The sequence below is a fragment of the Musca domestica genome, unplaced genomic scaffold (assembly GCF_030504385.1).
Source record: "Musca domestica strain aabys unplaced genomic scaffold, Musca_domestica.polishedcontigs.V.1.1 60, whole genome shotgun sequence".
Taxonomy (NCBI): Eukaryota; Metazoa; Arthropoda; class Insecta; order Diptera; family Muscidae; genus Musca; species Musca domestica.
The window spans coordinates 963-73,051 of NW_026712364.1; the positions used below are offsets into that span (position 1 = coordinate 963).

Sequence of the window (72,089 nt, forward strand, 5' to 3'; positions counted from 1 at the left end):
ATGGCCATAACTCCTTAAATATGAGTTTCAGCGTTTTTTAGCTATTATTTGATCACTTTTATAAGTGTGAATTAGTAAGAATTTTAAAATGGCCATAACTCCTTAAATATTGAGTTTTCAGCGTTTTTAGCTATTATTGTGATCACTTTTATAAGTGTGAAATATAGGAATTTTAAAATGGCCATAACTCCTTAATATTGAGTTTTCAAGCGTTTTTAGCTAGTATTGTGATCACTTTTATAAGTGTGAATTAGTAGGAAATTTTAAAATGGCCATAACTCCTTAAATATTGAGTTTTCAGCGTTTTTAGCTATTATTTGTGATCACTTTTATAGTGTGAATTAGTAAGAATTTTAAAATGGCCATAACTCCTTAAATATTGAGTTTTCAGCGTTTTTAGCTATTATTTGTGATCACTTTTATAAGTGTGAATAATAGGAATTTTAAAATGGCCATACTCCTTAAATATTGAGTTTTCAGCGTTTTTAGCTATTATTTGTGATCACTTTTATAAGTGTGAATTAGTAAGAATTTTAAAATGGCCATAACTCCTTAAATATTGAGTTTTCAGCGTTTTTTAGCTATTATTTGTGATCACTTTTATAAGTGTGAATTAGTAAAGATTTAAAATGGCCATAACTCCTTAAATATTGAGTTTTCAGCGTTTTTAGCTATTAATTGTGATCACTTTTATAAGTGTGAAATAATAGGAATTTTAAAAGGGCCATAACTCCTTAAATATTGATTTTCAGCGTTTTTAGCTATTATTTGTGATCACTTTTATAAGTGTGAAATTAAGTAGGAATTTTAAAATGGCCATAACTCCTTAATAGTGAGTTTTCAGCGTTTTTAGCTATTATTTGTGATCACTTTTATAAGTGTGAATTAGTAAGAATTTTAAAATGGCCATAACTCCTTAATATTGAGTTTTTCAGCGTTTTAGCTATTATTTGTGATCACTTTTTATAAGTGTGAATTAGTAAGAATTTAAAATGGCCATAACTCCTTAAATATTGAGTTTCAGCGTTTTAGAGGCTATTAGTTGTGATCACTTTTATAAGTGTGAATAATAGGAATGTGAAAATGGCCATAACTCCTTAAATATTGAGTTTCAGCGTTTTTAGCTATTATTTGTGATCAGCTTTTATAAGTGTGAATTAGTAAGAATTTTAAAATGGCCATAACTCCTTAAATATTGAGTTTTTCAGCGTTTTTAGCTATGTATTTGTGATCACTTTTATAAGTGTGAATTAGTAAGAATTTTAAAATGGCCATACTCCTTAAATATTGAGTTTTCAGCGTTTTTAGCTATTATTTGTGATCACTTTTATAAGTGTGAATTAGTAAGAATTTTAAAATGGCCATAACTCCTTAAATATTGAGTTTTCAGCGTTTTTAGCTATTATTTGTGATCACTTTTATAAGTGTGAATTAGTAAGAATTTTAAAATGGCCATAACTCCTTAAATATTGAGTTTTCAGCGTTTTTAGCTATTATTTGTGATCACTTTGATAAGTGTGAAATAATAGGAATTTAAAATGGCCATAACTCCTTAAATATTGAGTTTTCAGCGTTTTTAGCTATTATTTGTGATCACTTTTATAAGTGTGAATTAGTAAGAATTTTAAAATGGCCATAACTCCTTAAATATTGAGTTGTTTCAGCGTTTTTAGCTATTATTGTGATCACTTTTATAAGTGTGAATTAGTAAGAATTTTAAAATGCCATAACTCCTTAAATATTGAGTTTTCAGCGTTTTTTAGCTATTATTTGTGATCACTTTATAAGTGTGAATTAGTAGAATTTTAAAATGGCCATAACTCCTTAAATATTGAGTTTTCAGCGTTTTAGCTATTATTTGGTCACTTTATAAGTGTGATTAGTAAGAATTTTAAAATGGCCATAACTCCTTAATATGAGTTTTCAGCGTTTGTAGCTATTAATTGTGATCACTTTTATAAGTGTGAAATAATAGGAATTTTTAAAATGGCCATAACTCCTTAAATATTGAGTTTTCAGCGTTTTTAGCTATTATTTGTGATCACTTTTATAAGTGTGAATTAGTAAGAATTTTAAAATGGCCATAACTCCTTAAATATTGAGTTTTCAGCGTTTTTAGCTATTATTGTGATCACTTTTATAAGTGTGAATTAGTAAGAATTTAAATGGCCATAACTCCTTAAATATTGAGTTTTCAGCGTTTTAGCTATTATTTGTGATCACTTTTATAAGTGTGAATTAGTAAGAATTTTAAATGGCCATAACTCCTTAATATTGAGTTTTACAGCGTTTTTAGCTATTATTTGTGATCACTTTTATAAGTGTGAAATAATAGGAATTTTAACATGGCCATAACTCCTTAAATATTGAGTTTTCAGCGTTTTTAGCTATTATTTGTGATCGCTTTTATAAGTGTGAATTAGTAAGAATTTTAAAATGGCCATAACTCCTTAAATATTGAGTTTTCAGCGTTTTTAGCTATTATTTGTGATCACTTTTATAAGTGTGAATTAGTAAGAATTTTAAAATGGCCATAACTCCTTAATATTGAGTTTTCAGCGTTTTTAGCTATTATTTGTGATCACTTTTATAAGTGTGAAATAATAGAATTTTAAAATTGCCATAACTCCTTAAATTTGTAAGAATATAGTAAGAATTTTAAAATGGCCATAACTCCTTAAATATTGAGTTTTCAGCGTTTTTTAGCTATTTTTGTGATCACTTTTATAGTGTGAAATAATAGGAATTTTAAATGGCCATAACTCCTTAAATATTGAGTTTTCAGCGTTTTTAGAGCTATTATTTGTGATCACTTTTATAAGTGTGAATTAGTAAGAATTTTAAATGGCCATAACTCCTTAAATATTGAGTTTTCGCGTTTTTAGCTATTATTTGTGATCACTTTTATAAGTGTGAATTAGTAAGAATTTAAATGGCCATAACTCTTAAATATTGAGTTTTCAGCGTTTTTAGCTATTAATTGGGATCACTTTATAAGTGTGAAATAATAGGAATTTTAAATGGCCATAACTCCTTAAATATTGTTTCAGCGTTTTAGCTTTTATGCCTACTCTTAATATTGATTTTCAGCGTTTTTAGCTATTATTTGTGATCACTTTTATAAGTGTGAATTAGTAAGAATTTTAAAAATGGCCATACCTCTTAAATATTGAGTTTTCAGCGTTTTTAGCTATTATTTGTGATCAATTTTATAAGTGTGAATTAGTAAGAATTTTAAACATGGCCATAACTCCTTAAATATTGAGTTTTCAGCGTTTTTAGCTATTATTTGTGATCACTTTTATAATGTGAATTAGTAAGAATTTTAAAATGGCCATAACTCCTAATATTGAGTTTTTCAGCGTTTTTAGCTATTATTTGTGATCACTTTTTATAAGTGTGAATAATAGGAATTTTAAAATGGCCATAACTCCTTAAATATTGAGTTTTCAGCGTTTTTAGCTATTATTTGTGATCACTTTTATAAGTGTGAATAATAGGAATTTTAAAATGGCCATAACTCCTTAAATATTGAGTTTTCAGCGTTTTTAGCTATTATTTGTGATCACTTTATAAGTGTGAATTAGTAAGAATTTTAAAATGGCCATAACTCCTTAAATATTGAGTTTTCAGCGTTTTTTAGCTATTATTTGTGATCACTTTTATAGTGTGAATTAGTAAGAATTTTAAAATGGCCATAACTCCTTAAATATTGAGTTTTCAGCGTTTTTAGCTATTATTTGTGATCACTTTTATAAGTGTGACATAATAGGAATTTTAAAATGGCCATAACTCCTTAAATATTGAGTTTTCAGCGTTTTTAGCTATTATTTGTGATCACTTTTATAAGTGTGAATTAGTAAGAATTTTAAAATGGCCATAACTCCTTAAATATTGAGTTTTCAGCGTTTTTAGCTATTATTTGTGATCACTTTTATAAGTGTGAATTAGTAAGAATTTTAAAATGGCCATAACTCCTTAAATATTGAGTTTTCAGCGTTTTTTAGCTATTATTTGTGATCACTTTTATAAGTGTGAAATAATAGGAATTTTAAAATGGCCATAACTCCTTAAATATTGAGTTTCAGCGTTTTTAGCTATATTTGTGATCACTTTTATAAGTGTGAATTAGTAAGAATTTTAAAATGGCCATAACTCCTTAAATATTGAGTTTTCAGCGTTTTTTAGCTATTATTTGTGATCACTTTATAAGTGTGAATTAGTAGAATTTTAAAATGACCATAACTCCTTAAATATTGAGTTTTCAGCGTTTTTAGCTATTATTGTGATCACTTTTATAAGTGTGAAATTAATAGGAATTTTAAAATGGCCATAACTCCTTAAATATTGAGTTTTCAGCGTTTTTAGCTATTATTTGTGATCACTTTTATAAGTGTGAATTAGTAAGAATTTTAAAATGGCCATAACTCCTTAAATATTGAGTTTTCAGCGTTTTTAGCTATTATTTGTGATCACTTTTATAAGTGTGAATTAGTAAGAATTTTAAAATGGCCATAACTCCTTAAATATTGAGTTTTCAGCGTTTTAGCTATTATTTGTGATCACTTTTATAAGTGTGAAATAATAGGAATTTTAAAATGGCCATAACTCCTTAAATATTGAGTTTTCAGCGTTTTTAGCTATTATTTGTGATCACTTTTATAAGTGTGAATAGTAAGAATTTTAAATGGCCATAACTCCTTAAATATTGAGTTTTCAGCGTTTTTAGCTATTATTTGTGATCACTTTTATAAGTGTGAAATAATAGGAATTTTAAAATGGCCATAACTCCTTAAATTATTGAGTTTTCAGCGTTTTTTAGCTATTATTTGTGATCACTTTTATAAGTGTGAATTAGTAAGAATTTTAAAATGGCCATAACTCCTTAAATATTGAGTTTTCAGCGTTTTTAGCTATTATTTGTGATCACTTTTATAAGTGTGAATTAGTAAGAATTTTAAAATGGCCATAACTCCTTAAATATTGAGTTTTCAGCGTTTTTAGCTATTATTTGTGATCACTTTATAAGTGTGAATATAGGAATTTTAAAATGGCCATAACTCCTTAAATATTGAGTTTTCAGCGTTTTTAGCTATTATTTGTGATCACTTTATAAGTGTGAATTAGTAAGAATTTTAAAATGGCCATAACTCCTTAAATATTGAGTTTTCAGCGTTTTTAGCTATTATTTGTGATCACTTTTATAAGTGTGAATTAGTAAGAATTTAAAATGGCCATAACTCCTTAAATATTGAGTTTTCAGCGTTTTTAGCTATTATTTGTGATCACTTTTATAAGTGTGAAATAATAGGAATTTTAAAATGGCCATAACTCCTTAAATATTGAGTTTTCAGCGTTTTTAGCTATTATTTGTGATCACTTTTATAAGTGTGAATTAGTAAGAATTTTAAAATGGCCATAACTCCTTAAATATTGAGTTTTCAGCGTTTTTAGCTATTATTTGTGATCACTTTTATAAGTGTGAATTAGTAAGAATTTTAAAATGGCCATAACTCCTTAAATATTGAGTTTTCAGCGTTTTTAGCTATTATTTGTGATCACTTTTATAAGTGTGAATTAGTAAGAATTTTAAAATGGCCATAACTCCTTAAATATGAGTTTTCAGCGTTTTTAGCTATTATTTGTGATCACTTTTATAAGTGTGAATTAGTAAGAATTTTAAAATGGCCATAACTCCTTAAATATTGAGTTTTCAGCGTTTTTAGCTATTAATTGTGATCACTTTTATAAGTGTGAAATAATAGGAATTTTAAAATGGCCATAACTCCTTAAATTTTGAGTTTTCAGCGTTTTTAGCTATTATTTGTGATCACTTTTATAAGTGTGAATTAGTAAGAATTTTAAAACGGCCATAACTCCTTAAATATTGAGTTTTCAGCGTTTTAGCTATTATTTGTGATCACTTTTATAAGTGTGAATTAGTAAGAATTTTAAAATGGCCATAACTCCTTAAATATTGAGTTTTCAGCGTTTTTAGCTATTATTTGTGATCACTTTATAAGTGTGAATTAGTAAGAATTTTAAAATGGCCATAACTCCTTAAATATTGAGTTTTCAGCGTTTTTAGCTATTATTTGTGATCACTTTTATAAGTGTGAAATAATAGGAATTTTAAAATGGCCATAACTCCTTAAATATTGAGTTTTCAGCGTTTTTAGCTATTATTTGTGATCGCTTTTATAAGTGTGAATTAGTAAGAATTTTAAAATGGCCATAACTCCTTAAATATTGAGTTTTCAGCGTTTTTAGCTATTATTTGTGATCACTTTATAAGTGTGAATTAGTAAGAATTTTAAAATGGCCATAACTCCTTAAATATTGAGTTTTCAGCGTTTTTAGCTATTATTTGTGATCACTTTTATAAGTGTGAAATAATAGGAATTTTAAAATGGCCATAACTCCTTAAATATTGAGTTTTCAGCGTTTTTTAGCTATTATTTGTGATCACTTTTATAAGTGTGAAATAATAGGAATTTTAAAATGGCCATAACTCCTTAAATATTGAGGTTTTCAGCGTTTTTAGCTATTATTTGTGATCACTTTTATAAGTGTGAAATAATAGGAATTTTAAAATGGCCATAACTCCTTAAATATTGAGTTTTTCAGCGTTTTTAGCTATTATTTGTGATCACTTTTTATAAGTGTGAAATAATAGGAATTTTAAAATGGCCATAACTCCTTAAATATTGAGTTTTCAGCGTTTTTTAGCTATTATTTGTGATCACTTTTATAAGTGTGAAATAATAGGAATTTTAAAATGGCCATAACTCCTTAAATATTGAGTTTTCAGCGTTTTTAGCTATTATTTGTGATCACTTTTATAAGTGTGAATTAGTAAGAATTTTAAAATGGCCATAACTCCTTAAATATTGAGTTTTCAGCGTTTTTAGCTATTATTTGTGATCACTTTTATAAGTGTGAAATAATAGGAATTTTAAAATGGCCATAACTCCTTAAATATTGAGTTTTCAGCGTTTTTAGCTATTATTTGTGATCACTTTTATAAGTGTGAAATAATAGGAATTTTAAAATGGCCATAACTCCTTAAATATTGAGTTTTCAGCGTTTTTAGCTATTATTTGTGATCACTTTTATAAGTGTGATTAGTAAGAATTTTAAAATGGCCATAACTCCTTAAATATTGAGTTTTCAGCGTTTTTAGCTATTATTTGTGATCACTTTTATAAGTGTGAAATAATAGGAATTTTAAAATGGCCATAACTCCTTAAATATTGAGTTTTCAGCGTTTTTAGCTATTATTGTGATCACTTTTATAAGTGTGAAATAATAGGAATTTTAAAATGGCCATAACTCCTTAAATATTGAGTTTTCAGCGTTTTTAGCTATTATTTGTGATCACTTTTATAAGTGTGAATTAGTAAGAATTTTAAAATGGTCATAACTCCTTAAATATTGAGTTTTCAGCGTTTTTAGCTATTATTTGTGATCACTTTTATAAGTGTGAATTAGTAAGAATTTTAAAATGGCCATAACTCCTTAAATATTGAGTTTTCAGCGTTTTTAGCTATTATTTGTGATCACTTTTATAAGTGTGAAATAATAGGAATTTTAAAATGGCCATAACTCCTTAAATATTGAGTTTTCAGCGTTTTTAGCTATTATTTGTGATCACTTTTATAAGTGTGAATTAGTAAGAATTTTAAAATGGCCATAACTCCTTAAATATTGAGTTTTCAGCGTTTTTAGCTATTATTTGTGATCACTTTTATAAGTGTGAATTAGTAAGAATTTTAAAATGGCCATAACTCCTTAAATATTGAGTTTTCAGCGTTTTTAGCTACTATTGTGATCACTTTTATAAGTGTGAATTAGTAAGAATTTTAAAATGGCCATAACTCCTTAAATATTGAGTTTTCAGCGTTTTTAGCTATTATTTGTGATCACTTTTATAAGTGTGAAATAATAGGAATTTTAAAATGGCCATAACTCCTTAAATATTGAGTTTTCAGCGTTTTTAGCTATTATTTGTGATCACTTTTATAAGTGTGAATTAGTAAGAATTTTAAAATGGCCATAACTCCTTAAATATTGAGTTTTCAGCGTTTTTAGCTATTATTTGTGATCACTTTTATAAGTGTGAAATAATAGGAATTTTAAAATGGCCATAACTCCTTAAATATTGAGTTTTCAGCGTTTTTAGCTATTATTTGTGATCACTTTTATAAGTGTGAATTAGTAAGAATTTTAAAATGGCCATAACTCCTTAAATATTGAGTTTTCAGCGTTTTTAGCTATTATTTGTGATCACTTTTATAAGTGTGAATTAGTAAGAATTTTAAAATGGCCATAACTCCTTAAATATTGAGTTTTCAGCGTTTTTAGCTATTATTTGTGATCACTTTTATAAGTGTGAAATAATAGGAATTTTAAAATGGCCATAACTCCTTAAATATTGAGTTTTCAGCGTTTTTAGCTATTATTTGTGATCACTTTTATAAGTGTGAATTAGTAAGAATTTTAAAATGGCCATAACTCCTTAAATATTGAGTTTTCAGCGTTTTAGCTATTATTTGTGATCACTTTTATAAGTGTGAAATAATAGGAATTTTAAAATGGCCATAACTCCTTAAATATTGAGTTTTCAGCGTTTTTAGCTATTATTTGTGATCACTTTTATAAGTGTGAATTAGTAAGAATTTTAAAATGGCCATAACTCCTTAAATATTGAGTTTTCAGCGTTTTTAGCTATTATTTGTGATCACTTTTATAAGTGTGAAATAATAGGAATTTTAAAATGGCCATAACTCCTTAAATATTGAGTTTTCAGCGTTTTTAGCTATTATTTGTGATCACTTTTATAAGTGTGAAATAATAGGAATTTTAAAATGGCCATAACTCCTTAAATATTGAGTTTTCAGCGTTTTTAGCTATTATTTGTGATCACTTTTTTAGGCATGAATTATTGAATATTTTTAAAATAAATCATTTTCCGTGTCTTTCTATTTCATATTTTTCAGGTTTCCATTATGGCGCCCAAGCAGGTGAAACCCGGTGCAGATGTAACCCTCGAAGTGAAGGCCCAACCTAAATCCCTTGTTGCCATCCTTGCCGTTGATTTGGGTGTATATCTCCTGGATTCTTCATATGATCTGCAGAAAAACGATATACTCTACTCCTTGGAAGTGGATATCAGCGGTCTTCCCTTTTTGGCCTTAGTATATCCGGGCCTTCTCTCTGGCTTAGTTACCCTCACAAATGCCCATTATGAATTTGTGCCCTTATTACGTAAGTTGTGATGGAAAATATTGAAATGAAATATTTTATTGCAGTAAAATTTTCAGATCCTACCATCAGCCTTCCCACGCCATTTAACGAAGCTAAATTTCGTAAAAATTTCCCCGAAACCTGGATTTTTGAAAATTATGAAATGTAAGTGGCAACTAGCCTCCCAAGTAATTGCAAATTCTACAACTTGAGATTTTTCCAGAACAAATGATACCACCCAGCTGACCCTTAAAATACCGGACACAATTACCACCTGGCGTTTGACGGCATTTTCAATGAATGAGGAAACCGGTTTTGGTATTGTGCACGGACCCACAGATATAACCACAATACAACCGTTCTTTATTACCCTCAACCTACCCTATTCGGTGAAACGTGGGGAAATAGTTGCCATACCCATACAAATACACAATTATCTCAACGAAACTTTGGATACCGAAATTAGCCTCATCAATGCAAAGGAGGAATTTTATTTCATGGAATCGACAATATTCAACAGGGAAACAGGTTCCACGGAACAACAACGAACCAAACATGTAACCATGCCGGCGAATGGTGTCGATACCGTCTCATTTCTTATCAATCCCCGGCTGGCGGGTTATATTGAATTGAAAATCACCGCCAAAAATCGCCTGGCTTCCGATGGCATTATCGAAAAACTTCGTGTAGAACCAGAAGGTATAAAAAAGGAATTCAACAAGATCCAAAATATTAACGTGATACCCAGTGGCCCCGTGGAGTTATCAATTCCTCTAACCATGCATTCCAACATGGTTCTGCAATCCGAAGTAATTTCCCTCTCAGTGGTCGGGGATAATATGGCTCCCGTTCTACTGAATCTAAATGATTTGGTAAACCTGCCCACCGGTTGTGGAGAACAGAATATGGCAGATTTTGCCCCGAATGTATTGGCTCTGCAATACCTTAAGTTGACGGGTCAATATCACCGGGAAGCAAAGTTGGTGTCCAAAGCCAAGCGTTTCATTGAAATCGGCTATCAGCAACAATTGACCTATCGCCATGACAATGGGGGTTATAGTGTCTTTGGCCAAAGACAAGATTTAGAAGCCAGTACCTGGCTGACGGCTTACACCATACGCTTCTTTATAAAATCCTTAAAATATGCCATTCCCATTGAGCGACACATCATTGAGAGCGGTCTGGATTATTTGGCAACGGCTCAGCGTGAGGATGGTAGTTTTCCCTACACCGGTTATCTAATTGATCCTTCGCAGCAGAATAGGTTTGGTTTCACGGCATTTATCTTGATGACCTTTCTCGAGGATGAGGTGAGTTGAGCTATTTGATGTGGACTTCTTTTTATACCCTCCACCATAGTATGGAGGGTATTCCGCTTATTACACCTCGAAATATACATTTTAGACCCCACAAAGTATATATATATATATTCTTGATCAGCATAAAATTCTATGTCGATTTAGCGATATCCGTCCGTCTGTTCGTATATCCGTCTGCCGTCTGTGGAAATCACTCTACCTACCGATCAAATTGAAGTAGGTTGATGAAATTTTACTCAAATGTGTATTATGTCTGCAGGACTTTTGATATTGAAAATGGGCCATGTAGGTCCACGTTTTCAAATAGTCCCCATATAACGGTACCTCCGGATATTCGGTATTTTGTTGATTTTAGCGACATTATTCACCGGAATTGTTTCAAATTTGATATTTGAAGTTCGAAATGGATACTACAGCCTATGACAGAAAATTGTCTGTGCCGGTCCACGTCATCGTATAGCCCCCATATAACGGTATCTCCGGATATTCGGTATTTTGATGATTTTAGCGACATTATTAACCGGAATCATTTCAAATTTGGTATTTGAAGGTCGAAATGGATACTACAGCTTAAGACAGAAAATTATCTGTGCAGGTCTCCGTCTTCGTATAGCCCCCATATAACGGTACCTCCCGATATTCGATATTTTAATGATTTTTAGCGACATTATTTACCGGAACTATTTCACATTTAGTATTTGAAGTTGACAATGGATACTACAACCTATGACAGAAAATTATCTGTGCAGGTCCACGTCTTCGTATAGCCCCCATATAACGGTACCTCCCTATATTCGGTATTTTGATGATTTTAGCGACATTATTTGCCGAAATTGTTTGAAATTTGGTATTTGAAGTTCGTAATGGATACTACAGCCTAAGACAGAAAATTGTCTGTGCCGGTACACGTCTTCGTATAGCCTCCATATAGCGGTACCTCCCGATATTCGGTATTTTTATGATTTTAGCGACATTATTCACCGGAATTGTTTCAAATTTGGTATTTGAAGTTCGTAATAGAGACTACAGCCTCTGACAGAAAATTGTCTGTGCGGGTCCACGTCTTCATATAGCCCCCATATAACGGTACCTCCCGATATTCGGTATTTTGATGATTTTAGCGACATTATTCACCGGAATTGTTTCAAATTTGGTATTTGAAGTTCGAAATGGATACTACAGTCTGTGGCAGAAAATTGTCTGTGCAGGTCCACGTCTTCATATAGCCCCCATATAACGGTACCTCCGGATATTCGGTATTTTGATGATTTTAGCGACATTATTAACCGGAATCGTTTCAAATTAGGTATTTGAAATTCGAAGTGGATGTTACAGACTAAGACAGAAAATTATCTGTGCAGGTCCACGCCTTCGTATAGGCCCCATATATCAGTACCTCCGACTATTCGGTACTTTGATTATTTTGGCAACATTATTAACCAGAATTGTTTCAAATTTGGTATTTGAAGTTCGTAGTGGACACTACAGTCTCTGACAGAAAATTGTCTGTGCAGGTTCCCGTCTTCGTATAGTCCCCATATAACGGTACTTCCCGATATTCGGTATTTTAATGATTTTTAGCGACATTATTAACCGGAATTTTTTCAAATTTGGTATTTGAAGTTCGAAAGGGATACTACAGCCTACGACAGAAAATTGTCTGTGTAGGTTCACGTCTTCGTATAGCCCCCATATAGCGGTACCTCCCGATATTCGGTATTTTGATGATTTTAGCGATATTATTCACCGGAATCGTTTCAAATTTGGTATTTGAAGTTGGCAATGGACACAACAGCCTCTGACAGAAATTTGTCTGTGCGGGTCCATGTCTTCATATAGGCCCCATATAACGGTACCTCCCGATATTCGGTATTTTGATGATTTTAGCGACATTATTAACCGGAATCGTTTCAAATTTGGTATTTGAAGTTCGTAATGGATAATACAGCCTAAGACAGAAAATTGTCTGTGCGGGTCCACGTCTTCTTATAGCCTTCATATAACGGTACCTCCGGATATTCGGTATTTTGATGATTTTAGTGACATTATTAACCGGAATTGTTTCAAATTTAGTATTTGAAGTTCGTAATGGATACTACAGCCTATGATAGAAAATTATCTGTGCCGGTCTACGTCTTCGTATAGCCCCCATATAACGGTAACTCCCGATATTCGGTATTTAAATGATTTTTAGCGATATTTTTCACCGGAATTGTTTCAAATTTGGTATTTGAAGTTCGTAATAGATACTACAGCGTAGGACAGAAAATTGTCTGTGCCGGTCTACGTCTTCGTATAGCCCTCATATAACGGTACCTCCCTATATTCGGTATTTTGATGATTTTAGCGTCATTATTCACCGGAATTGTTTCAAATTACGTATTTAGAGTTCGAAATGGGAAATACGATCTGTGGCAGAAAATTGTCTATGCATGTCCAGGTCTTCTTATAGGCCCCATATATCAGTACCTCCCCATATTCGGTATTTTGACGAGTTTAGGTACAATACCCACCGAAATTGTTTGTCGTATTTGAAGTTCGTAATGAATGCTACAGCCTGTGACAGAAAATTTCCTATGCTGGTCCAGGTCTTCACATAGCTCCGATATAACGGTACCTCCCATTATACGATATTTTGATGATTCTAGCTATATTATTCACCGTTTCGAATTTGAATATGGCAATGGCTTCTGACAAACAATGCCTATTTAAGTCCACGTCGTAGAGACCCCAATATAACGGCTATAATCGGTATTTTTAAAATTTTAACCGAATTTTTTAAGGATTTTATTTTTTGAAAATTTCCAAATGGTGGAGGGTACTCAAAGTTCGGGCCGGCCAAACTTACTGTTTTTTAACTTGTTTAAATATATGTTTAAGGACAACTTATTCGTGGATTTTTTGAGAAATAAGTTTGAAAGTCGATTTTTAGTCTTGGGTTTTTTAAAATACTTTTGAAATTGGATTTTTAACAAAATTCTTTTTATTTATTTATTTTTATTTAATATTTTTTTTATTTTATTATAATTTTTTGATTTTATTATTTATTTTATTTTTTTCATTTAATAATTTTTTAATTTTATTTATTTTGTTTATTTATTTATTATTTATTTTTTTATTTAATTATTTTTTTATTTCAGAAATTGGCCCGCAAACATCCCATAACCATAAGAAAAGGTTTGAACTTCCTTTCAGGCAGTATGAATCGAACCAACGACATGTATGCCCTGTCCATTATGGCTGTGACCCTACAAATGGCCAAAAACTATACCACTTCGAGGACGATTTTGGATAAAATAATACAACGTAAAAAGTCATCCCACGACTTAGTTTGGTGGAGTCAAAATGATCGAAATATGGCAAAAGATGTTGAAATAACTGGCTACGTTTTGATGGCCATGTTAGAGATTGGCTATAGTGTGGAGGTGGCTAAAAAAGCTTTCAATTGGTTGACACAGCAACGTAACGCTAAGGGAGGTTTCCAATCTAGCCAGGATACTGTGGTGGGAGTACAGGCTTTAATTAAATATTCCGTGAAATATAGGGTCACGGGGAGTATTAATGTCACAGTTAACTATACGGCTATGGATAATAACACGCAGATCGTGAAGATTGGTGAAATGGTTGTGGATGCCAGGAATATGAAAATCGTTCAAATGGAAGAGGTAAGTGTGGAATGGGGGAGATTACTACCAAAAATAATAGATAAGGAATAGCATTTTCAAATGGGATCCAATGATATTCTTAGGGATCGGAGAGAGAGAGGGGTGGGTAGTATTTGATTACAAGATTACAGATCCAAGTATAAAAAGGAAAACTAAAGAGGGTATTGATAGATAACCTGTGTGTTTGACTTGTTGGAAGAAAGTAAATCCTTAGGGACCACCTGCATAGGGGTCGTTATAGACATCCATGAATGAGTCTTTGAAGATGCCAAAAGGGCGTCTTTAAAAAATTGTCCAAAAGGGTGAAGTTGAAAAGAAAGAGAGGAAGTTTAATGACGGACAGGAGGAACCAAAAATATGTCGTTAGAGGTGACCAAAAATGTGTCCTTAGAGGTCAGAAAATGTAGTCTTTTAAGACGTCAAAAAGAAGTCTATGAAGGCGACCAGAGGGGAATCCTTGAAGGCCACCAGAAGTGAATCTTTAAACGACCTGGAGGAACACTTTAAACACCAGAAGGGAGTGTTTGAAGGTGACAAGAAGGGAGTCTTTGAAGGCGACCAGAAGGGAGTCTTTGAAGGTGACAAGAAGGGAGTCTTTGAAGGCGACCAGAAGGGAGTCTTTGAAGGCGACTAGAAGGGAGTCTTTGAGATGACCAGAAGAAAGTCTTTCAAGTCGACAAAAAGCGAGTTTTGAAGGCGACCATAAGGGTGAGTTTAAATGGGACCAAAGGAGTCTTTGAAGTCGACAAGAATGTAGCCTTTAAAGCGCCTAAAATGGGGTTTCGAGGACAACCAGAGGAAAGTCTTTAAAGGCGACCAGAAGGGAGCCTAGTAAGCGATCAGAAGGGAATCTTTGAAGGCGGTCAAACAATAGTCTTTAAAGCACCCATAATGGGATTTCGAGAACGACTAGAAGGGAGTCTTTGAAGGTGACCAGAAGGGTGTCTTTAAAGGCGACCAGAAGGGTGTCTATGGAGGCGACCAGAAAGGAATCTTTGAAGGCAACTAGAAGGGAGTCTTTGAAGGCGACCAAAAGGGAGTTGTGAAGGCGACCAAAAGGGAGTTGTGAAGGCGACCAAAAGGGAGTTGTGAGGCGACCAGGAGGGTGAGTTTAAATGGGACCAAAGGCGACCAGAAGGTAGCCTAGTTGGCGATCAGAAGGGAGTCTTTGAAGGCGGTCAAAAAATAGCCTTTGAAGCGCCCATAAGGGGGTTTCGAGGACGGCTAGAAGGGAGCCTTTGAAGACGACCAGAAGGGAGTTTTCAAACGACCAGAAGAAAATCTTTAACTGGGACCAGAAGGGAGTCTTTAAAGACGACCAGAAGGGTGTCCTTGAAGGCGACCAGAAGAAAGTCTTTCAAGTCGACAAAAATCGAGTTTTGAAGACGATCAGAAGAGGGAGTTTAAATGGGACCAAGGGAGTCTTTGAAGGCGACCAGAAGGTAGCCTTTAAATCGTCTAAAATGGGGTTTTGAGGACGACCAGAGGGAAGTCTTTGAAGGCGACCAGAAGTGTGTCTTTGAGGCGACCAGAAGGGAGTCTTTGAGGCGACTAGAAGGGAGTCGTTGAAGGCGACCAGAAGGTAGCCTTTAAGCGCCTAGAATGGGGTTTTGAGGGCGACGGAAGGCCGGAAGGGTGAGTTTAAATGGAACTAAAGGGAGTCTTTGAAGGTAGCCTTTAAAACGCCTAGAATGGGGTTTTGAGGACGACCAGAGGAAAGTCTTTGAAGGGGACCAGAAGGGTGTCTTTGAAGGCGACCAGAAGGGAGTCTTTGAAGGCGACCAGAAGGGTGTCTTTGAAGGCGGTCAAAAAATAGTCTTTAAAGCGCCCATAAGCGGGTTTCAAGGACGAGTAGAAGGGAGTCTTTTAAGGTGACAACAGGACAGTCTTTGAAGGCGACCAGAAGGGTGTCCTTGAAGGCGTCCAGAAGGGAACCTAGTTGGCGATCAGAAGGGAGTCTTTGAGGCGACCAGAAGTAAGTCTTTCAAGTCGACAAAAAGCAAGTTTTGAAGACGACCAGAAGGGTGAATTTAAATGGAGCCAAAGGGAGTCTTTGAAAGCGAACAGAAAGTAGCCTTTAAAGCGCCTAGAAAAGGGTTTTGAGGACGACCAGAGGAAAGTCTTTGAAGGCGACCAGAAGGGTGTCTTTGAAGGCGACCAGAACGGAGTCTTTGAAGGCGACCAGAAGGGAGTTTTTGAAGGTGACCAGAAGGGAGCCTAGTTGGCGATCAGAAGAGAGTCTTTGAAGGCGGTCAAAAAAATAATTTTTAAAGCGCCCATAAGGGGGTTTGGGGACGACTAGAAGGGAGTCTTTGAAGGCAACCAGAAGGGAGTCTTTCAAGTCGACAAAAAGTGAGTTTTGAAGGCGACCAGAAGGGTGAGTTTAAATGGGACCAAAGGGAGTCTTTGAAGGCGACCAGAAGGTAGCCTTTAAAGCGCCTAGAATGGGGTTTTGAGGACGACCAGAGGAAAGTCCTTGAAGGCGACCCGAAGAAAATCTTTCAAGACGACCAAAAGGGTGTCTTTGAAGGCGACCAGAAAGGAATCTTTGAAGGCAACCAGAAGGGAGTTTTTGAAGGTGTGGAGAAGGGAGTCTTTAATCCGACCAGAAAGGGAGTCTTTGAAGGCAACCAGAAGAGAGTCTTTAAAGGCGACCAGAAGGGAACCTAGTAGGCGATCAGAAGGGAGTCTTTGAAGGCGGTAAAAAAATAGTCTTTAAAGCGCCCATAAGGGGTTTCGAGGACGACTAGAAGGGAGTATTAGAAGGCGACCAGAAGGGAGTCTTCAAACGACCAGAAGAAAATCTTTAACTGCGACTAGAAGGGATTCTTTAAAGACGAGAAGAAGCAAATCTTTAAAGGCGACCAGAAGCGAGTTCTGTAGGCCACTAGAAGGGAGTTCTGTAGGCCACCAGAAGGGAGTCTTTGAAGGCGATCAGAAGGGAATCTTTATAGGCGGCCAAATTGGAGTTTCTAAGGCAAGCAAATGGAGTTTTTTTTTTTTTTTTTTTTTTTTTGTGTCAAAAAAAGTATTCTTAAGAGGAGGCCAAGAATTTTAATCATTCTTAATAGTATTATATTTTTTAAAAACTAAAGTGAGTTTCCTCCCTTTGGCGAAACTCGCGTTAAAAAATAACACGTCAATTAAAGTTTGCTGCTGGAATAGAACTAAATCTTTATTTGTGAATGAGTGCAATATACATAATTGTTTATTCTAATTCTAGATACATCGTATGATTATTTATTGGTCTTTTGATTCGATCGTATGATTTGAAATACGATCGATTGTGTGATTTGCAAGAAGGGTGTGGCTTTTTTTTTCTAAATGACAGATGGTACGATAATTGTAATATGAATACGATAATTGTAATATGAATATATTGCCAAGTCATTGGAAAGGCATTTTGGTTTGGGTTATAACACCCCCGGACGAAGACTCTTTCCCGTGTTCCAAAGGAGCTGAGGGGAAGGGCATAGTTACTTTTACTTTTACTGTGCTTGATCTATATTTTACATACAGATACAATGCTATAATAAGTATAATTACAGCTGTCAAGACTATTACTGTGTAATTAGTTACTTTCTGTTCAAATTTTATTTCTGATATGAATTCGGTATTTTTAATATGATGATACTGTATTTCCTCTAAAGAATCATATGAATCATTTATCATATGTATGTCTCTGTAGGGATTTGGAATTATTAACATGTTTTGAAACATTACTTTATTGTACCATTTGTCCAATTTTACTTTGCAATTTTCTATGATCAGCATGTGATTTCCAGATAATTTTAATGGGTATTTGTTACATGTATGATTAACAATTTGATTAGTATTTATAGCAATTATAATATTTAAGCCAATTTCGACAACTTTTGGTTTAGTATTTTGTATATAATGACATTTCATGAGCTTATAATTAAACAGATTGGATATACAATCATCCTCAACTTCCCTTAGATTTGGTGTTTCATTAACATCATAATAAATTTTATTATCTTTTGTGATATACAATTTTTCTGCAATATTAATTTGCATTTTTTCTTTATTAGGTATTGGTTGAATATATACTTCTTGGAATATTTTAGGATTATATTGGGGTACTTTTAAGACAAATACTATATTATTTTTGTAAAGGGCTAAATTCATCTTAATTTCTTTCATTTTATCTATGGTTATATTATATATTCTAATTTCTTCATCACTCAGGATATCTCGAGTGAGAATATTTAATTTGGAAGCCAAGATTAGGTCTCTTACTTTATCTAATAATTTGCCCATATGATCAATTTGGTATTTAAGACGGTAAACTTTATCAGCTTTTGCTGTGTTATCTTTAATTGATTTAACGTTTGACATGCTCTTAATCAACAGTTTTGTTTGGTCATTATATAATTTTGTTAAGTTAGCTAATTGATTGTCAATTTGTGTATTTATGTGTATTTGATTATTAGTTTGCGTTATTATATTATGTTCATTCTTCTCCAAATTTTGCAGTTGTCTTTCAATCTCTTCTCTATCATTATTATCCATTGTACCATATAGATATTTTAATCCTGTACCAAAAAGATTAATTAAACCTCTTCTATTTCTAGCTTGATGGGGAATAATACTTTTAAGTCGTAAATGTATGTGCTCGATTTCAAGCGATAAAAATGAATCATTAATATGCGAAACTTCCTCTCCCAATTCATTCAAAAAATCCATATATTTTGTGGTGTTAAATATGTGAAGAATTTTAATATAGTCATCTATTAACATTTTGTCATTAAGTTGTATCATTGCATATCCGTTGCCTTTATTCAAATCGACTACCTCGAGCTTCTGCGCTACCACTGGGGATATCATCAAGAAAATCGCCAGCAAGGACTTCCAGAGACCTGGAAAGACATTTCCTTTTAATGAACTGGTCTTTATGAAGTATTGTATTTCGGTTATCTAATTTATATTTTTTGTCATTAATTTTCCGTGTAGTCAACTGTTTTATTTTAGTCTCGGTCTTATGAGGGATTGCTGTTCTTCCAAATTTAGGATTAATATCTTCATCCTTTCTTTCTTTATTTCTGTATTTTAACATCTTTTCCTTTGCTGTTTCAATTTCATTATAAACTTTTTCCATATGAATATCTGAGTTATAAAAATGAAGGTCAATGGGTTTCTGTTTCGTAGAAAGATGTAAACTATTGTTGTATGCCTGTAATGCCTGCAAAGGTAAATCATAGTTGTATGCTACATCATTATTTTCCTCCCTAATTTTTAATATTCTAATATTCTCATTTAAACTGCTATGAAAACGTTCAATGTCCGAATTACCAGTATGTCTATGAGGTGTTGTAAAGTGATACTGAATATCATTATCTTCAAGGTGTCCCGTAATACTGGATTAGAAAACGTCGGGTCATTATCCATAGTAATCTTTTGGGGTTTCTTCATGATGAGGAACAATTTATTTACAGCTTTTATAGCCTGTAATGGTGTTTTGTCAGATAATTCTTCCATTGCTGCATATTTTGTAAATTTGTCAATCATGGTCAAATAAAATATTTGGTTATTAAGATACCAAATATCCAAGTGGTAATGAACATAAGGTCCATGTGGTGTTTCCGTTTTCTCGAATGGTAATTTGACGGGGTTTCTTTCTATTTTGAAATTACATATAACGCAGTTATTTATAATTTTAACAATTTCCTTTTTCATATTCGGATAATAGTATTTCCTTTTTAATTCAATATATGTTTTATCTATTCCTGGATGATTGTTTTCAAATCGGTGGTGTCTATTTATGATTTCTAGGAGTTCTTCGTATCTAACATCTTGCAGAAATTTAGTTGTTAATATGATTTCAAATTGTTTTGTATTTAAAGGATTATCTTTTGTGGTTTTATATTTTTCCTGTAATTTCAATAAAATTTCCGTATCCTCACAATACAATGCTGAAAGATTATTTTCCATGGCTTCATTCAATATTCGTGATATTAATTCGTCGTCGAATGTTTCATAAGCGTATATTTTCCTATTCCTATCAATATCCGTTCATGTGTCGTCTTATTGTCCTTGGAATTGTCAATTTTTATTTGGTTCTTGTAGTGCTGAAGAGGTTTCTCTGATATCTTAAAGAAATTATGGCCATCTTCGTCAGCACTGTGTATTTTAGAAGTAGGTGAAGGTGGTCTTTTCTTTAAATGTTCATCCAAATGTTTCCTAAGCAGATTCTTCTTACTAAACATTTTATTACATATCTCACATTTATGTTTTCTTTTAGCTGTGATTGCATTAACTTCTCTAATTCTTGAGAGAGCATCAGCTACTATATTATCCTTTCCTTCTACATGTTTGATGTCAAATTCGTATTCATTTAACCTCATTTTCCAACGGATTAGTTTGGAATTAGGGTCCTTAAGATTTGCCAGCCATATAAGGGGTTTATGATCGGTTCTTAGTTCGAATTTCCTACCGTAAAGATAATGTCTGAATTGCTTAACTGCCCAAACAATTGCAAGTAATTCTTTTTCAACTGTGGAATAATTAATCTCATGACGGTTTAAAGTGCGTGAAGCAAACGCTATTGGTCCATTGCTTTGTGACAGGACGGCTCCTAATGCATAATTACTAGCATCGGTAGTCAGAGTAAAACCTCTTTTCAAAATCCGGGTATTGAAGTACCATATCGGACATCAGAATCTGTTGTAACTTCTTAAATGCTTGTACATAGTCAGCATCTTCAGTATTAATTATTGCATCTTTTTTAAGTCTCATGGTCAAGGGTTTTGCAATTTTTGCATAACTTGGGATAAACTTTCTGTAATAACCCGTTAATCCCAGAAAACTTTGTATTTCCTTAACATCTTTTGGTATGGGGAACTCCTTAATACATCTTATTTTATTCGGGTTTGGTTTTATCCCATTATTAGTCACTACATGTCCTAAAAATTCAGTCTCTTTTTTCAAGAAGTCTGATTTATTTAAGGATACTTTTAGATTTGCAACTTCTAATGTTTTCAAAACTTTTCCCAAGTTTTCCATATGCTCCTGTAATGAAGTCGAAAATACTAAAATATCATCCATGTATACCACACATATCCTGTTTATATGCTCTCTGAGCACGTTGTTCATCATTCGCTGAAAAGTTGCCGGAGCATTCTTTAGACCGAATGGCATTCTTATAAATTCATAATGTCCATTTGTTGTAGAGAATGCTGTTTTTTCCCTATCTTTTGGATCTACCTCAATCTGATAAAATCCCTTTGTTAAGTCCAATGTTGTGAAATAGTTAGCTCGACCTAGTTTATCTAGTATGTCGTCAATTACTGGTATTGGATATCTATCATCTTCAGTGATAGCATTCAATTTTCTATAGCCTATAACAATTCTCCATTCCTTGTTTCCTACTTTATCTTCCTTCTTGGGTACTACCCAGATAGGAGAATTATATGGAGATGAACTATGCTTTATTATACCTTGTTCTAGCATTTCATTCATTTGTCGATCTACCTCTTCAGTATGTATTGCTGGATACCTATATGATTTCGTATATACAGGGCCATGATCTCCTGTTTCTATCTTGTGCTTTATCTCATTGGTAAAGGTCAGATCATCTCCCGGATGGTAAAAGGCATTTTCATATTTAGTTATTAATCTTTGGAGCTCTGATTTTTCTTCTGTATTTAGGTGGTCTGTCCTTAGCTGCTCAGTAATTCCTAGTATGTTAATATGATGGAGTTCTGGCAATGTTTGTAGTGAAAATTCGTCATCTTCAGAATCTCCTTCAAATATATCCTGAACTTTTGACCGTTAATACTTACTTCTTTTTTCCTATAATCAATTACAGAACAATTTTCTTGTAATGTTTGGTTGCCTAATATTCCATCGAAGAATTTGTGAAAGGTATACACCCTAAATGTTGTACCTGAATTAAGGGGAATCTTAATAGAATTTTTTGGAAAATGGGCATTGCGGTCAACCGTAATGACACCTGCTGCAGTTTTAATGTATATTGGAGTGTGAGAATTTTTTATATACTGTGGAGGACAATGATCTTTACATATTAGATTTTCTGTGGAACCCGTGTCAATTAATAATCTTGTTTTCCTTGATCTTCCTTTGAGTATGATATAGGGAAGTCCGGTGGCTCCTTGTAAGGAACTAACCGAAAATTTTCCGCTTTGGCTTCAAAATTTTCATTAGTACCATACTCATATTCAGAACTGTATTGATCTTCTTTATTATCCTGATATACACTGTCTTGATACAAATCATCTTGATACATTTCGCTTATCTCTATTTTATTGTTAATACCTTCTAAATTCTTACATGATTTCTGCTCCTGGTGGTGTGTCTGCCTTTTTGATTGTTGAGATGCATCAACATCCATTGATTCATGCTTTTGTTGATATGATGTTGGAGGCTGTTGTCTGATTTGTGGTTGCTGAGGCTTGTAGTAAGGTTGTTGCGATCCATGTTGCTGGAAATTTGGTTGTACAATTCTCGGCTGCCAATGTTGTTGTTGTTGGTAATGTGGCTGCATTATCCTTGGTTGCCAATGTTGCTGTTGTTGGTAATGTGGCTGCATTATCGTTGGTTGCCAATGTTGCTGTTGTTGGTAATGTGGCTGCATTATTTTTGGTTGCCAATGTTGTTGTTGGGGACTTGGTTGTGGTTTGTCCTTCTTCTTTTCGTTGTTCAGGAATCCCGCAGAGCTCAATTCATGCAAAGCTTCCTCCATACTTTGTGGTTTTAATGCGCATAATACAGTCCTCATATGGATTGGAAGACGTGTTATAAAAGTCTTCAGACCAGTTTGGATATTCCTATCGACTTCATCCAATCGATTCTCCTGACCACATTTTTGGTTAAGAATTGCTAGTTTGTGTTGGATGTGGTTGTAGAAATCCATAGTATCTCCTTTATACTGCGCTGCTCTCAGTTCCTGATATAATTGGTCCACAGTGGCAAAGCCACCAAAGTTGGTATTTAGCATCGCTTTTATGTCAGTCCAAAGGGTCAAATGGGGATGAACCTCCATTGCTCTTCTGGCGTTTCCAGTTAGTTTTGATTTTACGATGTTCATACACATTCTTTGAGCTTGTTCGTTGTATAACATTAATGTAGGAATTATGTCATCTACATTTGTTATGAATATTGTGAGGTCTTCCTTCTTCCCATCAAATTCCCTTAATTTTTCAATATATGTAAGGGGATTGATGTCTAGCGTACGTAATTGTATGTTGTTTTGCGCTGGGTTAAGGGCTGGTTGATTTGCGTTATTCATTTTGTTTCAATTTTTTATAATCTTATTAATGTTCCAAATTTCACTTCGTTGCTATTTTTTGGCTATTTGTAAGTCTTTAATGTTTTTTAGTTTTCCTCTAATGTTTTACCACTTTCACTTTTTAAGTTTCGTAATTATTTCTTATATTGTAATTATTTGCTTTTTTAAATTTGTAACAATTTGTTAATCTTAAAAATTTATTTCTCTCTTATTAGGATGTGATGTCCACTTTTAACTTTTCCTAGTTTTCTTGTTTAACGTAATTTTGTTAACTTGTTTCTTTTTTACTATTCACTAAAATGTTTCTTTAATCACTAAGTTTATTGTCCCTTTCCGGAGGACTTATCCTTTTACGTAGGATTTCGTTTCACGGACTACCAAACGATCATGGTAATCCTACCGACTGCGCCAATTTTAATCATTCTTAATAGTATTATATTTTTTAAAAACTAAAGTGAGTTTCCTCCCTTTGGCGAAACTCGCGTTAAAAATAACACGTCAATTAAAGTTTGCTGCTGGAATAGAACTAAATCTTTATTTGTGAATGAGTGCAATATACATAATTGTTTATTCTAATTCTAGATACATCGTATGATTATTTATTGGTCTTTTGATTCGATCGTATGATTTGAAATACGATCGATTGTGTGATTTGCAAGAAGGGTGTGGCTTTTTTTTCTAAATGACAGATGGTACGATAATTGTAATATGAATACGATAATTGTAATATGAATATATTGCCAAGTCATTGGAAAGGCATTTTGGTTTGGGTTATAACACCCCCGGACGAAGACTCTTTCCCGTGTTCCAAAGGAGCTGAGGGGAAGGGCATAGTTACTTTTACTTTTACTGTGCTTGATCTATATTTTACATACAGATACAATGCTATAATAAGTATAATTACAGCTGTCAAGACTATTACTGTGTAATTAGTTACTTTCTGTTCAAATTTTATTTCTGATATGAATTCGGTATTTTTAATATGATGATACTGTATTTCCTCTAAAGAATCATATGAATCATTTATCATATGTATGTCTCTGTAGGGATTTGGAATTATTAACATGTTTTGAAACATTACTTTATTGTACCATTTGTCCAATTTTACTTTGCAATTTTCTATGATCAGCATGTGATTTCCAGATAATTTTAATGGGTATTTGTTACATGTATGATTAACAATTTGATTAGTATTTATAGCAATTATAATATTTAAGCCAATTTCGACAACTTTTGGTTTAGTATTTTGTATATAATGACATTTCATGAGCTTATAATTAAACAGATTGGATATACAATCATCCTCAACTTCCCTTAGATTTGGTGTTTCATTAACATCATAATAAATTTTATTATCTTTTGTGATATACAATTTTTCTGCAATATTAATTTGCATTTTTTCTTTATTAGGTATTGGTTGAATATATACTTCTTGGAATATTTTAGGATTATATTGGGGTACTTTTAAGACAAATACTATATTATTTTTGTAAAGGGCTAAATTCATCTTAATTTCTTTCATTTTATCTATGGTTATATTATATATTCTAATTTCTTCATCACTCAGGATATCTCGAGTGAGAATATTTAATTTGGAAGCCAAGATTAGGTCTCTTACTTTATCTAATAATTTGCCCATATGATCAATTTGGTATTTAAGACGGTAAACTTTATCAGCTTTTGCTGTGTTATCTTTAATTGATTTAACGTTTGACATGCTCTTAATCAACAGTTTTGTTTGGTCATTATATAATTTTGTTAAGTTAGCTAATTGATTGTCAATTGTGTATTTATGTGTATTTGATTATTAGTTTGCGTTATTATATTATGTTCATTCTTCTCCAAATTTTGCAGTTGTCTTTCAATCTCTTCTCTATCATTATTATCCATTGTACCATATAGATATTTTAATCCTGTACCAAAAAGATTAATTAAACCTCTTCTATTTCTAGCTTGATGGGGAATAATACTTTTAAGTCGTAAATGTATGTGCTCGATTTCAAGCGATAAAAATGAATCATTAATATGCGAAACTTCCTCTCCCAATTCATTCAAAAAATCCATATATTTTGTGGTGTTAAATATGTGAAGAATTTTAATATAGTCATCTATTAACATTTTGTCATTAAGTTGTATCATTGCATATCCGTTGCCTTTATTCAAATCGACTACCTCGAGCTTCTGCGCTACCACTGGGGATATCATCAAGAAAATCGCCAGCAAGGACTTCCAGAGACCTGGAAAGACATTTCCTTTTAATGAACTGGTCTTTATGAAGTATTGTATTTCGGTTATCTAATTTATATTTTTTGTCATTAATTTTCCGTGTAGTCAACTGTTTTATTTTAGTCTCGGTCTTATGAGGGATTGCTGTTCTTCCAAATTTAGGATTAATATCTTCATCCTTTCTTTCTTTATTTCTGTATTTTAACATCTTTTCCTTTGCTGTTTCAATTTCATTATAAACTTTTTCCATATGAATATCTGAGTTATAAAAATGAAGGTCAATGGGTTTCTGTTTCGTAGAAAGATGTAAACTATTGTTGTATGCCTGTAATGCCTGCAAAGGTAAATCATAGTTGTATGCTACATCATTATTTTCCTCCCTAATTTTTAATATTCTAATATTCTCATTTAAACTGCTATGAAAACGTTCAATGTCCGAATTACCAGTATGTCTATGAGGTGTTGTAAAGTGATACTGAATATCATTATCTTCAAGGTGTCCCGTAAATACTGGATTAGAAAACGTCGGGTCATTATCCATAGTAATCTTTTGGGGTTTCTTCATGATGAGGAACAATTTATTTACAGCTTTTATAGCCTGTAATGGTGTTTTGTCAGATAATTCTTCCATTGCTGCATATTTTGTAAATTTGTCAATCATGGTCAAATAAAATATTTGGTTATTAAGATACCAAATATCCAAGTGGTAATGAACATAAGGTCCATGTGGTGTTTCCGTTTTCTCGAATGGTAATTTGACGGGGTTTCTTTCTATTTTGAAATTACATATAACGCAGTTATTTATAATTTTAACAATTTCCTTTTTCATATTCGGATAATAGTATTTCCTTTTTAATTCAATATATGTTTTATCTATTCCTGGATGATTGTTTTCAAATCGGTGGTGTCTATTTATGATTTCTAGGAGTTCTTCGTATCTAACATCTTGCAGAAATTTAGTTGTTAATATGATTTCAAATTGTTTTGTATTTAAAGGATTATCTTTTGTGGTTTTATATTTTTCCTGTAATTTCAATAAAATTTCCGTATCCTCACAATACAATGCTGAAAGATTATTTTCCATGGCTTCATTCAATATTCGTGATATTAATTCGTCGTCGAATGTTTCATAAGCGTATATTTTCCTATTCCTATCAAATATCCGTTCATGTGTCGTCTTATTGTCCTTGGAATTGTCAATTTTTATTTGGTTCTTGTAGTGCTGAAGAGGTTTCTCTGATATCTTAAAGAAATTATGGCCATCTTCGTCAGCACTGTGTATTGTAGAAGTAGGTGAAGGTGGTCTTTTCTTTAAATGTTCATCCAAATGTTTCCTAAGCAGATTCTTCTTACTAAACATTTTATTACATATCTCACATTTATGTTTTCTTTTAGCTGTGATTGCATTAACTTCTCTAATTCTTGAGAGAGCATCAGCTACTATATTATCCTTTCCTTCTACATGTTTGATGTCAAATTCGTATTCATTTAACCTCATTTTCCAACGGATTAGTTTGGAATTAGGGTCCTTAAGATTTGCCAGCCATATAAGGGGTTTATGATCGGTTCTTAGTTCGAATTTCCTACCGTAAAGATAATGTCTGAATTGCTTAACTGCCCAAACAATTGCAAGTAATTCTTTTTCAACTGTGGAATAATTAATCTCATGACGGTTTAAAGTGCGTGAAGCAAACGCTATTGGTCCATTGCTTTGTGACAGGACGGCTCCTAATGCATAATTACTAGCATCGGTAGTCAGAGTAAAACCCTTTTCAAAATCCGGGTATTGAAGTACCATATCGGACATCAGAATCTGTTGTAACTTCTTAAATGCTTGTACATAGTCAGCATCTTCAGTATTAATTATTGCATCTTTTTTAAGTCTCATGGTCAAGGGTTTTGCAATTTTTGCATAACTTGGGATAAACTTTCTGTAATAACCCGTTAATCCCAGAAAACTTTGTATTTCCTTAACATCTTTTGGTATGGGGATCTCCTTAATACATCTTATTTTATTCGGGTTTGGTTTTATCCCATTATTAGTCACTACATGTCCTAAAAATTCAGTCTCTTTTTTCAAGAAGTCTGATTTATTTAAGGATACTTTTAGATTTGCAACTTCTAATGTTTTCAAAACTTTTCCCAAGTTTTCCATATGCTCCTGTAATGAAGTCGAAAATACTAAAATATCATCCATGTATACCACACATATCCTGTTTATATGCTCTCTGAGCACGTTGTTCATCATTCGCTGAAAAGTTGCCGGAGCATTCTTTAGACCGAATGGCATTCTTATAAATTCATAATGTCCATTTGTTGTAGAGAATGCTGTTTTTTCCCTATCTTTTGGATCTACCTCAATCTGATAAAATCCCTTTGTTAAGTCCAATGTTGTGAAATAGTTAGCTCGACCTAGTTTATCTAGTATGTCGTCAATTACTGGTATTGGATATCTATCATCTTCAGTGATAGCATTCAATTTTCTATAGCCTATAACAATTCTCCATTCCTTGTTTCCTACTTTATCTTCCTTCTTGGGTACTACCCAGATAGGAGAATTATATGGAGATGAACTATGCTTTATTATACCTTGTTCTAGCATTTCATTCATTTGTCGATCTACCTCTTCAGTATGTATTGCTGGATACCTATATGATTTCGTATATACAGGGCCATGATCTCCTGTTTCTATCTTGTGCTTTATCTCATTGGTAAAGGTCAGATCATCTCCCGGATGGTAAAAGGCATTTTCATATTTAGTTATTAATCTTTGGAGCTCTGATTTTTCTTCTGTATTTAGGTGGTCTGTCCTTAGCTGCTCAGTAATTCCTAGTATGTTAATATGATGGAGTTCTGGCAATGTTTGTAGTGAAAATTCGTCATCTTCAGAATCTCCTTCAAAATATATCCTGAACTTTTGACCGTTAATACTTACTTCTTTTTTCCTATAATCAATTACAGAACAATTTTCTTGTAATGTTTGGTTGCCTAATATTCCATCGAAGAATTTGTGAAAGGTATACACCCTAAATGTTGTACCTGAATTAAGGGGAATCTTAATAGAATTTTTTGGAAAATGGGCATTGCGGTCAACCGTAATGACACCTGCTGCAGTTTTAATGTATATTGGAGTGTGAGAATTTTTTATATACTGTGGAGGACAATGATCTTTACATATTAGATTTTCTGTGGAACCCGTGTCAATTAATAATCTTGTTTTCCTTGATCTTCCTTTGAGTATGATATAGGGAAGTCCGGTGGCTCCTTGTAAGGAACTAACCGAAAATTTTCCGCTTTGGCTTCAAAATTTTCATTAGTACCATACTCATATTCAGAACTGTATTGATCTTCTTTATTATCCTGATATACACTGTCTTGATACAAATCATCTTGATACATTTCGCTTATCTCTATTTTATTGTTAATACCTTCTAAATTCTTACATGATTTCTGCTCCTGGTGGTGTGTCTGCCTTTTTGATTGTTGAGATGCATCAACATCCATTGATTCATGCTTTTGTTGATATGATGTTGGAGGCTGTTGTCTGATTTGTGGTTGCTGAGGCTTGTAGTAAGGTTGTTGCGATCCATGTTGCTGGAAATTTGGTTGTACAATTCTCGGCTGCCAATGTTGTTGTTGTTGGTAATGTGGCTGCATTATCCTTGGTTGCCAATGTTGCTGTTGTTGGTAATGTGGCTGCATTATCGTTGGTTGCCAATGTTGCTGTTGTTGGTAATGTGGCTGCATTATTTTTGGTTGCCAATGTTGTTGTTGGGGACTTGGTTGTGGTTTGTCCTTCTTCTTTTCGTTGTTCAGGAATCCCGCAGAGCTCAATTCATGCAAAGCTTCCTCCATACTTTGTGGTTTTAATGCGCATAATACAGTCCTCATATGGATTGGAAGACGTGTTATAAAAGTCTTCAGACCAGTTTGGATATTCCTATCGACTTCATCCAATCGATTCTCCTGACCACATTTTTGGTTAAGAATTGCTAGTTTGTGTTGGATGTGGTTGTAGAAATCCATAGTATCTCCTTTATACTGCGCTGCTCTCAGTTCCTGATATAATTGGTCCACAGTGGCAAAGCCACCAAAGTTGGTATTTAGCATCGCTTTTATGTCAGTCCAAAGGGTCAAATGGGGATGAACCTCCATTGCTCTTCTGGCGTTTCCAGTTAGTTTTGATTTTACGATGTTCATACACATTCTTTGAGCTTGTTCGTTGTATAACATTAATGTAGGAATTATGTCATCTACATTTGTTATGAATATTGTGAGGTCTTCCTTCTTCCCATCAAATTCCCTTAATTTTTCAATATATGTAAGGGGATTGATGTCTAGCGTACGTAATTGTATGTTGTTTTGCGCTGGGTTAAGGGCTGGTTGATTTGCGTTATTCATTTTGTTTCAATTTTTTATAATCTTATTAATGTTCCAAATTTCACTTCGTTGCTATTTTTTGGCTATTTGTAAGTCTTTTAATGTTTTTTAGTTTTCCTCTAATGTTTTACCACTTTCACTTTTTAAGTTTCGTAATTATTTCTTATATTGTAATTATTTGCTTTTTTAAATTTGTAACAATTTGTTAATCTTAAAAATTTATTTCTCTCTTATTAGGATGTGATGTCCACTTTTAACTTTTCCTAGTTTTCTTGTTTAACGTAATTTTGTTAACTTGTTTCTTTTTTACTATTCACTAAAATGTTTCTTTAATCACTAAGTTTATTGTCCCTTTCCGGAGGACTTATCCTTTTACGTAGGATTTCGTTTCACGGACTACCAAACGATCATGGTAATCCTACCGACTGCGCCAATTTTAATCATTCTTAATAGTATTATATTTTTTAAAAACTAAAGTGAGTTTCCTCCCTTTGGCGAAACTCGCGTTAAAAATAACACGTCAATTAAAGTTTGCTGCTGGAATAGAACTAAATCTTTATTTGTGAATGAGTGCAATATACATAATTGTTTATTCTAATTCTAGATACATCGTATGATTATTTATTGGTCTTTTGATTCGATCGTATGATTTGAAATACGATCGATTGTGTGATTTGCAAGAAGGGTGTGGCTTTTTTTTTTCTAAATGACAGATGGTACGATAATTGTAATATGAATACGATAATTGTAATATGAATATATTGCCAAGTCATTGGAAAGGCATTTTGGTTTGGGTTATAACACAAGAGTGTGTCCCAATGGACCACCTGACGGACAATGAGAAGATTGTGATTGTTCCTACTTTCAATTTTTTTTGAGGTCCCAATTATTCGAAAAAAAAATTCATAGAATCCCATTTTCCCCGTTTTCCTTTACAGTTACCGAAAACAACGCGAGCTGTGAAAATTCTTGCCACAGGCTTTGGCAATTGCTCCCTCCAACTTACCTACCAATATTACACCAATGGCGAAGATAGTTTCCAATACTTCCAACTGGCGCCCAAAGTGGAACTACTCAATCCTGCGGAAATGTCATTGGAAATATGTTTCAGTTATATCGAACCCAGTTCGAAGGCAACAAATATGGTTGTAATGGAGGTGAATTTACCGTCCGGTTTCAGTGGAGATGAAAAGGATATGGATGAGTTGTTGGAGAACGATATTGTGCAGAGAATTGAAATGAAAAATTCCGAAACTACAATCATTGTGTATTCGGCCCAGCTGATGGCCGAGGAGAAGAGCTGCTTGAGTCTGATGGCCTATAAAATACATGATGTTGTTTATCGCAAAGCGGCGGCCATAATTATCTATGATTATTACAATATAAGTAGGCATGATACGGTCTTTTATAAAATAGTGGCTGAGACGGCTCAGGATCATAGCTCGAAAGTGGAAAATACTCCAATTACACTTGACAACGAAAATTCTATATTTTAAGAGAATATTATTTTTATTAAAAATGTAAAGGAAAATATAATAAAAAAAACAGGACTATTACGCTCTAATACCCTTAAAAAAATTTGAAGAATTCCAGAATTCTAACTGATTTTTTTAGGTATTCGGAAAAATATTTTTTAAAAAAAAATTAATAAAAAAAGCCAACGTTTTTTTTAATCTCTAGTATTTTCCGTTCAAATCCTTGATAACAACTCAGAAGTCCTGCAAATATTATTTTTTTAAGATCCAAATATTATTTTTAAAAGCTCCACGTTTTTACCACTTCCTAAAAATCAGTATTATTGTCCATTTAAATTCTCAAAAGAGATCGGAAGATATTATATTTTCAAGCTCCAATTTTTAAATTTTAAAGTTCCACGTTTCAAATCCTCAAAAGAGATCAGAAGTCCTCCAATAAATAATTTTTTAAGCTCCAAATATAAAATTCTAAAATTCCCCTTTTTTGCCACTTCCCAGTTTTTTTATTTAATCCTTTCGTGTCCTTTCCATTAAAATACTTCAAAAGACAAAAAAAGATCTCCACTTATGCCAAAAACAAAATCCATTGCAAATTAAATCCTTCATTTAATTTCATCTGATAATGGCAAATCAATCAAAAGTTTCAATAATGCGCTCTTCACTTTAATTCTTCGATTTTCGTTTTTTTTTTCGACCTAAAGAGAATAGCGAATGAAGCGAATGAAGCTGCGAAATGGCGAACAAAATAAAACTTTTGTTTTTAATGCGCTTTTGTTCGCACGCCGCCTTGCCAGTAGCTCTTCTCATCATCCATGAATGATGGCTGTCAGGACAATGGATTTTAGAAAAGTTGAGGAGATTCTAGTTTTTATTTTTCCGCGAAAAGAAAGTTACAACGACAGCTAGACCATTGGCAGGAGCAAACAAAATAATCTGCACGTCCTTATCTGCAATTGTGTAGACAACGATAGTCGTAAGTTAGAAGCAATGAAAAACCAAAAAAAAGGAAATATTCCTTGGGTTTTACTTGGGTTTGAAAAAGAAGGGAACGCTTAAAAGCGACCAGAAGAGAGTTTTTAAAGAGGGCCAGAAGAAGATATTTAAAGGCGACAAAAAGAAATTCTTGAAAGCAACCAAAAGCGAGTCTAAGAAGGTGACTAGAAGGGAGTCTTTAATTCGACCAGAAGAGAATTTTTAATTCGATCAGAAGAGAGTCTTTGGAGGCGACCAGAAGGGAGTCTTTAAAGGCGACCAGAAGGTAGTCTTAAATGGCGACCAGAACGGAGTCTTCCAAGGCGTTCAGAATGGACTTTTGAATTCGACGGGAGTACTTGAGGCGACCAGAATAAAGTCTTTCAAGTCGAACAAAAGCGAGTCTTGAAGGCGACCAGTTGGGCGAGTTTAATTGGGACCATAGGGAGTCATTGAAGGCGACCAGAAGGGAGCCTTAGAAGGCGATCAGAAGGGAGTCTTTGAAGGTGACTAGAAGGTAGCCTTTAAAGCGCATAGAATGGGGTTTTGAGGGCGACCAGAGAAAAATCTTTGAACGTGACCGGAAGGGAGACTTTACAAGCGTTCAAAAGGGAGTCTTAGAATGCGACCAGAAGGTTGTCTTTGAAGGCGACCCGAAGGAAGTCTTTATAGATAACCAGAATTGAGTCTTTGAAGGCGACCAGAAGGGAGTCTTAAATTCGAGCAGCAGGGGGCCTTAAAAGGTGACCTGAAGGATGTCTTTAAAGGCGAACAGAATGGATTCTTAGAAGGTGTCGAGAAGGGAGTCTTATAAGGCGAATAGATGGGAATCTTGAAAGGCGACCAGAAGGAAGTCTTAAATTCAACCGGAAGAAAGTTTTTAAAGGCGACCAAAAGGGAGTCTTTGAAAGACACCAGAAGTGGGTCCTTAGAACGATAAAAAGGGAGTTTTTAAAGCCGATCAGAAGCGAAACTTCGAAGGCGACCAGAAGGGGTCTTTACAGAAGACCAGAATAGAGTCTTTGAAGATGGCGAGAAGGGAGTCTTAGAAGGCGAACAAAAGGAAGTCGATAAAGGCGACCCAAAATGAGTTTTTAAAGCAGCCGGAAGGGTGTCGAGAAGGAAGTCTTACAAGGCGACCTGAAGGGGGCCTTTGAAGGTGACAAAAAGGGATTCTTTAAAGGCGACCAGAAGGCGAGTCTTTGGAGGCGACCAAAAGGGAGCCGTTGAAGGGTATTTGAACGACCAAAAGGGAACTTTAAAGGAGACCAGAATGGAGTCTTAGAAGGCGACCAGAAGGTGGTCTTTAAAGGCGAAAAGAAGGGAGTCTTAAAACACGATCTGAAAGGAGTCTTAGAAGACGACCAGAAGGGAGTCTTAAATGGCGACTAGAAGACAAGCTTAAATTCGACCAGAAGGGAATCATTGCAGACGGCCAAAAGGAAAACCTTGAAGGTGACGAGAAGAAAGTCTTTAAAGACGGTCAGAAGCGAGTCTTAAAAGGCAATCATAAGTGAATCTTAGAAGGGAGTTTTAAATTCGACCAAATGGGAGCATTTGATGGTGACTCGGATGAAGTTTTTAAAGACGACCAAAATCCAGTATTTAAAGCCCATCAACAGAGTAACTTTGAGAACGACCGATAAGGAACCTTAAAAGCGACCAGATGGGGGTGTTAATATACGACCAGAGAGGAATCATGAGAGGCGACCAATTTATGTTTCAGTTGTAGGCTGTGGCCTTTGCTATTATCAAAGAACTGGCATCTGTCCAAAAATTATACTCCAGTCTACGTCACAATGACATCTATCCTATCAATTTGCTCCCTATTGTAGATCGACCAACAGAAATGGGCTCTATAGGAGCCGTCTGCCCTTTGGAAAAAGCATATGCTCAGACAAAAGGATAGTATTTTTCGTTCCCACAACCTTGGCCTCTCCATCTGATCACCGGCCGTTAAATCAAGAGCCTAACATCGTGGGGATAACTACCCTTCATCCTCACGATTCGAATGCTTAAGAAAACTAGGAGCCATCTGCCCTTCGGAAGAGACTGAGGGCCAGATAAAAGGAGTGTATTTTCCTTTTCCACAATCTTTGTCTTTCCATTTGGTAAGACACCTATGCCCTCCCCAGATAGGTATGATCAGCGGCCATTAGATCAGAAGCCTAAAATCGTAGGAAAAATCACTCCTCATCTTCAAGATTCGACTGTATTCGAAATACGTACCTTTGGCCCTATACGACGAAATTCTAACGCAATGCTACCCCAATTATCTCATCTTATCCAGTCGAATGCCGTTCAACTTTGGGCGCCATCTAACGAATAGCCGATGATTGGCATCGAGGTCGACCTATCAAGCAAGGGATCCGAAAAAGGCAAAGGTCGGAAGGAGACCGCCAGGGACAGCAGCCTGGATGTCCCAGGGAAATATGTTATATAACATGGGACCAAGGAGGGAACCTTAAGGGAACTCCAATACAGGGCGGCGGCTAGAGAGTCGCTCACCAACTTTAATCCTTAAGAATCGATCCCTTAGAAAAGTAGTGACCATTCTACGGAATTGGCAATTGGAATTTATGAAATTTATGTAAATCGTACTAGACAGAGTCAAAAGCCCTGGTCATATCTAGAAACACGGATATAGATCGTGGAGAGACAAGACCTAAATCCGAATTGATAGTCCCCTAGAATCCTGCTTCCTTCTACGGATCTTTAAATGCTTGTCAGAAAAGGGGATTTGAATAGCTTTCCGAACGGGGATAGAAGGGAAATAGGCCTGTGGTTTGTAACGACGAGTTTCTTCTGTTCTATAAAAAAACAAATTCTGGTGTGGTAAAAATGAGGTACGATTTTTGCCGTCACAAGTTGTCACACTGAGAGGGATCAGAACACCACGCTTCAGTATGAAAACCATATTGGCTTCTTTCCAAGCCGTAGGAAAGTACCCTAGACTCAGGCAAGGATTGAAGTGGTCCGTCAACAAGAATATAAGCACATTTTCTGCCCTTTATCAAAGTTTGGTCCATATCGCAGGATTTGTGATGTTTTCCGCTTTGCCTACTTCCAAGCCGTATCCTTGATCCAGGTAATGATTGAAGAGGGTCGTCAAAAAGGACAGTACAACATTTAACGACCGTTTCAAAGCTACATCGGAAATTTGGTCCATACCGCAAGATTTACGGAAGTTTCGGAGTGAAAGCGCAAATCCAACCTATCTTTTCAAAGGAAGATGTGGACAACAGGAGGATCCATTAGCTATCTTTTCAAAGGAAGATGTGGACAACAGGAGGATCCATTAGCTGTTAATGAGTAAATGCTAAACGACACGATGAGAGGATGATCTCCGACTAGCTGACTTAATGCTGAAAAGAATCGTCGACGGAAACTCTATCATGTCGAAGCGTTCCCTACACCTTGTCCGCCAACATCTCAACCCTATGTTCACCACAGCTGACCTTAGCATCAGCGGCCTCTACGAGGGAGCTAACAGATTATCAAGAGGCAAAACCGGCCATTCGCTTTACTTTGCCATAGGTCTTGGAATTAGCCGCAACTTCTGACAGAACCAGAAGGGAGTCTTTAAAGAAGACCAAAGGGGCATTGGTTTTTTAAAAATATTTTTGAAGAACTGTATTTACCAATCTTTTAAACCGACCAGAAACGAATTTTTAGAGGTGATCTGAAGAGTGTCTTTAATGTCCCAAATGTCCATAAAAAAGCTTTTTAAGGCTACCAAGGAGTCTCTTTAAAGGAGAGCTAGCCAGCCACTACCTATACAAAAGCTTTGATTGTGCATGTCTTACAGACATGAACATCGAGAGATGTGATTGCGTGTGAGGTGCAATGAATTGTCCATGGGCGGTGTGTTGGCGAGCGCTGCTTTAAAGTTATCCATTGGGAAGACTCTAAAAACAGAAGGGCATCTTTAATGGCAACCGAAAGGGAGTCTCAACCACAATCGAGTATTTAAGGCGACCAAGAAGTTATTCTTTCTGGGCGCCAAATTTAGAACCACCAAAAAACTAGGACAACAAAATCCAAAAACACATCATTTATGACCAGCATTCACTTCGTAATCCAGTTTTCACCGCTGGCAAATGCGGAATACAACTTATTGAATTTGGAACAGTGGCATTTTTATACCCTCCACCATAGTATGGAGGGCACATTAAGTTTGTCATTTCGTTTGTAACACCTCGAAATACACATTTTAGACCCCACAAAGTATATATATATTCTTGATCAGCATAAAATTCTATGTCGATTTAGAGATGTCCGTCCGCCTATCCGTCTGTGGAAATCACTCTAGCTTCGGAACGAATTGAAGTAGATAGATAAAATTTTACGCAAATGTATATTATGTCTGCAGGACTTTTGGTATTGAAAATGGTCCATGTAGGTCCACGTTTTGGTATATCCCCCATATAACGGTACTTCCCGATATTCGGTATTTTAATGATTTTAGGGACATTTGTCACCAGAATTGTTTCAAATTTGGTATTTGAAGTTGGTAATGGATACTACAGCCTATAACAGTAAATTGTCTGTGCAAGTCCACGTCTTCGTATAGCCCCCATATAACGGTACCTCCCGATATTCGGTATTTTGATAGTTTTAGCGAATTTATTCGCCGGAATTGTTACAAATTTGGTATTTGAAGTCCATAATGGATACTACAGCCTAAGACAGAGAATTGTCTGTACAGGTCCACGTCTTCGTATAGCCCCCATATAACGGTACCTCCCGATATTCGGTATTTTGATGAGTTTAACGAATTTATTCTCCGAAATTGTTTCCAATTTGGTATTTTAAGTTCGTAATGGATACTACAGGCTAAGACAGAGAATTGTCTATGCAGGTCCCCTTCTTCGTAAAGCCCCCATATAACGGTACCTCCCGATATTCGGTATTTTGATGATTTTAGCGAATTTATTCACCGGAATTGTTTCAAATTTGGTATTTGAAGTTCTTGATGGATACTACAGCCTACGACAGAAAATTGTCTGTGCAGGTCTACGTCTTCGTAGAGCCCCCATATAACGTACCTTCCGATATTCGGTATTTTAATGATTTTAGGGACATTTTTCACCAGAATTGTTTCAAATTTGGTATTTGAAGTTCGTAATGGATACTACAGCCTACGACAGAAAACTGTCTGTACAGGTCCACGTCTTCGTATAGCTCCCATATAGCGGTACCTCCCGATACTCGGTATTTTGATTTTATCGACATTATAACCGATTTTTTTTTTAAGTTTCGCATTTGAATATTGTAATGGCTTATGTTACCTACGCAGGTTCATGTCGTCGTATAGACCCTAATATAATAGCTACATTCGGTATTTTTAAGATTTCAACAGAATTTTAAACGGATTTTTTTTTTATTTTGAGAATTGCCAAATTCGTTCCAAATGGTGGAGGGTATACAAAGTTCGGTCCGGCCGAACTTACAGCTTTTTTTACTTGTTTATTTTCACAAAAGAAGGCCAGCCAATACACGTTTCACTTCGTTTTTATTTGATTTCATTTCGATGTCGGAAATTTATTCTCATCATCATTAAAATAAAATCAAAAGCCATATGCTGGTGACCTTGGAGCGGAGAGCAAACAAGACTGCGAATAAGACGGAGATGGAAAAAAAAAGGAAGTCAAAAACGAACATCAGCTGTTGTCGTATCCTCATTTGTGAAGATGTCGAAGATGATGTGGCCATTAAATGAATGAAATTGTCAATTACGGGACATGTTTGAAATGTGAAAATTGGCAAGTTGGATGGATGGCTGGTCGGTCATCCGATCTGATGGCGGGCAATTGTTCTATGGCCAATATATAATTTCAATTTTCGCCTTCTTTTTTCCGCTATTGTGTGGAAATGCATTTGAATTGCAAATAATTTAAGTCGTAGTATGGGCTCTCATCTGCCGCATTTTTAATAGAGAAACCTCAAACTTCTCTTGTCCTGCATTTTTTTTATGAGCGCATATTTATTGCCCTCTCGTTGCACCCTTAGGCCTATCCTTCGAATTGTCATTTAATACTGGAAAATGTTGCTGACAGCGGTTGCCGACACCAACTGGCTCACCAAGGCGACATCATCGGCATCATCTGCGGCTGCACCATTGGCCAGCTCTTTAACAAAATTAATGTTTGTTAGACGAACTTAAGTTTTGGGTCAAAACATAGTTTATACCGAACGACACACACACACACACACTGTTACACATATATGCCAATGCGCCTTGTGACGACCTCACTTTTGTGACTTTCAAAATGCAATTTGAATTGAATCATAATGCGGACATGGGAAAAATGATTTCAAGACACTCGAAAAATTATGTGGCTGCGATTAGGTTAAGATTAAGATTACTTTTAGTAGTACTTCAGGAACATATTTGTAAATAACTTTGAATACCCTCCACCATTTGGAACGAATTTGGCAATTCTTAAAAACCATGAAATCCGTTAAAAATTCTGTTAAAATTTTAAAAATACCGAATGTAGCTATTGTATTAGGGTCTATTCGACGACATGAACCTGCGTAGGTAACATTTGTCATAAGCCATTACAATATTCAAATGCGAAACTCAAAAAAATCGCTTATAATGTCGATAAAATCAAAATACGGAATATCGGGAGGTATCGTTATATGGGGGCTTTACGAAGACGTGGACCTGCACAGACAATTTTCTGTCGTAGGCTGTAGTATCCATTACGAACTTCAAATATCAAATTTGAAACAATTCTGGTGAAAAATGTGCCTAAAATCATTAAAATACCGAATATCGGGAGGTACCGTTATATGGGGGCTTTACGAAGACGTGGACCTGCACAGACAACTTTCTGTCTTGGGCTGTAGTATCCATTACGAACTTCAAATACCAAATTTAAAACAACATAATACCCCCAACACATATTGAGGTAGGGTATAAATATTATTTTATTGCAAATAATTTTAATGCTTCCATATAATTCCACTGAATGTATAGTTGTTACCTGTAGGTCCAAATCTCTCAACACTTCAAGCAATCGCTAACAAAATCGTGGAGAAAGCAAAACATCCCTTTCAAATTGGAACCAAATTACATATATAAACCAGTAAAGAAAGTCTTAAAGTCGGGCGGGCCGACTTTATGATACCCTACGCCACTAAATTAGTAGAGCTCCGCATAATTTAAAGTTCAAAGGACTAAATATGCCGAAGCATTTGTATCATTTAAATTCGGACTTGTATTGCCCATTTGGTGCACAATTAATTTGAAATCGGATAAAAATATATATGGGAGCTATATCCAAATCGGAACCGATTTCGATAAAATTTGGCAAGATATTTCTGAGCTGTATTTGATATATATCCCTGAATATCGTTGTTACGGGGTGCATATTACGGCTGTGGGTAACAAATATAGCAAATCGGATGAACAATATATATGGGAGCTATAGCTATATCTTAACCGATCTTCACTAAATTTGACATACTAGCTTGTAGACTCAATTCGGTCGTAAGTGTCAAATTTCATCCCATTTGGACAAAAATTAGACGTTTGGTGTACAATAAAATGTAAATCGGACGAAGTTATATATGGGAGCTATATCCAAGTCTGAACCGATCTCGATAAAATTTAGCAAATGTGTTTCTGAGCTGTATTTGATATATTTCCCCCAAATATTGGTGTTACAGAGTGCATATTACGGCTGCGGTGGATAAAAATAACAAATCGGATGAAAAATATATATGGGAGCTATAGCTATATCTGAACCGATTTCGATCAAATTTGGCATACTTATTTTCAAGCCTAATTTGGTTGTATGTGCAAAATTCCATACTATTCGGACTGATATTAGACGTTTGGTGCACAATAAAAGGCAAATCAGACGAAGATATATATGGGAGCTATATCTAAATTTTGACCGATTATCTCCAATTTCAATAGGGTTCGTCCTTGGGCCAAACAAATGATTTGTGCAAAATTTCATCTGGATAGGGCAATAAATGCGAACTGTACTTTGTTTACAAAAATACATGGACAGACAGACAGACAGACGGACGGACATGCATAAATCGACTCAGACTGTGATTCTATGCAGATCATCAAAAGGAACTATGGGTCTATCTCGTTTTCTTTTGCCTGTTACAAACAAATGCACGAAGACATAATAGCCTGACCACCTTGTGGTGTAGGGTATAATAAAGTATGTTGCAAATTTAGGGAACATGAAATAGACGACTATATTACCTAATGTGGCATCGCTGCTCCGCACAGTGGAGTGAGATCCCCAAAAACGGAGATCAATTCATGGAAGCATTATATAGTTTCGAAATTTCGCTCAGAAATTTATATTGCCCCTAGTATGTTTGGTTTTGAAAATGGGACATATCGGTCCACGTTTCGGCAAGCGCTACTTCCTGATTTTCGGTATTTTGAATGTTTTGATCAGAATTTTAAACCAAATCATGTGTAACTAGACATTTTGGATTCTGAGTAGGTATAATCTCTTCATGCTAAAGCTTTTTAAGATTGCTTAGTATTTGGTATATGCCCCATTTTACTATTTCTCCTAATTTTCGGTATTTTGAGAGTTTCGGCCACAATTTCAAAAGCAATCATGAGTAACTTGACATTTTCAGTTGTGAGCTAATAAAATCTCTCTCTGCTAAATTTTGTGAAGATGAATCCACAATTATGTATTGACCATATATAACGGCACTTCCAATTTTTAGTATAGATGTTCTGAGAATCTCACTCTGCAAAATTGTGTGAAGGTAAGACCACTTTTATATTGACCCCATGTAATGGTATTTCCAAATTTAAGGTACTTTGAGGGTTTCAGACAGAGTTTCTTTTAGAATTTTACTATTTGGCTTTTTGTACCTCAGTGAAAAAACAACTATAGAAATTGCCAATATGAAACCCACCGTTTTTGCTCCAACTTTGCAAATCCTAATATTTGCATCAGTGTTAGTTCAGGCGCGAAAATTAACAATATTGATCCAATTATTAGTGTAGTGTGAAGATAGAATGTATAGGTCCACTCCTTCTGGTACCTCCCCCACAAATGGTCAAAATTTTGAATACCCATGAAGCTCATAAAACGCGAAATTAAAATCCGATTTCATTCCGATTTGGTACATCTCAATATTTCTATCAACACAAGATCTGTTATAGAGATGGTACAGGTCGGACCATTCCTTCTGGCACCTTCCCTACAGAGGGTCCAAGTTTTGAATAACCAAAACGATATCGATCCACCCAATTATTAGCCCAAGGTCTAGTGTGAAAATGGAATATTCTCCTCTGGTACCTCCCCCACAAATGGTCAACATTTTAATATATCCATGAAGCTCATAAAACGCGAAATTAAAATCCGATTCAATTTAGACCTGGCACATCTCTATATTTCTATCAACACAAGATCTGTTATAGAGATGGTAGATATCGGACCATTCCTTCTGGTACCTTCCCTACAAAGGGTCAAAGTGTTGAATAACCAAAACGATCATACAATCCGAAATGAGCATCCGGCTCTCTTCATATTTTACACATTTCATTGTATCTACTAACACAAGATGGTAGAGATCGGATCATTCCAGGGGTAGGTACCCCACATAGCGTTTAAGTTTTTTGAAATAAACAAAACACTCAAAGAAGGCAAGATAAACATCCAACTCTCTTCAAATTTCACACATTCAAATATTTTTACTAACTCACGAACTGTTGTGAAGACGATATTTTCCTGCGAACCCCTTGTGGTACCTCACCCACAAAGGGTCACAATTGCCAATACTTATACCTATCATAACATGCGAAAAAAAGTCGGCAATTCTTTACAACTTGCTATATCTAAATATTTCTCTTAATCAGAAATCTGATATGAATATGAGATTTATCGAAATTTAGGATTTCGCATAAAATTGGATATAAATGTTCGATATCTGTTTTAGATGAAGTATGAATGTGGAATACTTTGGTCCGCTATATTTGTTACCTCACGCATAGCTCCACATTTTCTAAAAATTTTCACTTATCTCATATAAATCTGGCACGTTGTAATATTTATATCAGCCTTAGGTCAGAAAGGAATTAGACAATATTGGCCAACTGCTTCGGAACCTCCCCCCATAAAGGGTGAACAGTTTGAATAATCATAAGTCAAGGCTGGGGGTATACATCTGTCGACATAATCTAACTTATAATATATTACTTGTTTCGACTTTATTTACATTGACATAATAATATTTGATAAGGACGCTTGGGCTGGTGGTTATTCTCCTCTGACGGTCTGGTCTGGTATAAACAGACATTTCTAAGGTAAAAGGTCAGCAGAAATGATAAGAGAACATTGCAATAGTATAACAGGACCAGACATTATATATGTCAAGATTCAGGCGACCACTAAAGCTATCAAGTCACCATTAAATCTAGTGCCACTTCTTCTTCTTCTTACTCAAGCTAAGTGAAGTAGGCTCCACTCCGATGGTATGATTTACTTCACACAAATTCCCAACTTAAACGTATATTCTTACAGATAAAACTGCTAAATATGTAGGGTATCATATACTCTGCTCCGTCGTATCTTTTTTCCTTTCCTTACTGATTTTCCGTATTTTCTTCCAGTGTATTTGGAACTGTATTACAATTCCAAAGAAAAACTTTAAGTTCATTATAAGTGTTCCACAATGAACTACAAAAGAAGAATATTAGTTATGTCTTAGCAACGGACAACAACAACGAAGAAGAAGAGAAAGATGAAGAAAAGCCAACAACAAAGACAAAAAAAAAACACTTTCCCTTTAGATAAGTATGAGTTGAGTTAAATTAGGTGCTTGCATCGCATCAAATACTTCGTTTGGCACATCGTTTGTTCCTTTACTCGAATATCCTTAGCAGCTGCAGCAGCCAACATTATCATAAATTTGCAATTCAAAGTAAAACTGAAAATGTTAAATAGTCTCTCACTCTCTCCCTCTCTCTCTCCCTCTCTCTCTCGCTCATTTGTTCTTTCTTGTTCGTCTGGTGTACCCATCAAACAACGGTAGATTAAAAGAAACTCAATTTTTGGGGAGAGAGAAACTGCATAACTGTTGTAAACACACATACACACACACACACACACACAACCTGACATAGTTTTTCGTAAATTTTTGTACGAAAAACTTTCACTTATTCTAAAATAAGTTTTAGAATAATTGCTATTTGGCATTAGCATCGTTTTCATCATTATTTTAACAAGTTATGATAAGGATAAGCAGATGAAATAATGATCATTAGCGTTATTGAGAAATCTTTGAGGAGAGACGGAATTCTGGGAAGTTAGTTTGAAAGAAACAACGGGAAACTGTCGTTTTAACAACTCGGCTGGCCTGGAAATCCCTTTCCTGTTGAATAAAAGGAAATGACTTTCATTGCTGCCCAATGAAGAAGGCGTGAGAGAGAGGGAGAGAGGGGGGATAGTGAATTTCCTCTGAGTTGACTTCTTCCTCAAATTTGTGTATCTTTTATTTCTTTGACAGTTTTTCGCTTTCCTTCAGATGATGAACTGCAACATTTACATCTCGGCAACCAAAGCATAGCATCATCTAGGCTGGCGGTATCTCATTCATCTTTTAACTGCAAAAATAAAACCTGTACCCAAAGATGGATATGTTTAATACTTACCTACTTACCTGCCATATATTGCCTCTCCCCTGCAAAATGCGACAAGGATAATGCACCATATTAATATACTTTGCCGTTACATGCTTCGCAGACGGAAATATGCAAATCAAATAAAATCAACATCAAACAGCCAGTGTGAAGGGCCCAAAATTCGGCAGGTGGGACTGGTTGGTTGTTTTAAACCAAAAAAAAAAAAACATTCTGATCGAAAAATTCCAAATTGTTGAACAACATATTTGACATTTTAGAATATACAGGGTCAGATAAAAAACTGCAACAAAGTCAAAAGCCATGATTTTTACATTTTTTTTTTTTTAATTTTATTGAATGAAAGCAAAAAATGTCGGAAATAGCATCAAATTTTAGAATTAGTTTAGATTTGTTCGAATTGGTCACCTTTGGCACGAATTATGACCTTCAAACAGCCAATGAAATCGTCACACGCTGCCCGAATGTTGCTCTGCGGTATTTTGGCCCATTCCCGGCGAAGCACTTGCTTGAGGTGATCAACACGTTGGTTTTTTTTTCAGTGCCAACCTTGCTTTCCAAAAATACTCCAGACACAATAGTTCAACGGATCGGTATGCGGAGATTTTGGTGGCCATTGTGCCATGAAGCGAGGAACTCCATTTTGTAACCATTCTTGGGTGGTGCGTGCTGATTGTGATGGTGCTGAGCCCTGCTGGAATGTCCAAGGTCTGCGGCCAAAATGTTTGCGTGCCCAAGACTTTAATACACCCTTCAGAATATTTTCGCAATAATATTCGGCATTTATTATGATGAGTGGAGAGTCGATTAATATGGGCAGAGGGCGACCATCGGCTGTTGCGGCAACCTACACCATCACCATGGCCGGAGCTTGAATTCTGGTGGCCAATCGAAGGTGCACATTTTCAGCTGACCTCTTTGGCAAGTTGTTTGTTTACAAAATGCTGGACAACGAATGAATGGAAAAAACCAAATTCGGCAGTTCACCACTTTCGGCCAAGCGGAGCAACTCTTTAGCTCTTCTTTCTGTTGCGGTGTAAGTTCTTGCACATTTTGGAATTTCAATGGCTTTACCCCGAGCTCATTTTTCAATATTTGCCGAATGGAATATTACAATATGTTCAGGTCACGAGCCATTTTTCGGCCACTGCGGCACGGGTTTCGATCAAGTCGCTTCTTTACTTTTTGAATCATTTTTGCTGATGTTGCTGTTTTCTATCGTCCATTTCGTTGACGTCGAGCTACGCTACCAGTATCACGGTAACTAGAGATGGTACGAGATACAAAAGATTTATTCACATTTAAATGCTGGAGTGCTCGAACGATAGCCACTCGGGGTTTTCCAGCCAAATATAAAGAAATCACACTATCACGCTTGAATTTCATCACGAATAACTTTTTTGCTGGAAAATTCTCATCAAAATGTTTTTGTACGCTTCTAAACAATATAATGAGTTGTCACTAGAATAATTTTAACAGCTGTCGGACGAGTGGCTTGGAAATGACAGCAGTCTGAAGTTGGTTACAGTTTTTTTTCATCTCACCCTGTATTTGTTTCCATGTAAAGAGTTTTTAAAACGACTTCCAATCATAGAAATCTATTCGCGGTAACATACGGAATAACAAACTAACTACACTTATATTTATATGGTAGTGGGAGGGGGGGAATGGTAGTGGAGGAAAAAAAGCAAAAATTCAATTTCATTTGGTTTATTCGTAGCATCTTTAGACATGGCTAAGAAATTTAGTCCGACACAATCTTGTTTTTATTTCATTTAGTTATCTTTTGGCATAGTTTTAGTTTTGGGACAATTAAATTGGGCCACGTATTGCGGTGAAATTGAAAAATTAAAAAAAATTTGGGACATTGACAGAGAGGATTGAATTGAGGAGAATTGGAGAGAGTTTTTTGCCAGCTGTACGCTCATATCAAAGAAGAAACTCTACCATTTGGAAAAAAAAAATGCAAAAATGGTCAAAATTTGGTATTTTGGTATTGTCGGATGGTACAGTCATATGGGTATATACGAAAAAGTAGACCTACATAGATAATTTTCTGTCATAGGTAGTGGCACCCATTACGAACTTCAAATATATAATTTGCAACATATAAGGTGAGAGTACATAAAAGGCTTTTTTTAACTAGCTTAAGTCATCGGTTGGCTTCTTCGTAAAAGAACAACCAAAGACATAGAAGTGTGAAGATAGGAAAAGGCAGAGTCAAAAATGGCAACCCTATGTAAATACCTCTGCTGTTATGATATAATAACAACATAGTTAGCAATGTTAACTTATTTCAACCGCTAAGGCATTATGTAATTTTTTTTGGAAAGGTGTATGGAATAGAATTTTGAAACCACATTTTTGGATTTTTCAAAATATGATTTGAAACATTGTGGTATAGCCCCATATAACGGTAGCTCCCGATATTCGGTATTTTGATGTTTTTTTTTTACGGATTTATCTAAAAATTGGTATTTGTGGGTCATAATGGATTCTTAATATTAATGCCCTACACCACAAGGTGGTCAGGGTATTATGTCTTTGTGCATTTGTTTGTGACAGGCAAAACGAAACGAGATAGACCCATAGTTCCTTTTGATGATCTGCATAGAATCACATCCTGAGTCGATTTATGCACGTCCGTCCATCTGTCCGCCCGTCTGTCCATGTATTTTTGTAAACAAAGTACAGTTCTCATTTATTGCCCGATCCAGATGAAATTTTGCACAAATCATTTGTTTGGCCCAAGGACGAACCCTATTGAAATTGGAGATAATCGGTAAAAATTTAGACATAGCTCCCATATATATCTTCGTCCGATTTGCCTTTTATTGTGCACCAAACATGTAATATCAGTCCGAATAGTATGGAATTTTGCACATACAACCAAATTAGGCTTGAAAATAAGTATGCCAAATTTGATCGAAATCGGTTCAGATATAGCTATAGCTCCCATATATATTGTTCATCCGATTTGTTATTTTTGTCCTCCGCTGCCGTAATATGCACTCTGTAACAACAATATTTGGGGAAATATAGCAAATACAGCTCAGAAATACCTTTGCTAAATATTATCGAGATCGGTTCAGATTTGGATATATCTCCCACATATAACTTCGTCCGATTTAACTTTTATTGTGCACCAAACGTTTAATATTTGTCCAAATGGAATGGAATTTGGCACTTATGACCGAATTGAGTCTAGAAGGTAGTATGTCAAATTTGGTGAAGATCGGTTCCGATATAGCTATAGCTCCCATATATATTGTTCATCCGATTTGTTATTTTTGTCCTCCGCAGTCGTAATATGCACTCCGTAACAACGATATTCAGGGAAATATATCAACTACAGCTCAGAAATTTTATCGAGATCGGTTCAGATTTGGATATAGCTCCTATATATATTTTTATCCGATTTTAAATTATTTGTGCACCAAATGGGCAACACAAGTCCGAATTTAAAAGATACAAATGCTTCGGCAAATTTGGTCCTTTGAACTTTAAATTATAATTATAATCATAGCGTGTATGATTGAATTCTCCCATAAAAACTTTTAATTGTTATGTGGAGCTCTACTAAATTAGAAAAGTGGTGTAGGGTATCATAAAGTCGGTCCCGCCCGACTTCAAGACTTTACTTGTTATACTTGTTACTTGTTATACCTCATCTAATGCAGAAAAAAGATATTGGCATGGGCTAAATCGAAAAAAAATGAAATCGAACATTTATATTCAACTTCATGCGAAATCCATATTCCAAATTCATCGAAATCGGATGGTAATTTTGCGATTTATGAACTTCACGGATATTCAAAATGTTGATGTTTTGTGAGTGAGGTACCAGAAGGAGTGGACCGATATATTCCATATTCGCCGCAGAAATTGTGTTAGAAGAAATAATGGGATGTGTGAAATTTAAAGAGAATCGGATGCTTGTTTCAGATTTTATTTCAATTCAAAACTTAGACCCTTCGTGGGGGAGGTAACAAAAGAAATGGTCCGATCTCTACCATCTTTATAACAGATCTTGTGTTGATGGAAATATTGAGATGTGCAAAGTCTGAATGAAATCGGATGGTAATTTCACGATTTCTAAACTTCATAGATATTCAAAATTTACACCCTTTGTGGGTGAAGTACCACAGGGGGTGGACCGATATATCTCATCTTCACACCAGACCTTGGGTTAACAAAAATATTGGGATGAGTTTAAGTTGAAGGGAATCGGACTGTTATTTTTTGAAAATTTCGACCTTTTGTAGTGGAGGTACCAGAAGGAGTGGACCGATGTATTCTATCTTAACGCCAGACCTTCGGTTAATGAAAATATTGTGATGTGTGAAACTTGAAGACAATCGGACTTTGACATCACATTTTATAAGAATTTTAATAATTTAAAATTTTTACCCCTTGTGGGGGGAGGTACTTGATGGAGTGTACCCATGTTGTCCATTTTCGCACCTGACCTAGCACTGATGTAAATATTAGGATTTGCAAAGTTGAAGCAAAATCGGATTAACCTTTCTCTTTCTGTGCAAAAAAAAAATAAAAATTAAATTTCGACTTTTTGTGGTGGAGTTACCAGAAGGATCGGATCGATATTGTCCATGTCCGAACTCGATCTAAGTTTGATTACAATATTAGGATGTACCAAGTTTGGACACAATCGGATACTCCAATAGAGTGTTATCGTGCGCACCAGCCAGCCAGCCAGACAGAGCGACGGATGGACATCGCTAGATCGACTCCAAATGTTCTGAAACGTTATTTCGAAGAGGCACGTTTTGGCCGTTTTAAATGATATATACCCTCTCTAGCCATATGACTGAGAGTATAAAAATCAGGAAAGTTTGATAATAATGTTACGATGTACCAAATCTGTAGCAAATCGAATACTCCCTTCGAAAGCACCAGACAGACAGGCGGACGGACACCTATAACGATTCCAAATGTACTGAAACAGATTTGGTCCAAAGAGACCTAAGGTCTAAAACCGTTATTTCGATAAGGCACGTTTTGGCCGTATGAAATGATGGCCATAAGGCTGTGGGTATAACTAATTATGTGAGGACATATGTACATATAGTCGTTTGCAATGCTGGAAATAATCTCCTTTTTTATTTCCCTTCACTGCAAACAGATGCACTTGTTATTAAATCGACAAAAGCTCACATGTTTCCAAGAAAAATATCAAATAATTCAAAGGACATCCACCATATTCTACAGAATATAGGTGAATAGGATATGTTTTTTTTTCTGGATTATATATTACACTTCTACTAAGCGGATTATATGTTACACCACCGTTGGTGTTGTGCTAAAACTAATCAGCTTTGTCACCTGCATTCCGAAACATTCTTACAAAGGCAGACTTCATTTCGTTTCAACAATTTTCAATGCCTACAAAACATAACCTCGTGAAAGATTATGAGATCATAGAATGTACATGCTGGTAGCTAATCAAAGAGGACTTTCATTTTTATTTTTCCCGGAATCCACTGTTAAATGATGTGTTTCTTAAAGACTGGTGAATTTCCAAGGTCGTCGAGTAGAAGCATGGTAGGATGATTTATGTGTCATATTAAACATGGAATCACAAATAAAATTTCTCATTGACAAGTAAAAGCGAGTTTAAAATCGAGCCTTATGGCCAAATATTTTTATACCCTCCACCATACTATGGAGGGTATATTAACTTTGCCATTCCGTTTGTAACTCCTCGAAATACTCACGTCAGACCCAACAAAGTATATATATTCTTGATCAGCGTAAAATTCTATGTCGATTTATCAATGTCCGTCCGTCTGTGGAAATTCCTCTAGCTTCCGAACGAAATGAAGTAAGTTGATAAAAATTTACTCAAATGTGTATTATGTCTGCATGACTTTTGGTATTGAAAATGGGCTATGTAGGTCCACGTCTTCGTATAGTCCCCATATAACTATACCCCTCGATATTCGGTATTTTGATGATTTTAGCGACATTATTTGCCGGAATTGTTTCAAATTTGATATTTGAAGTTGGCAATGGATACTACAGCATATGACAGAAAATTGTCTGTGCAGGTCCACGTCTTTGTATAACCCCCATTTAACGGTACCTGCTGATATTCGGAATTTAGATGATTTTAGCTACATAAATCACCGATTTTTTATTCAAGTTTCGCATTTGAATATTGTATTGGTTTATGACAAAAGTTGCCTATGCAGGTCCACGTCGTCGTATTGACCCTAATATATGGCTACATTTTGGATTTTTAAAATTTTAACAGAATTTTTAAAGGATTTTATTATTATTATTATTTATTTATTTTTTTTTTTTTTTTTGAAAATTACCAAATTTTTGCCAAATGGTGGAGGGTATTCAATGTTCGGCCGGTCGAACTTACAACGTTTTTACTTGTTTATTTTTATTTTATTTATTTAGGTATTTATTTTATTCTTAGAAAGGAGTCATTCTGGTCGCAAATAATCCAAAATGACAAAATTATAAATCACTTGGTTGTGACCGGGCCGAAACTTATCAAATACAAAAAATCAGGAGGCAATTTGTATTGGAGCTTAATCAATCTACTAACTCGAAATGACAAATTACGAAATATTGAGGGGGTACCATATAGACAATTTTCGCCTAGGGGACGATTTTCAGATCTTAAGTCAAACTATTAAAGGCCATTATGTACGTTTTATATAGAACTTTGAAAATTTATTTAGAGCTTTGGATCACATCAGCAAGAATTGATTTTAAAAAAAGGTCAAGTTATGGGTTTAGAAAATGGGTCACTTTTATGTATTTACCCATGTGAGGGTAAACCCAACCTCCAGCTTTCTTTATGGTTAAGTTGTTCCTCAAATAGTCCTTCCGCTTAGTCCAATTTTGGGGTACTCTTTCTAATATTTCGGCCGTTATCTCATGAATAAAGGCTTCAATGTTGTCTTCCGATTCGTCAAATGAAACGAGCTCGTCCTTATGGGGCATACATTTTCAAACAGTTTTTGTAAAAAGCTCTATTTATTGAAGACCCTTCGAGTGCTTTTCTATGGGTAGATACTCAAACTCATATCCTTATAATTATAACCTCAGCCATATGTCTAGAGAGGGTATGTAATATTTGATACGGCCATACGTGCTTTATCGAAATAATGGTTTTAGACCCTATGTATTTTTTGGACCAAATCCGCTTTGGAGTCGATCTAGCGATGTTCGTTTGTCTGCTTGTATATCTATCTGGTTAGTTGGTTCGATAACTCTCGAAGGGAGTATCCGATTTGGTTCAAACATGGTACATCGTAATATTATTGTCAAACTTTGATCGAATTCGGAGATGGGCAATATCGTCCAACTGTTTCTGGTACCTCCCCACAAAAGGTCGACATTTTCAAAAAAATATTTTACGGCACAGAAAGAGAAAATATGATCCGATTTTGCTCCAACTTTGCAAATACTAATATTTGCAGGTGCGAAAATGGACAATATCGTCAGGTCAGGTGTGAAAATGGACAATATCGCTCCGCTCCATCAAGTACCTCCCCCACAAAGGATCAAAATTTTGAATAATTACAACTCTTATAAAATGTGATGTAAGGATCCGATTGCCTTAAAATTACACACATAACTATATTTTTATTAACCCAAGGTCTTGGGGGAAGATGGGATACATATATCGGTCCACTCCTTCTGGCACCTTTCCTGCAAACGTTCAAAATTTGGAATATTCATGAAGCCCATAAAACGCGAAATCAACATTCGATTTAATTTAGACTTGGTACATCTCAATATTTCCATCAACACAAGATCTGTTATAAAGATGATAGAGATCTGACCATTCCTTCTGGTAGCTCCCCCACTAAGGGTCAATGTTTCGAATAACCAAAACTATTATAAAATCCGAAATTAGCATCCAGTTCTCATCATAAGATCTGCTGTAAAGATAGGATATATCGGTCCACTCCCTAGTGGTGTAGGGTATCATATTGTCCGCTCTGCCCGATTTTTGACCTTCCTTACTGGCTAGTTCTTATTTAAAGGAAAACAAGTTAAAAAACATTTAGTTCGGGCGGGCCGAACTTTTAATTCCCTCCACCTTAGGTTAAAGTAATCATTCGAACCAAATTTTGACCTGCAAATACAAACTTTTAGACATATTCGTTGGAAAATGTGGCATAAGTCATGAAAATACCGAATATCGGGAGGTACCGTTATATGGGGACTATACCAAAACGTGGACCGATATATCTCATTTTCAATACCAACCATCCTAGATACAATACAAATTGCTCTGCCAAATTTTTCGCTCTACGTCAAATAATATGGGCTGTATCGTGATTTCAACATACAGACGGACAGACAGACAGACGGACATCGTTAAATCGACTTAGAATTTTATGCTGATTATGATTATATATACTTTATGGGGTCTATGACGAATATTTAAGAATGTTACAAACGGAATGACAAAGTTAATATACCCTCCTTTCCAAGGTGGAGGGTATAAAAATGGTAGAGATCGGCCCACTCCTTCAAGTACCTTCCCCACAAAGGGTCAATATTTTCAATATCCAAAATATGCATCCGGTTCTCTTCATATTTCTCACATCCCATGATTTCTATTAACACAAGACCACAAGAAGGTGGAATATATCGGGTACCTCCCCCATATAGGGTGTTCATAAAACTATGAACATGAAAGACTGCTGCAATAAATTAGATCGTTAAGTGATTTATGCTATAAAATGTTTATGTAATTTTAACCCAACATTCTAGAGTACTTGTAAATGTGTGTGCATGAAAGATAAGAGCATAAGGGATGATAACACTTCATGCTGCTGGAGACGCATTGATAATAAAGAATATTCTCCCATAAACATGCGCTCAGCTGGGGAGTAAATATAGATCACAGCAATTGTGTGTTGCATTAGGCCTATGCATAGAATTAGAAATGTCAAGTGTTTGTAGCCTTAAGTAGATGCATAAGATTAAACCCCCCTAAGATTTCTGTTGTGTACTAGCACTTAAGTAATACATTTTGTTCAATAAAATTAGAATTAAACTGACAAACGAACAAACAAGTTCTAGAATTTGATTCTCCCGCTAACATTGGTCCTTCGACAAAAAAAAACCAGCGGCCACAAAAATATATTTCAAAAAAAAAAAGAGAATTATATTTTTGTAAAAAAAAAAACAAAACAGAAAAAAAAAGCCATAGGGGCAAAACAAAAAAAAGCCATAGGGGCAAATAAAAAACAAAAAAAAAAAAGCCATAGGGGCAAAGAAAAAACAAAAAAAGCCATAGGGGCAAAGAAAAAATCAAAAAAAGCCATAGGGGCAACAAAAGCAAAAAAATAAAACAGAATAATTTTGAAAAAAGCCACAGGGGCATTAAAAGAAAAGAAGCTAAAACTACAAAATTTACTTGCTTCACAAAACAAGGAAAAATGGCGTCGAGACATAACTTGTATAAGCTCCAAAGCCTACTCCTTAAAGAGGTAATTGGGATTAAGGAAAAACTGCAAGCAGGCATGGTTCGGAAAGCAGCCATGGGTGACACACTACGATCCCTGGAAAGCAAAATGAAGGAAGCCACTACGAACCACGAAATGCTGAGAGTGCATGGCGAAAACACTGATCCCTATTTCAAAGAAAATGTTTGGGATCTCATCAACTTGAACTATGGAAAAGCAAAGGAACTCCTAGCGAGTTTGGAAGAAGAGGTCGAGCGAGAACCGCAAAGGGTAATAAAAGAAGCAGAGCCCGAAGTGCATGGGCTAATGCTCGATCAACAGTTAAAGGCCTTCCAAGAGGAAATGCAACAACAGATGCAACAACAAATGCAACAATTTATGTTGATGTTCGAGAAGAATAAAAGAGAAAATGAGGAAGAAAGACAAACCCATATAGAATCATCACCAATGGGCAATCAGGCGAATATAAAAGTAAGCGCAATCATCTACCAATTCAGGAAAAAAGTAAACAAACTCGCCGATGCCGTTGAATGCGATTTAGCTGGACTATCAAAATATGCTTTGGAGTACATGAAGTCATCGTGGGAGAAGCATATGGATGAAATTAGGAAATTGCATCTCGAGCTCTCAACGGTGCATGGAATGGAAGAGGTAGATCTCGAATTTGAAGAAATTGAAGAAAAGTTTGAGAGCAAAATGCAGGATATGATAAGAAGGATAGATGGTCTTAAAGAGGAGTCACTGGAAGTAGAACTAAAAAGAGTTCAAATACCATCCTTTAGTGGTCATGTGGAAGAGTGGAGTTCATTTCACGATTTATTTAAAAAGATGATTGATGAAAACTCCAAATTATCAAAAGTTCAAAAACTGTACTACCTCAAGACAAATCTAAAAGGAGAGGCATTTCGCTTGGTGCAACATCTTCAAGTGACCGAGGCAAATTATGAAGCAGCATGGGAATTACTGGAAAAAAGATATGGCAACAGGAGAATTTTATTCACTAAATTGGTAGATAGAATACTGGACCATCAAAACATCAACAGCCTGTCAGCAATAAGCATAAGAAATTTGCTGGACAATGTAAATGAAAGTATTCAGGCGTTGAAAGCAATGGATATTCCCCTAGAGCAAGCGGATCCCATTTTAGCCCGAATAATTATACGGAAACTGGATAAGGATGGGCTTATTCTTTATGAGCAGAATGTAAAGAAATCCAAGGACATCCAAAAACTTGAGGATGTGATGGACTTCCTGGAGCAGCAGTTTCAAGCCTTGGAAGCTTCAGTAGGCAGAAAACACAATAACATAGGACTGTACAAACTCCAAGAAAAATCAGCAGTGGTAGCGGAATTAAAACAATGTAAGTTCTGTAAAATGAGCGGACATGATATCGCATGGTGCAGAAAATTTTCGGCGTTATCTTCGAATGAAAGATACAATTGGGCAAGATCAGCACAGGTCTGCCTCAGATGCTTAAGCCACAACAAGGATAAAAAATGTTACAATGAAATTAAATGCCAGAAGTGTGGAATGAATCACATCACAGTGATGCATTTAGAGCGAAGAGGACATACGAAAGCAAGGACCACCAATACAACAACAAATGTTCTGCTAGCAACAGCCCAAGTTCGTATAAAATCACTGCAAGGAGAATTTGTAACAGTCAAAGCGCTGATAGACCAAGGATCACAAATTACATCCATATCAGAGGACGCGGCTCAACTGTTGCAGCTACCAAGGAAGAAGACAGAAGTGAGGTTACAAGGTCTAGGAGAGACCCTAGTTGGCGTGGCGAAATCTAAAGTTGCACTGGAACTACGACCCAGATTTTTGAGCAACATAATGATTAAGGCAGAAGCACTAGTCCTTCCAGCACTTGCATCAGCACATCCCGACAGAAGGTTTCAATATGACGTGGATAAATGGAGAAATGTAAATTTGGCAGATCCAAATTTCAACAGCCCGGAAAGAATCGATTTAGTCATTGGAGCCGATCTTTACTCACAAATATTGGAAGAAGGAGTTCGCCACGATGAGCAAATTGTGGGACAAAATACGAAGTTGGGTTGGATTTTATCTGGAACAGTAGTAGTAAATCCTGGATTGAACATAAAGAAATCGGCAGCAACAACAACAATTGAGAGGTTCTGGGAAATAGAGGAAATAGAAGATGAAAAAACGACCGAAGAAGACGAATACTGCCTTAAGTTATATGAAGACACAACACGCCGAGACAATTCAGGAAGATTTGTCGTGCGTTTGCCGTTAATTGAAGAAAAAGATTTGGGAGATTCATATAAAAGAGCCATGGCGAGGTTTATAAACTTGGAAAAAAGATTAGAAAATAATGCGGAATTAAAGTCAGAGTACGAGAAAACAATGAACGAGCTCATATCCATGGGCCAAATGGTAAAGGTGGATCCAAGTAAGAAGGCTTTGTATTATATGCCGCACCAAGCAGTGGTACGTGAAACAAGTCTAACCACAAAAGTTAGAGTGGTATTTGATGCTTCATCGACAACTTCAAATGGGAAGTCGCTGAATGACATACTTCACGTGGGACCAAGGCTTCAAAAAGATATATTTGACATTGTAACAAAGTGGAGATCGTGGAAGTTTGTCATCTCAGCTGATGTGGAGAAAATGTTTCGTCAGATTAAAGTTGAAAAAGAAGACCAGGAATACCAACATGTGTTGTGGAGGAGTAATCCGTCGGAGCCTATCCAACAATATAAACTTACTACGGTAACATATGGCACTGCATCAGCACCATTTCTGGCTGTAAGATCGCTCATAGAAATTGGAAATAGGTGCCAGAATCAAGAAATCGCTCAGAGGATCAAAGAAGATTTCTACATGGACGACCTTTTAACAGGAGCGAATACAAAACAAGAATGCAGGGAGGTGCAGAAGAAGATAACGCTGCAACTGGAGGATTATGGGTTTCATTTAAGAAAATGGATATCAAACTCTCCTGAAGTATTGAGTGCGGTGAAATTGAATGAAGAAAATGAAGTGCTGAGAATAGAAGAAGATGAATGCTTGAAAACATTGGGATTACAATGGAATCCACAGATCGATTGCTTTACATTTAGTATGCAAATTAAAAAAGAAGACAAGTTGACAAAACGAATAGCATTGTCAAGACTGGCACAAATATTCGATCCATTAGGTTGGCTGACGCCAGTCACGGTAACAGCAAAACTATTTATACAGCAGTTATGGATACAACAAATAGAATGGGATGTGCCATTGGAGGAGAAATTGAGTGGAGATTGGCGGCAGTTTACATACAGTCTGCCTGCTTTAGAAAATTTAAGGATTCCAAGATGGTTTGGAATATTGGAAGACAAAACTGCACAGTTACATGGGTTTGCAGATGCTTCCGAGAAGGCTTATGCAGCAGTCGTATACCTTAAGGTAAATTCGCAGGTGACCATAGTGGCTGCAAAAAGTAAGGTAAATCCAGTAAAAAATAGGAAGACGCTTCCAAAGCTGGAACTTTGTGCAACACATCTATTGGCTAAACTACTACAGAAGATCAAAGGAGTATTGAAGTCAGCAACACCAACTTTTGCTTGGAGTGATTCCATGATTTCCTTGGCATGGATTCACAACTCCAAAAACAAGGATAAGTTCATAAAAACAAGGGTGATGGATATTTTGGAGAGAATACCCGAAGCGAAATGGGGCTACGTCAAGTCAAAGGAGAATCCAGCAGATATGGGTTCAAGGGGTGTCCCACCGGAGACTTTGACAAACAATACATTGTGGTGGGAAGGCCCCGAATGGCTGAAAAAAGATGAACAAGATTGGCCAAAAAGCAACATAAATCAAACAGTAGCAACAACAGTAAAGTTTTCGACTGAAAACCACTTATATGAAAGTATGATGAAGTATTCGTCATTTAAGAAACAGATACGTGTAATGGCTTATCTACTGCGTTTTATAAAAGGGCTAAAAAAGAAGCGAGCAGTAAATGAGCATTTGACGGCAAAAGAGTTGGAAGAAGCAGAGATGGAGATAATAAAACTACATCAAGAAAGAGAATGGCCAGTGGAACTAAGGAAATTGAAGACATTGGGAACGGTGGATCATCAAAGTAAAATAGCTTCACTACATCCACAGTTGGATCGAAATGGCATAATGCGGGTTGGTGGAAGACTTGCTTTGTCAGAGCTGAACTATAACCAAAAGCATCCAATAATTATTCAAAAGTCAAGATTAGCGGGAAATATCATTCGAAATTGTCATATTCAAACGATGCATGGAGGAAATCGACTTATGGAAAATATACTAAGACGAAAATATTGGATTATTGGAGCTAAAAATAGGATAAAACTTTGCATTAGGTGTTGTCCAAGATGTACGCGCTTTAGAGGTGAAGTGCGAAATCAATTGATGGGAAATTTACCAGCTTACCGTGTCAGTATAAATCAACCCTTTCAACACTGTGGCATTGATTATGCGGGTCCGCTACAAATACGGTGCTCCAAAACAAGAGGAGTGAAGGCTATGAAGGGTTACGTAGCGGTGTTCGTATGCATGGTAACTAAGGCGGTTCATTTGGAAGCTGTCAGCGGACTTACAACGGAAGCATTTCTGGCGGCGCTAAGGCGATTTTTCGCGAGAAGAGGAAAATCAACCGACTTATATTCAGACAACGGAACGAACTTCGTAGGGGCAGCAAGGCAGCTTGACAGAGACTTTTGGATGCCGTTAAAAACAACACGAAGTTAGCTCCCATTTTGGAAAATGAAAAAATAAGTTGGCATTTCATTCCGCCGGCAGCTCCTCACGTTGGAGGAATTTGGGAAGCAGCAGTGAAGTCCATGAAATATCACCTAAAAAGAATAATTGGTGATACGAAATTGACTTACGAGGAGTTGAGTACGGTGCTATCTCAGATTGAAGCAGTATTAAATTCGAGGCCGCTACATGAACTTGGAAGCGGTACAGAATATATTGACACTTTAACACCTGGACATTTCTTAATTGGCCGTCCGATGTTAGAATCACCGGCGACTATCGATGAAGGTAACTTAGGATGTCTTAATAGATGGAAACTGCTACAACGAATTAAAAGTCATTTTTGGAGCAGATGGAAAGAGGAGTATCTAACCACATTACAAAACCGAATGAAATGGAAGAAACAAAATAATAATGTGGAAATAGGCAATGTGGTGATATTGAAAAACGAAGAAACGCACGCGGCGCGATGGCCACTGGCCAAGGTGGTAGAAGTCCATCCAGGGAAGGACGGAGTTGTAAGGATTGTGACAGTTAAAACACAAGACGGCGTGATAAAGAGGCCAATTAACAAATTATGTCCATTGGAGCATATGGACGAGGAATCTGAAGAATTGCCCAGACAGGAAAAACAGGCGGAAATTACACATACTAATATGACAAGATGTGAGCGAAAAATAAGGAAACAACCAATAACGTGGGCAATGATGCTGAACTTATTTTTACTAATATCTACCAAGGCATCATCTGTACATGAACTGAATAGTTCGGCTGCGGTATATTTGGATCCCATGTCTCAAATTCACATGGTTTCCTCATCATGGAATATGGTTGTGTACTTTGAGCTGAAACCATATTTAGAAACATTAGACCTGGCTTCCGAATTGCTGAAAACATCAAAAAGCTTATGCCCACGACTTCAAACTTTTGAGGAGCAGTGTTGGTCCACGATTAACAATATGGAACTCAAGATTAATAAGATAAAGACCAACAATCGATTATTCCTCAGAGAAGACAATCGTCAAAAAAGAGGAGCTCCGTTGAAATTTGTAGGTTCGTTTCAACACTGGGCATTTGGGGTAATGGACGATGACGATCGAGTAGCTATGGAGAGCAATATGAAAAATCTATTAGCCAACCAAAAGGATTTGAAGAAGTTAGCAAAACAACAGACATCTGTAGTCGACGCTACAGTAAATCTTTTAAGGAAAACCACAGAGGAAGTGAATTCGCACTTTTCGGATATCAAAGGCAAAATTGAGAACATAAGTGCTACAATGAATGAGAATTACTTCGTGTATAGAGAATCCATACGATTCTTTATAATAGCAAAACAAATTCATGAGCTTTTGGAAGAATGTGACGAAGTCCAAAAAGAAGTTGTTGATGCATTAATTGATGTAAACAGCGGTAAGTTTCATCCCGTCCTGATAACACCCAAACAATTACAAGCAGAGATAGTAAAAATACGAGATGCTCTGCCTGAAAAATATGTACTGCCAGGAAAGCGTACGGGAATGGAATTAAAAGAGATCTTACATTTGATGACGTGCCACGGATCGTTTGTGGGGTCCCAACTGGTAATTAATATAAAAATACCGCTGTTCAATCGGCAGTCATCCCAGTTTTACAAAGTAATTCCGATACCATTTGAAGAAGGAAATACGATATTGATAGCCCGGGTGAATTCCCCGTACATTGTATATAATTTTGAGCTGGATTCTTTTCATTTCTTAACACAGCCTATGCTGAATGAGTGCAAAGAGACGTTGGGTAAGGAGATAATGTGCGAAGAGAATTTTCCATGGAGAGATGCAACTACAAATAATTGTGAATTATCTCCTCTGAGACCGCACATAAAACTAAACTGCGCCTATGACGAAGTGGAACGAATGCCTTATTGGATGCCATTGAAACGAAATGGCAATTGGCTTTTTAAAACCTTTTCAAGTGCAACAGCTCATTTGCAATGCTCTCACAAACAACAGACGATTATGGAACTTCCAAAGCAAGGAATTCTCACGCTGGATGCAGACTGTACAGCGAGGATCGGTAAAGTAACGTTGGTAGCTGTGCATAGAGTTCATAACGAGATAAGCACAGAATTCCATTCGTTTCTTTTGAAGGATGTAAGTCCGGACGAAAAAGAATCAATCAAACCCCTTGGAAATATACTTATCAATCATCATCAAGAAATTGACGAGCTAAAGAAATTCGTGGACAAGTTAAAGAAAGAAAATGTGGAATTGCGAGGCTTGAAGTTCCATCACATCTCATCACACGTAGCTTTTATTTTAGTAATTATAGTAATAATAATTCTAATTATTTTATTTATAAGAAGACAGAAAAAATTAAAACGCATAACCGAAATTCAATTTCCCCGAGGCCAGGATGTCTAAATAAATTATTTGCCGCCCGGGAAAATGTTCATAAAACTATGAACATGAAAGACTGCTGCAATAAATTAGATCGTTAAGTGATTTAGGCTATAAAATGTTTATGTAATTTTAACCCAACATTCTAGAGTACTTGTAAATGTGTGTGCATGAAAGATAAGAGCATAAGGGATGATAACACTTCATGCTGCTGGAGACGCATTGATAATAAAGAATATTCTCCCATAAACATGCGCTCAGCTGGGGAGTAAATATAGATCACAGCAATTGTGTGTTGCATTAGGCCTATGCATAGAATTAGAAATGTCAAGTGTTTGTAGCCTTAAGTAGATGCATAAGATTAAACCCCCCTAAGATTTCTGTTGTGTACTAGCACTTAAGTAATACATTTTGTTCAATAAAATTAGAATTAAACTGACAAACGAACAAACAAGTTCTAGAATTTGATTCTCCCGCTAACATAGGGTTTACGATTTTGAAAAACAAAACGCTCAAAGAAAGCGAAATAAGCATCCAACTCTCTACAAATTTCACACTTACAAACATTTTTGCTTACACAATGTCTGTTATAAGGATGATATATATTTATGAACCCCTTCTGGTACCTCACCCACAAAGGATCACAATTTTCAATATTTTTTTTACCCTCCACCATATATTAAGTTTGTCATTCCGTTTGTAACACCTCGAAATATACATTTTAGATCCCACAAAGTATTTATATTCTTGATCTGCATAAAATTCTATGGCGATTTAGGGATGTCCGTCCATCTGTGGAAATCACACTAGCTTCCGAACGAAATGAAGTAGGTTCATCAAATTTTACTCAAATGTGTATTATGTCTGCAGGACTTTTGGTATTGAAAATGAGTGATGTAGGTCTACGTTTTGGTATAGCACCCATATAACGGTACCTCCCGATATTCGGTATTTTGATGATTTCAGCGACATTATTCACCGGAATTGTTTCAAATTTGGTGTTTGAAGTTCCAAATGGATACTTCAGCCTATGACGGAAAATTGTCTGTGAAGGTTCACGTCTTCGTATGACCCCCATATAACAGTACCTCCCGATATTCGGTATTTTGATAATTTTAGGGACATTTTCCACCGGAATTCTTCCAAATTTGGAATTTGAAGTTCGTAATGGATACCACAGCCCATTACAAAAAATTGTCTTCGTCTTGGTATAGCCCTCCTATAAAGGTACCTCCCTATATTCGGAATTTTAATGATTTTAGCTACATTATTCACTGATTTTTTTTATTCAAGTTTCGAATTTGAATATTGTAATGGCTTATGACAAAAGTTGTCTATGCTGGTTCACGTCGTCGTATAGACGCTAAAATAATGGCTACATTCGGTATATTTAAGATTTTAAGAGAATTTTTAACGGATTTTATTTTTTGAAAATTGCCAAAATCGTTTCAAATGATAGAGGGTATTCAAAGATCGGCCCGCTTTTTTACTTGTTATCTGTCATAACTTGCGAATCAAGTCGGCGATTCTTTACAACTTGCTATATCTAAACCAGAAATCTGAAATGAAAATGGAATTTATGATTTCGCCCATACCAATATTTTTATCTGTATTCGATGAAGTATGAAAATGGAATACTTTGGTCGACTACGTCTGATAACTCAAACACATTTTAACATTTTTCAAAAATTATAACAAATCTCACATAAAGTGAAGGAAGTAGTCGATATAGTCCAAACCTGACACGTCGCAATATTTATATCATATTTATTTAGGCCCGATACGAAATGGACAATAATGGCCATTTCTTCGGAACCTATTCCATAGAGGGTCAACAATTTGAATAACCATAACATAAGTCAAAAGATATTTAAATAATCGAACATTGGGTGAGAGTATACATCTGTCCGCAAAACCGACTGATTCTTTTTAACTTGTTTTAATTGAAATGAAGGTTTTAGCTCGACACATAGTGGTAAGCGTATTATGTCTTTGTGCATTTGTTTGTAACATGGAGAAGGAGGCGAGATATTCATAGAATCACTTCCTGAGACGATTTATGCATGTCTGTCTGTTCGTCCATCCGTCTGTCCATGTATTCTTGTGAACAAAATGCAGGTCGCATTTATTATCCGTTTGAGATGAAGTTTTCCAACCAATATTTGTTTGACCCAAGGACGAACCCTATTGAAATTGGTGCTAATTGGATCAGATTTAGATATAGCTCCCATATATATTTTCAACCGATTTCCGGTTAATTGTGCACCAAATGGTCAATATAAGTCCAAATGACTTGAATTTTGGCACATCCAATCGAATTCAGTCTAGAAGCAAATACATCAGATTTAGTGAAAATCAGTTCAGATATAGCTATAGCTCCCATGTATATCTTTATCCGATTTTATGTTTTTTGTGCACCAAATGGCCAATATCAACCACAAAGGAGTGAATTTTTGTACTTCCGAAAGAATTTAGGCTAAATGCAAGTGCTTCAAATGTGGAGAAAATCTGTTCAGATTAAGCTATATATTCCATATATATGTTTCATCCGATTTGATGTTAAAGTCCCTAACATCCATAATATACACTCCACAACAAAGATTTTTGCACAGGACTTCAGATACAGCCTGAAAATACCTGCGACAAATTTTATGGAAATCGGTTCAGATTTTTATATGCCTTCGAAATACATCTTCATCCGATTTTACAGTTATTGCTAGCAATACAGTGAGGTGAGATGAAAAAACTGCAACCAACTTCAGACCGCTGTCATTTCTAAGCCACTCAGCTCAGGTGAAAATGTGCACCTTCGGTTTGCCACCACACATTCAAGCGACGGCCATGGTTATGGTGTGGCCGCCATAACAGCCGATGGTCGCACTCCGCTCGTATTAATCGACCGTGACATCAAAATACATGCCGAATATTGTAGGGAAAATATTCTGGAGGGTGCATTAAAGTCTTGGGCACGCAAATATCTTGGCCTTAGATCTTGGATTCCAACAGGACTCAGCACCATCGCACTCAGCATGCGCCACCCAAGAATGGTTACAAAATGAGGTTCCTCGCTTCATTTCCAGCCCACAATGGCCACAGAAATCTCCGGATACCAATCCGTTGGACTATTGTGTCTGGAGTTTTTTGAAAAGAAAGGTTGGCACTAAAAGATACCAAAGTGTCGATGAACTTAAGCAAGCGCTTCGCCGGGAATGGCCCAAAATACCGCAGAGCATCATTCGGGCAGCGTGTGACGGTTACATTAGCCGTTTGAAGGACATAATTCGTGCCAAAGGTGACAAATTCTAACAAATCTTAAATTATTCTAAAATTTGATGCTATTTCCGACATTTTGTGCTTTCATTCAATACAGCCGCAGAAAAAATGTAAAAATTATAGCGTTTGACCTTATTTTAGTTCCCATCCCATCCTGTATATTACTTTGTAGGGTCTATCATAATTATTTCGTGGAGTTACAAACGGAATGACAAAGCTAATGTGGAGGGAATAAAAACGGTTTTTGGTTCGGTTAAAGAGATTTTTTTTTAGAAAATGGTTTGGTTCTCACTACAATTCAAAACCCGTTCGATTCGGATCCGGTTTGCAGTCCAGATATATTCAGTAGACTATCATTCTAAACCGCTAGTCTAACATTTTGTCAAACTTGTATTCCACGAATAACTAATGAATTCTTTTAACTTGTAATCGCATTTCTTTCGTCCTTGAAGCAGGACGCACACACACACACGTGTGATGTGAACAAGGGAAAGTAAAATAATAAGCATTTCCCAGCCTTCAAAGCTATTTATTTCCAATGAAATTAGGCCAACCAACCAATCAAATTTCTGCCGTTTTCTTCTACTTCAAAAGCCTAATTTGATTGTCAAAGGATACCCGCATTATTTTGCGACACGAAATGCAGCCACATCGTCCTTATCGTCAATTTAAAACGTAAACTGATAAATATTTGCCTTGCTTTGAAAATTATAATGCGAAGAGAATAAAAACAACAACAACAACAACAATTTACATTTATTTAAGCACAACAAGGAAAAAAAACGAGAAGAACACCCATAAAACTATTTTATGACATGTAAAATATCCTTGAGTTCCGATTACATGTTCCACAGGGTACGCATAGACACGTACGTCGTCATGTGTGTGTGTGTGTGGATGTGGGTGCACCATTAATTATTCCATAATTTACTTGAAAGTAACTTTAGCAACCAACCTCCAAGTTGGATAGTCTTAAACTATGTGCTTGTGTAGGTGTTGTTTGAAACCGACACCAACAAAACACCTACGCATAACTATATTTGGAGCAGCCTTATCTCTCTGTAATCCTGGCTGCATGTTGTGTTGCCTGCATTGGCAACCGTGCATGCAACGTTCGCTTCTCATACTTTGAAAAGATTTGAATTTCTTACGTGTTTCAGAAAATAAAATTCAAGACTGGTTAATTGGCAGAAAGGAAATGGGGAAGGAGGCTGAAACGAGATGCAAGGCTATTCATGAATAAAATCTATAAAAGAAATAACCGAAAATCAACGCCCGGACGAAAGGGCTAAAGCTAAACATTTTCTTCTTGAAATTTTGCACGAGTATTAGTCTTGTTCCGTAGACGGCGTCACAGTGGCCGAAAAATTGCACGTGAGCTGAACATATTCAGCAAATATTAAAAAAATGAGTTCGGGGCAAAGCCATTGCCATTGAAATTCCAAAAAGTGTAAGAACTTACACTGCAACAGAAAGAAACCAGTAAAGAAAGTCTTAAAGTCGGGCGGGCCGACTTTATGATACTCTACACAACTTTGCTAATTTAGCAGAGCTCCGCATAACAATTATAAGTTTTTATGGGAGAATTCAATCATACACCCTATGATTATAATTGTAATTTAAAGTTCCAAGGACTAAATATGCCGAAGCATTTGTATCTTTTAAATTCGGACTTATATTGCCCATTTGGTGCACAATTAATTTGAAATCGGATAAAGATATATATGGGAGCTATATCCAAATCGGAACCGATCTTGATAAAATTAGGCAAAGATGTTTCTGAGCTGTATTTCATATATTTCCCTGAATATCGTAGTTACGGAGTGCATATTACGGCTGTGGGTAACAAATATGGCAAATCGGATGAACATATCTGAACCGATCTTCACCAAATTTGACATATTAGCTTCTACACTCAATTCGGTCGTAGGTGCCAAATTTCATACCATTTGGGCAAATATTGGACGTTTGGTGCACAATAAAAGGCAAATCGGAGAAAGATATATAATCGGAAAAAGATATAAAGAGCTATATCTAAATTTTGACCGATTATCTCCAATTTCAATAGGGTTCGTCCTTGGGCCAAACAAATGATTTGTGCAAAATTTCATGTGGATTGGGCAATAAATGCGAACTGTACTTTGTTCGCGAAAATACATGGACAGACGGACATGCATAAATCGACTCAGAATATTATTCTATGCAGATCATCAAAAGGAACTATGGGTCTATCTCGTTTCCTTTTGCCTGTTATAAACAAATGCACAAAAACATAATACCCTGACCACCTTGTGGTGTAGGGTATAAATAGACTCGAAAGAGCTAAAGAGTTGCTTCGCTTGGCCGAAAATGGTGAACTGCCCTCTCCGATGGGAAAACATTCGTTGTCCAGCAGTTTGTAAACAAACAAAATGATCGTATTTACTTGTTAAAGAGGTCAGCTGAAAATGTGCACCTTCGGTTTGCCACCAGAACTCATACGCTGGCAATAGCGATGGTGTGGGCCGCCATAATAGCCGATGGTCGCTCTCCGCTCGTATTAATCGATGGTGGCATTAGAATAAATGCCGAATTTTATCGCGAAAATATTCTGGAGGGTGTATTAAAGCCTTGGACACGCAAACTTTTTGGCCGCAGACCTTGGGCATTCCAAAAAGGCTCAGCACAATCGCACTCAGCACGCGCCACCTAAGAATGCTTACAAAATGAGGTTCCTCGCTTCATTTCCAGCTCACAATGGCCACCAAAATCTCCGGATACCAGTCCATTGGACTATTGTGTCAGGAGTATTTTGTAAAACAAGTAAAAAAGCTGTAAGTTGGGCCGGGGCGAACTTTGAATACCCTCCACCATTTGGTACAAATTTGGCAATTTTCAAAAAAAATAAAATCCGTTAAAAATTCTGTTAAAATCTTAAAAATACCGAATGTAGCATATATTAGGTTCTATACGACGACGTGGACCTGTTCAAATGCGAAACTTGAAAAAAATCTGTTTATAATGTAGCTAAAATCAGCAAAATACCGAATATAGGGTGGTACCTGCATAGACAATTTTCTGGCATAGGCTGTAGTATCCACTGCGAACTTCAAATACAAAATTTAAAATAATTCCGATAAATAATGTCACTAAAATCATCAAAATACCGAATATCGAGAGGTATTGTCATATGGGGGCTATACTAAGACGTCGACCTGCACAGACAATTTTCTGTCTTAGGTTGTAGTACCCATAAGGATCTTCCAGTACGAAATTTGATACAATTCTGGTGAATAATGTTGCTGAAATCGTCAAAATACTGACTATCGGGAGGTACCGTTATATGAGGCCTATACGAAGACGTGGACCGACATGGCTCGTTTACCAACTTAACCTGCCTACTGATAAACGGTAGACAAATTTACGGAATGACGATGTTAAAATACCCTCCATAGAATGGTGGATGGTGTAATTACTGGCGGAGTGAAGAATTGGGATATGATGGATGAAGTTTTCGAAATTTGTACTTATGCGCACATAAAGTACTAAATGGTACTAAATTTGATACAAATTCGGTTTGGCACATTTGGAATTAATATTGCATTGTAGGACTGACCTATGTAGGTAGTTTTGGAAATTCGTATTTTTGTGTACTAAATGGTACTAAATTTGGTACAATTTAAAATTTTCGGAGAACCAATAGAGTTGGAATTTTGAAATTTGGAAATAAGATTACTTACTATTGCATTGTAGAACTGAGGAGTGAAGGTAGTTTTGGAAATTCGTACTTATGTGTACTAAATGGTATTAAATTTGGTACCATTTAAAATTTTCGGAGAACCAATAGAGTTGGAATCTTAAAATTTGGAAATACGATTTTTATTAGAATCTATGATGTAGGTAATTGTAAAAATGTGTACTTAAGTGTACCAAAATGGTACTAAATTTAAATTTGGCACAATTTAAATTTTGGGTGAACCGTAGGGTTGAAATCCTGAAATTTGAAAATAAAGTTGATGGTATCATGGCTAGGCATATTAATGTCAAATTATGAGTGGAAACGAGGACAGGATTTGAGTGCGGCTCTGGCATGCCTTTATGATATGTCAAAAAATATGCCATGCGAAGACTTCAAGCTTCTTATGTACCCATGCTCTAAGATTTATATTGTACTGTATGATGTAGTTATGAAAATGTGTACTTAAGTGTACTAAATGGTACTAAATTTGGTGCTATTTGGATTTGAGTGAACCATAGAAGGTATCCTGAAAATTGGAAAAAAAAGATTATTGTTGAAGTGAAGAATTAGGATATGTAGGTCATTTTTGAAATTTGTACTTATATGTACTAAAACGTACTAAATTTGGTACAATTTGGATTCAGATAAACCGATTGAGCTGAAACCGATAGATTTGGAATTACAATTAATGTTGGAGTGTATAACAGGGTTATGTAGAGGAAGTTCTGGAAATTCGTACTTATCTGTACTATATGGTACAAATTGGAATTATGATGAAACGATGGAATTCTGAAGTTTGGAATGTTCTAAAATATTACTAGACTTCTAAAATGGTACTATTTGGCTCACATTTCTTATGAGAATTGAGATGGTTTTGGAAATGTTAATGAGTGTACGAACTGTACTAAATGGTACTAAAATTGAAACAGTTTGGTTTAGGGTGAACGGGTGGTGCCTGAAGTGTGAAATTTGGTATTTGGGTGGTAGGTTTGTGAAAAAGAGGTGGTTTTTGAAATGTGTACTACATTTGCTCGAAAAGTAATAAATGGTACTAAATTTGGTATTAGGTGAAAGCATAGAGCTGGAATCCCAAAATTGTATGTTTAGATAACTGTTGGTATCTGAGGTTGAATTTTGCCGATGATTTAGCAATATATTCTATATTTGTAGGAGAGGTACTAAATGGTACTAAATTCGGTAGTGGATGAAGTGATAGGGCTGGAATACCCAAATTGTATATTAAGCTTTCTGTTGGTGTCTAAAATTAAGTATGGAGTTGATTTTGGAAATGTGTACTATAATTGTACGAAAAGTACTTTATTTGGTATTGGGTGAAGGAATAGAGCTTGAAACCTGAATTTTGACACAGATGTCTCTTTTGGTGTCTGTGGTTAAGATATGGAGGTGGATTTGGAAATGTATTCTATAGTTGTACGAAAAGTACTGAATGGTACTATATTTGGTACAATGTGGTATTGGGCGAAAAGATAGCGCTTAAAATCTGAAATTTGATATTAGAGGCGCTATTCATGTGTAACCGGGTCATATGGAGGTGGTTTCGGAAATGTGTACTGTAATTGTACGAAAAGTACTAAATTTGATATTGGGTGAATATGTAGAGCTGGAATCCGAAATTTGATATTGAGCTCCCTGCAGGTATCTCGAATTTAGATATGGAGGTGGTTTTAGAAATGTGTACCATTTTTTGTACTAAATCGTACGAAAAAATTTGGTGTTGTGTGAAGGAATAGAGCAGAAATCCTGATATTTGACATAGATGTCACTGTTGGTGTCCGTGGCTAAGAAATTGAGATGGGTGGGTTTGGAAATGCGTCCTATAATTGTACGAAAAGTACTGAATGGTACTCAATCTAGCATTGTGTGAAGGGATGGAGATAAAATTCTGAAACGTAATATTTAGATTACTGATTGTGATTGTGTTTGAAATTTATAGGTGGGTTTGAAAATGCGTCCTATATTTGTACGAAATGTGCTAAATAAAACCATATTTGGTATTGGGTGAAGTTATAGAGCTGTAATTCCGAAATTTGAAATTTAAATAAATATTCTTTCAAAGAATATCAGATCACTAAATGTGTATTTCAAAAAAAATCTCAAAGACTAACAGACCACTAAACATGGATTTTATTAGAATATTTTTGCAAGGACCATCAGACCCCTAAACTTGGTTTATTTAAGGATATTTTTCAAGGACCATCAGACCACAAAACTTGGAGTTTTTAAGGATGTTTGTTCAAGGATCACAAGATTACTAAAAGTGGAGAGGCTTGGATTTTTAGAGAATATTTTTTAAGGAAATTAAGACAACTAAATGTGGATTTTATAAAAATATTTTTCAAAATTATCAATTCATCAAATGCTGATTTTTTTTTTTTTTTTTTTTTTTTGAAAATACTTTTCCAGGTATCATCAGACGGCCAAAATTGGATTTTCGAAGACCTTTTTTCAAGGACTATTAGAAAACTAATCGGGGATTTTATAAGTATACTTTTTAAGGACCAGCCGACCATTAAATATGGATTTTTGGAGAAATCATTTTTGAGGACCGTTAATCAGCGTCATGGACCAATAAAAGTGGATTTTAATAATTTTTTTTTAAAGAAACTTCAGAGCACTAAACGTGGATTTTATAAAAATTTATGTTCATGGACCATAAAGTTTATGTGAATATTTTCTCATGGACCATCAAATTCCAAAACTACTTTTTTTTGGAAATATGTTTTCAAGTGACATCAGACCATTAAACGTCGATTAAAGAAGAATAACTTTGTAAGGACTAACAGAAGACTAGAAGGGGATTTTTTGAGAATATTTTCTCAAGGACCAACAGACAATAAAACTAGGAAGTTTTGAGAATATTTTTCCAAGGACCATCGGACCACTAAACAAGATTTCTTTGAGAGTATTTTCCAGGACCTTCAGACAACAAAATTTCGACTTTATATGGAGGTTTTCAAAAGGAACTTCAGACTAATAAATGGGGTTTTTTTTTTGAGAATATTTTGTCAATTGGATTATTGAGAATAGTTTTGCTCCATCAGACCACAAAACTTCGATTTTGTATATAGGGTGAGGTGAAAAAACTGCAGTCAACTTCAGACTGCTGTCATTTCTAAGCCATTCGTCCGACAGCTGTTAAAATTATTCCAGTGACAGCTCATTATATTATTTACAAGCGTTCAAAAGCATTTTGGTGAGAATTTAAAAGTTATTTGTGATGGAATTCAAACGTGATAGTGTGATTTCTTTATATTTGGCTGGAAACCCCCGAGTGGCTATCGTTAGAGCACTCCAGCATTTAAATGTGAATAAATCTTTTGTGTCTCGTACCATCGCTCGTTACCATGATACTGGGATACTGGAAGCGTAGCCCGACGTCATGGAAGTGGACGGAAGAAAACGGCAACATTAGCAGAAATGGTTCATAAAGTAAAGAAGCAACTTGATCGAAACTCGTATCGCAGTGACCAAAAAAAAGGCTCGTGAGCTGAACATATCGCAATATTCTAATCGGCAAATATTGAAAAATGAGCTCGGAGTAAAGCAATTGATATTCCAAAAAGTGCAAGAACTTACACCGCAACAGAAAGAAATAGACTCAAAAGATCTAAAGAATTGCTTCGCTTGGCCGAAAGCGGTGAACTGCCGAATTTGGTTTTCTCCTCTCCGATGAGAAAACATTCGTTGCCTAGCAGTTTGTAAACAAACAAAATGATCGTGTTTACTTCCCAAAGAGGTCAGCTGAAAATGTGCACCTTCGGTTGGCCACCAGAATTCATGCGCCGGCCATGGTGATGGTGTGGGACGATGGTCGCTCTCCGCTCTTATTAATCGACCGTGGCATCAGAATGAATGAATGAATCGCGAAAATATTCTGTAGGGTGTATTAAAGCCTTGGGTACGCAAACATTTTGACCGCAGACCTCGGACATTCCAATAGGACTCAGCACGTGCCACCCAAGAATGGTTACAAAATAAGGTTCCTCGTTTCATTTCCAGCCCACAATGGCCTTCAAAATCTCCGGATACCAATCCATTGGACTATTGTGTCAGGATTATTTTGGAAAGCAAGGTTGGCACTAAAAAATACCAAAGTGTCGATCACCTCAAGCAAGCGCTTCGTCGGGAATGGGCCAAAATACCATAGAGCAACATTCGGGCAGCGTGTGACGGCTTCATTGGCCGTTAGAATGCCATAATTCGTGCCAAAGGTGACCAATTCGAACAAATCTAAACTTATTCTAAAATTTGATGCTATTTCCGATATTTTTTGCTTTCATTCAATAAAATTTAG

The 72,089-nt window shown here is 35.6% G+C and overlaps 2 protein-coding genes across 3 annotated transcripts; both read left to right on the forward strand.

The window, feature by feature from the left end:
- Positions 1-8,999: 8,999 nt before the first annotated feature.
- LOC101895381 (C3 and PZP-like alpha-2-macroglobulin domain-containing protein 8) lies at positions 9,000-31,686 on the forward strand (the record flags this gene model as incomplete). The annotated part of the gene is made up of 5 exons (XM_020037519.2): positions 9,000-9,267; positions 9,324-9,411; positions 9,470-10,556; positions 13,706-14,230; positions 31,043-31,686. Coding segments are annotated over 5 exons (2,526 nt in total), but the record flags the coding sequence as incomplete, so codon positions are not given.
- Positions 31,687-58,372: 26,686 nt separating this feature from the next.
- On the forward strand, positions 58,373-61,237 carry LOC131805775 (uncharacterized). 2 transcript variants are annotated; one of them, XM_059129386.1, is made up of 2 exons: positions 58,373-60,465; positions 60,535-61,237. In XM_059129386.1, exons 1-2 carry the CDS (start codon positions 58,492-58,494, stop codon positions 60,805-60,807), a joined length of 2,247 nt encoding a protein of 748 aa, XP_058985369.1. In that variant the 5' UTR covers positions 58,373-58,491; the 3' UTR covers positions 60,808-61,237. The 2 variants fall into 2 exon arrangements, with proteins under 2 accessions (XP_058985369.1, XP_058985370.1); XM_059129387.1 differs by having other exon boundaries at positions 58,373-60,460; positions 60,535-60,626.
- The last annotated feature ends 10,852 nt before the right edge of the window (positions 61,238-72,089 follow it).

Excerpts from the sequence above, each read along its gene's own strand:
- LOC131805775 (XM_059129386.1), top strand. The coding sequence starts at position 58,492 with ATGAAATATCACCTAAAAAGAATAATTGGTGATACGAAATTGACTTAC. Across the intron at positions 60,466-60,534 it reads GTACAGCGAGGATCGGTAAA|GATGTAAGTCCGGACGAAAA; the intron begins GTAACGTTGGTA and ends TTTCTTTTGAAG.